General features: G+C 43.1%; 2 protein-coding genes across 6 annotated transcripts in view; both read left to right on the top strand.

Annotated features, from left to right (window-relative positions):
- LOC112216725 (septin-5-like) overlaps positions 1-32269 on the top strand; it is a 34641-nt gene extending 2372 nt beyond the window's left edge. Inside the window, exons 3-13 of one of the 3 annotated variants that reach the window (XM_042300033.1) lie at positions 4197-4204; positions 4492-4731; positions 12329-12425; positions 12602-12688; positions 12891-13014; positions 13197-13331; positions 13410-13527; positions 13805-13906; positions 31628-31724; positions 31854-31999; positions 32168-32269. In XM_042300033.1, coding sequence (XP_042155967.1) covers positions 4197-4204; positions 4492-4731; positions 12329-12425; positions 12602-12688; positions 12891-13014; positions 13197-13331; positions 13410-13527; positions 13805-13906; positions 31628-31724; positions 31854-31999; positions 32168-32194 — 1181 coding nt within the window. In that variant the 3' untranslated portion in view covers positions 32195-32269. Of the gene's footprint in view, positions 1-2730; positions 4205-4491; positions 4732-12328; positions 12426-12601; positions 12689-12890; positions 13015-13196; positions 13332-13409; positions 13528-13804; positions 13907-31627; positions 31725-31853; positions 32000-32167 lie in introns of those variants that run through there. The other 2 variants (XM_024376750.2, XM_042300034.1) reach the window with 2 other exon arrangements.
- A 19499-nt stretch (positions 32270-51768) lies between these two features.
- LOC112216724 (septin-5-like) lies at positions 51769-71874 on the top strand. Of its 3 annotated transcripts, XM_024376747.2 has the most exons (13): positions 51769-52071; positions 52376-52383; positions 58894-59295; positions 61334-61430; positions 61590-61676; positions 61863-61986; positions 62620-62754; positions 62904-63021; positions 70206-70307; positions 70422-70518; positions 70786-70948; positions 71126-71237; positions 71422-71874. In XM_024376747.2, exons 1-13 carry the CDS (start codon positions 52023-52025, stop codon positions 71491-71493), a joined length of 1566 nt encoding a protein of 521 aa, XP_024232515.1. In that variant the 5' UTR covers positions 51769-52022; the 3' UTR covers positions 71494-71874. The 3 variants fall into 3 exon arrangements, with proteins under 3 accessions (XP_024232515.1, XP_024232517.1, XP_024232516.1); XM_024376749.2 differs by lacking the exon at positions 52376-52383 and having other exon boundaries at positions 51772-52071; XM_024376748.2 differs by lacking the exons at positions 51769-52071; positions 52376-52383 and adding an exon at positions 52664-52761.
- Positions 71875-72089: the final 215 nt, after the last annotated feature.

Here is a 72089-nt window from a genome sequence, read left to right as displayed (position 1 = left end):
TACTACTTGAGTAAAAGTATTTGGGTTTTAAATATACTTAAGTATTGAAAGTAAATGGAATTACTTAAGTACATTTTAGCATCAGAAGTAAAAGTATAAATCATATCAAGTTCCTTATATTTAGCAAACCAGAAGGAACAATAAAAAAACAAAATTTTTATTGACAGATAGCCAGGGGCACACGCCAACACTGAGACATAATTTCCAAACAGCATTTGTGTTTAGTGAGTCCGTCAGGTCAGAGGCAATAGGGATGACCAGGGATGTTCTTTTGATAAGTGTGTGAATTGGACCATTTTCCTGTTACAATGTAATGAGTACTTTTGGGAATCGGAAAATGTGTGGAGTAAAAAGTACATTATTTTCTTTAGGAATGTAGTGAGGGAAAAGTAGAAGTTCCAAAAATATAAATAGTAAAGTACAGATACCCCAAAAACTACTTGAGTAGTACTTTAAAGTATTTTTACTGAAGTACTTTACACCACTGAAATTTAGACATTTATGGTCTGCTTACATATATTTTAGAGGGTATTTATGCAGAACATTTGTATAAAACATATTACATAATTTTAGGTTGACAATAATGCTATTACAACATTTCTGATACACTATATGACCAAAAGTCACTGCTCTTCAAATCTCATTCCAAAATCATGGGCATTAATATGGAGTTTGTCCCCCCTTTGCTGCTATAACAGCCACCACTCTTCTGGGAAGACTTTCCACTAGATGTTGGAACATTGCTGTGGGGATTTGCTTCCATTCAGCCACCAGAGCATTAGTGAGGTCAGGCACTGATGTTGAGAGATTAGGCCTGGCTTGTAGTTGGTGTTCCTTTTCATCCCAAAGGTATTTGATGGAATTGAGGTCAGAGCTCTCTGCAGATCAGTCAAGTTTTTCCACACTGATCTCGACAAACCATTTCTGTATGGACCTTGCTTTGTGCACGGGGGGCATTGTCATGCTGAACCAGGAAAGGGCCCTCCCCAAACTGTTGACACAAAGTTGGAAGCACAGAATCTTGTAGAATGTCATTGTATGCTGTAGAGGTAATATTCCCTTCACTGGAACTAAGGGGCCTAGCCTGAACCATCAAAAACAGCCACAGACCATTATTCCTCCTCCACCAAACTTTACAGTTGGCACTTTGCATTGGGGCAGGTAGCCTTCTCCTGGCATCCGCAAAACCCAGATTTGACTGTCGGATTGTGAAGCGTGATTCTTCACTCCAGAGAATGCTTTTCCACTGCCCCAGAGTCCAATGGCGGCTTTACACTTTCCACTCCAACCGAGACTTGGCATTGCGCATGGTGAACCCAAATTTGTCCACCGGACTGCCAGATGGTGAACTGTGATTCATTTTTACACGCTTCAGCACTCGGCAGTCCCGTTCTGTGAGCTTGTGTGGCCTACCACTTTGCGGCTGAGCCGTTGTTGCTCCTAGACATTTCCACTTCACAATAACAGCACTTTCAGTTGACCGGTGCAGCTCTAGCAGTGCAAAAGCTTGAAGAACTGACTTGTTGGATAGGTGGAATCCTATGACGGTGCCACATTGAAAGTCTCTGAGCTTTTTGTCTATGGAGATTGCATGGCTGTGTGCTCGATTTTAACACCTGTCAGTAACGGGTGTGGCTGAAATGGCAGAATCCACTAATTTGAAGGAGTCTCCAAATACTTTTGTCTATATAGTGTATATCACATGCCTTTAATTTTTCTTGCTGGCTAATATGGCTGTCATTTTCAAACCATCCTGGAACTTTGAAGGGTTTATGACACTACTGTTCAAAAGTTTGGGGTCCTTGTTTTTGAAAGAAAATATATTTTTTTGTCCATTTAAAATAACATAAAATTGATCAGAAATACAGTGTAGACACATTTTTAATGTTGTAATGACTATTGTAGCTGGAAACGGCAGTTTTTTTTATGGAATATCAACATAGGCGTACAGAGGCCCGTTATCAGAAACCATCAGTCCTGTGTTCCAATGGCACGTTGTGTTAGCTAATCCAAGTTTATCATTTTACAAGGCTAATTGATCATTAGAAAACCCTTTTGCAATTATGTTAGCACAGATGAAAACTTGTACTAATTAACGAAGCAATAAAACTGGCCGCCTTTAGACTAGTTGAGTATCTGGATCATCAGCATTTGTGAGTTCGATTACAGGCTCGAAATGTCCAGGAACAAATAACTTTATTCTGAATCTCGTCAGTCTATTCTCGTTCTGAGAAATGAAGGCTATTCCATGTGAGAAATTGCAAAGAAACTGAAGATCTCATACAGCGCTGTGTACTACAGCTAACCGATCGCTGCAGCTGTATATTGTCCATCTGTAAATAGCCCACCCAATCTATCTACCTCATCCCCATACTGTTTTTATTCTATTTACTTTTCTGCTCTTTTGCACACCAGTATCTCTTCTTGCACATCATCATCTGCTAAATTGTAAGTATTTGCTCCTATGGCCTATTATTGCCTACCGCCTCATGCCTTTTCCACACACTGTATATAGACTTTCTTTTTTCTACTGTGTCATTGATTTGTTTATTGTGTTATTGGCTTGTTTATTGTTTACTCCATGTGTAACTCTGTTTGTGTCACACTGCTTTGCTTTATCTTGGCCAGGTCACAGTTGCAAATGAGAACTTGTTCTCAACTAGCCTACCTGGTTAAATAAAGGTGAAAAAAGAAACTACTCCCTTCACAGAACAGCGCAAACTTCCCCCAACCCAGAATAGAAAGTCCTCAACTGGCAGCTTCATTAAAGATGACCTGCAAAACACTAGTCTTTATGTCAACAGTGAAGAGGAGACTCCGGGCTGCTGGCCTTCTAGGCAGAGTTGCAAAGAAAAAGCCATATTTCAGACTGGCCAATAAAAATAAAAGCTTAAGATGGGCAAAATAACACAGACACTGGACAGAGGAAGATTAGAAAAGAGTGTTAGGGACAGACCATTCTAAGTGGTCTGTCCCTTTTTCGTGAGATGCAGAAAAAATGAAAAGATGCTGGAGGAGTGCTTGACGCCACCTGTCAAGCATGGTGGAGGCAATGTGATGGTCTGGGGATGCTTTGGTGATGGTGAAGTGGGTTATTTGTACAGGGTAAAAGGGATCTTGAAGAAGGAAGGCTATCACTCCATTTTGAAACGCCCTGTGGACGGCGCTTAATTGGAGCCAATTTCCTCCTACAACAGGACAATGACCGAAAGTACAGCTCCAAACTATGAGAACTATTTAGGGAAGAAGCTGTCAGCTGGTATTCTGTCTATAATGGAGTGGCCAGCTGTGCTATATGGAATTTGCTGTGCTACCTGGAACCAGTGCCCCTAGGAAGAAAAAAATCACTCATGGAATAATTGTTGGAATGTCCCGCAGCCACAGTAGTGCAAATACGTGGTAGCACAAAGAAAGGAAAAGGGACTGCTTATAAAGTAGCTAGGATTCATAGGCCCAATCTTAAAAATAAAATGTTCTGGTGCTCCTAAACCCTGTATTTTGTTATTGCTGGCAATTCTTATAATTTAAAGGGGCTTGCTGCAGTAGTAACTACATCACTGTTTGGACTTATAAATGAATGATGTAAACCCATTGATTATTGAAGAATATCACTTTTAAATGCCCCATGAGCTTAGTTTAACTGTCGTACCACATCAGAAGCCAAAATATAAGCTTATTTTTCCAAGGTTTGTAAACAAGCTAAATGTAAACAAACACTATATAGCCTCAAAACATGGTTCAAACTGTCATTTTGATACCATGGATGCATCCGTCTATGAATTTGAGTGTGGTTACGTTTCTCCAGCGCATCCCTCAACCTTTTACAGAAACAGTGGTGCGGATAAATGCTTTGTTTCAACTGCGGATTGCCGCGTTAAAACCTCAAATATTTTTTCATTGTGCTCCTACATCTTTTTACTTAGAGCACATTGCTCACTGTAGAGCCCTGCATAGAGCCCATTCAATCGAAATGTAACTTATTGCTGTCTGTCAGATACTCACATTTATTGGCTGCAATTTAGGTATTTTGATGTTATGTTCAGCAGGTGTAGACTAGCCTATAATATAACAGTAAGATTCTGCCCTTTGGTGTTGAAATTGTGCTGACATCATCCTGGTCCCCTCTCTCTTTATGATCCTGAATATGTGTGTGTGTGTGTCTCTCTCCACTGCCACCATACCTGCACTGCCTTCAGATGGAGAGGTATGTAGGACGCACAGAAAGCAGTTAAAACAGTATCTCCAAAATTATTGTTGCTATCACTGTGCCATGCCAATGATGATGAAGTGTCATCAGATTTTCTCCATATGTAAGCTACTGTAAACCCTACACTCAGACATACAGTAGCACAAAGCACACCTTTTTAATAAGGAATCTATCCCCCTCCCTCTCCTCTCCCCCTCTCTACTTCTCCTTCCTCTACAACCCTCCCTCCCTCTCCTCTCACATTCGTTCTCATCTCCCTCCTCTCTGTCCTCTGTTCTGTCTAGTTCTCCAGCCTGGCTAAAGATGAATTGGGGAACTTAAATCTGGAGAGTTTCATCAGGGAGTTTCCCCAGAACAGATACAACTGTTCCTCTCACCAGGGCACAGGATTGATCTCAGGAAACTTCTGTTACTCCTCTCCTCTCCCGGAACACCACTACCTGGCCACACCCACCAGCTGGACCTCTGACCGCCCCCCACGACCCAAGAGCCCCTGGGGCTGCCTAGACCCCTACACCTCTGAGGTAATTTAGCTACGGCCTAAAGCCGAATTTATTCTTTAAGGAAGTAAACACAGAAAGACCCAATTGGCTTCACAAAATTGTGACCCTGTGTAGTTGCGTCGAGCTACAAATTGCGGGGTTGCACATGTCTACATATTTTTGCTACGCAAGTATGCAGAACAGCCATTTTGTGTAGTTGTGTTATTGTGTTGCGTACTTGTGTAAGTTCACAATTAGGCTTTAGGCACAGCGTAGGGTTGCACATTTTGGGGAATATTCAGAGGTGGAAACTTTCCGAGGGGAATTAACGGGAATACAGTTGAAGTCAGAAGTTTACATACACTTAGGTTGGAGTCATTAAAACTCATTTTTCAACCACTCCACAAATTTCTTGTTAACAAACTATAGTTTTGGCAATTCGGTTAGGATATCTACTTTGTGCATGACATGTAATCTTTCCAACAATTGTTTACAGACAGATTATTTCACTTATAATTCACTGTATCACAATTCCAGTGGGTCAGAAGTTTACATACTGAGTTGACTGTGCCTTTAAACAGCTTGGAAAAGTCCATAAAATTATGTCATGGCCTTAGAAGCTTCTAATAGGATAATTGACATCATTTGAGTCAACTGGAGGTGTACCTGTGGATGTATTTCAAGGCAGCTTCATTGTGGTGCTCTTATTCTTCTCACTTTGCTTGGTGAGGTAGATTGCTGCTATAACTTGAACCACATACAGTGGGGCAAAAAAGTATTTAGTCAGCCACTTATTTTCCACTATAATTTGCTAATAAATTAATAAAAAATCCTACAATGTGATTTCCTGGATTTTTTTCTTCTCATTTTGTCTGTCATAGTTGAAGTACCTATGATGAAAATTACAGGCCTCTCATCTTTTTAAGTGGGAGAACTTGCACAATTGGTGGCTGACTAAATACTTTTTTGCCCCACAGTACCTAACCATTTCCTTGGCTCTCTTGTAGAGTGTGTCCATTGTTTTCAGTGCCATTATGTCCTTGAGGAGCAGATTAAATGCATGAGCAGTACAGCCAATGGGTGTGATGTGAGGGTAGGACTACTTCACTGTAGACCAAGCAGCCTTCATGTTTGCAGCATTGTCTATCACCAGTGGAAATACCTTCTGTGGTCCAAGGTCATTGATGACTGCCTTCAGCTCATTGGCAATGTAGAGACGGGTGTGTCTGTTGTCCCTTGTGTCTGCTTTTGTAGAATACTGGTTGAGGGGTGGAGATGATGGAGTTAATTATTCCTTGCCCACGAACATTTGACCACCCATCAGAGATGATTGCAATACAGTCTTCTTTCTCTATGATTTGCTTTACCTTCACTTGAACTCTGTATCCAGCAAAATAGTAGATAAAGCATGTCTGGTTGGAGGGGTGTATGTTGGGCAAGGAAAATCTCTTCCAATACACACTGCCTGTGAACATCAGAGGTGAACCAGTTGCATACACAGCTCGAGCAAGACATTCATCAGCATTTCTCTGACGACGTTCCTCCATTGAGTCAGAATAACTTCAGATTCCCCAAGGACCATGAGCTGTTGCTATCGATAAGGTGTCTGGGTCTTCATTTTCACCACAAATAGAAGTACAGGGACTTTTGTCAGAGGTTGCTTGTTGTGAGCAGAGGGAACTTTATGCACTTGGCCAGATGATTCTGCATCTTTGTTGCATTCTTCACATATGATTTGGCACAGTATTTGCGAATGTACACAGCTTTTCCTTCTACATTAGCTGCAGTGAAATGTCTCCACACATCAGATGGTGCCTGTGGCATTTTCCTGTAAAGATTAGAAAAAAATGAATAAAACAAAATCCCAAATACAATTCCATGTACAGATAAAGTTAAACAGTTAAATTAAATTAAATAACTCCTTTGTAAGATAAATGTTTAAAATGAAACATGTTTGGAAACAGGTGAATTAACCCCCCTCAGTTAGCAGGCTCAAGCAAGCTAAAACCCACATGGTAGCAAAAACTAACTAGCAGAAATTGCTTACAAGTTAGAAATGATTTAAACACACTTTGCTGTAGGCTACTATTTACTACCTAACAAAAAAAGCATGTATGTCATATATATACTCACCTCACCCAGTATTGTAATCAAAACGTACCAGAAAGCATGTGGTCCTTGGCTCAGACAGTGTAGTAGTGTGAGCTCAATAGCATCTCATTAGTGTGCAAGATCTTGAGAATCAGCTGTACTTGTGATGGAAGAATGCACTGTGCCTGCAGATGGTGGTAATTCCGTTGAATTGGGGATAGTTTAACCAAAATATGCCACAAGGCTTAGAATTAGAATTGCCTTGTGTATCCCACAAAAAAAGGTTCACTGTTATAAGCTTTTTTTAAAAATAAATTTAAGCTTCCCACCTGGCCAACATTCGGTGAAATTGCAGAGCACGAAATTCAAAATACAGAAATAGTCATAATAAACTTTCATAAAAATACAAGTGTTATACATCGGCTTAAATATGAACTTCTTGTTAATCCAGCCGCTTTGTCAGATTTCAAAAAGGCTTTATATGCGAAAGCATACCATGCGATTATCTGAGGACGGCGCCCCGCTTACAAAAGCATACATTTTACAACCAAGTAAAGGAATTACAAAAGTCAGAAATGGCGATAAAATTAATCACTTACCTTTGAAGATCATCTTCTGGTGCAGTCACAAGAGTCCCAGCTACACAAATGTTTTTGTTCAATAAAGACCCTCTTTATATCCAAAAAACTCAGTTTTGTTGGCGCGTTTTGTTCAGTAATCCACTGGCTCAAAGGCGATCAAAACATGCAGACGGAATACATCCTAATAGTACCGCTAATGTTCGTTGAAACGTGTCAAACGATATTTATAATTAATCCTCAGATTGTCTATTTTCTAAATAATCGATAATATTTCAACCGGACAATAGCGTATTTATTAGAAAGGAAAAACAACGAAGGTCACGCACACAAACCAGCTCTGCTTGATTCTACAGTCCACATACAAAATGGTCTCATTCTTCTTAATTTTTCAGAAATCAAGTCTGAAACAATGTCTAAAAACTGTTGACATCTAGTTGAAGCCATGGTAACTGCAATCTAGGTCCTAACCATTTAGATACTCTATAGGCATTCAATTGAAAACTACCCACATCAAAAAATCCCACTGGATGGATGGATTTTCCTCAGGTTTTTGCCTGCCATACCAGTTCTGTTATACTCACAGACATTATTTTAACAGTTTTAGAAACTTTAGTGTTTCCTATCCAATACTACCATGCATATGCATATCCTAGCTTCTGGGCCTGAGTAACAGGCAGTTTACTTTGGACACGTTTGTCATCAAAACTCCAAAATACTGCCCCCTACCCAAGAAAGGTTAAGCAAAATTCCCCAAATTCCCGGGCTTAACTTCCCATGGAAAATTTACAGGAAATTTCCCAACCCTTTGCAACCCTAGGCACAGGGAGAGAACAGTGGTATTAAGAGCCCACATTGGCTCCTGTGCTGAGTTGTTAATGGAGTTATATTTTGCTGTTGAAAATCCAAAATGTAGATTTCAAGTGTCAAAGGTGAAACGTGATATATGGTCTGAAAACAGGCAGCTTTCAGGGCTTTCTCATGATGCCATCATAACTATTTACAATGCCTCTGTTGATTGAGCTACATATTATAAACAAACAAAAAACGTCCTCTCACTGTCAACTGCGTTTAGTTTCAGCAAACTTAACATGTGTAAATATTTGTATGAACATAAGATTCAACAACTGAGACATAAATTGAACAAGTTCCACAGACATGTGACTAACAGAAATTGAATAATGTGTCCCTGAACAAAGGGGGGTCAAAATCAAAAGTAACAGAGTATCTGTTGTGGCCACCAGCTACATTAAGTACTGTAGTCCATCTCCTCCTCATGGACTGCACCAGATTTGCCAGTTCTTGCTGTGAGATGTTACACCACTCTTATACCAAGGCACCTGCAAGTTCCCGGACATTTCTGTGGGAAATGGCCCTAGCCCTCACCCTCCGATCCAACAGGTCCCAGACTTGCTCAATGGGATTGACATCCGGGCTCTTTGCTGGCCATGGCAGAACACTGACATTCCTGTCTTACAGAAAATCACGCACGAACGAGCAGTATGGCTGGTGGCATTGTCATGCTGGAGGGTCATGTCAGGATGAGCCTGCAGGAAGGGTACCACATGAGGGAGGAGGATGTCTTCCCTGGAATGCACAGTTTTGAGATTGCCTGCAATGACAACAAGCTCAGTCCGATGATGCTCTGACACACTGCCTCAGACCATGACGGACCCTCCACCTCCAAATCGATCCCGCATCAGAGTCCAGACCTCGGTGTAATGCTCATTCCTTCAACGATAAATGCGAAATTGACCATCACCCATGGTGAGACAAAGCTGCGACTCGTCAGTGAAGAGCACTTTTTGCCAGTCCTGTCTGGTCCAGCGACTGTGGGTTTGTGCCCATAGGCGACATTGTTTGTTGCCTGTGATGTCTGGTGAGGACCTGCCTTACAACAGGCCTACAAGCCCTCAGTTCAGCCTCTCTCAGCCTTTTGCGGACAGTCTGATTACTGATGGAGGGATTGTGCGTTCCTGGTGTAACTCGGGTAGTTGTTATTGCTGTCCTGTTCCTGTCCCACAGGTGTGATGTTCAGATGTACCGATCCTGTGCAGGTGTTACACGTGGTCTGTCTTTGCAAGGACAAACAGCTGTCTGTCCTATCTCCCTGTAGCGCTGTCTTAGGCGTCTCACAGTTTGGACATTGCAATTTATTGCCCTGGCCACATCTGCAGTCCTCATGCCTCCTTGCAGCATGCCTATTGCACGTTCACCCAGATGAGCAGGGACCCTGGGCATCTTTCTTTTGTTTTCCAGAGTCAGTAGAAAGGCCTCTTTTTAGTGTCCTAAGTTTTCATAACTGTGACCTTAACCTCTTTGGTACCAGTGGGACGGTAGCGCCCCACCTCGACAACAGCCAGTGAAATTGCAGGGCGCCAAATTCAAAACAACAGAAATCCCATAATTAAAATTCCTCAAACATACAAGTATTATACACCATTTCAAAGATACATTTCTTGTAAATTCAACCACAGTGTCCAATTTCAAAAAGGCTTTACTGCGAAAGCACACCATGCGATTATGTTAGGTCAGCGCCTAGTCACAGAAAACCATACAGCCATTTTCCAGCCAAGGAGAGGGCTCACAATGTCAGAAATAGCTATTAAATTAATCACTTACCTTTGATCTTCATCAGATAGGACTCCATATTAGATGACAAATGTGTGTTTTGTTTGATAAAGTTCATCTTTATGTCCAAAAACATCATTTGAAATTGGTGCGTTATGTTCAGAAATGCATTGTCTCCAACAATCATCTGGTGAAAGTGCAGAGAGCCACATCAAATTACAGAAATACTCATTATAAATGTTGATGAAAATACTGTTATACATGGAAGATATACTTCTCCTTAATGCAACTGCTGTTTTAGATTTCAAAAAAACTTTATGGAAAAAGCAAACCATGCAATAATCTGAGTACAGCTTTCAGACAACAAAGCAGCCAAAAAGATATCCGCCATATTGGGCAGTCAACATTAGTCATAAATAGCATTATAAATATTCACTTACCTTTTGATCTTCATCAGCATGCACACCCAGGAAACGCAGTTCCACAATAAATGTTTGTTTTGTTCGATAATGTCCATCATTTATGTCCAAATAGCTTCTTTTGTTAGGGCGTTTGGTAAACAAATCCAAAAGCTCGTTCAGGTCCCGCCGAACTTCGGACGAAAAGTTCATAAAGTTCCGTTACAGCCCGTAGAAACTTGTCAAACTAAGTATGGAATCAATCTTTAGGATGTTTTTAACATAAATCATCAATAAGGTTCCAACCGGAGAATTCCATTGTCTGTCGAAAAGCAATGGAACGAGGGCTAACTCTCTCCTGACCGCACCTCAGAGCCTGTGGCACTCTGCCAGACACCTGGCTCAAACAGCCCTTATGAGCCCCCACTTCACAGTAGACTCCTCAAACAAAGTTCTAAAGACTGTTGACATCTAGTGGAAGCCTTAGGAAGTGCAACATAACCAATATCCCACTGTATCTACAATAGGGGCTAAGTAAAAAAATAAAAAATAAATACAAGCCTCAGATTTCCCACTTCCTGGTTGGATTTTTCTCAGGTTTTCGCCAATCAAATGAGTTCTGTTATACTCACAGGCATCATTCAAACAGTTTTAGAAACTTCAGTGTTTTCTATCCAATACTACTAATAATATGCATATATTAGCATCTGGGACAGAGTAGCAGGCAGTTTACTCTGGGCACCTTATTCATCCAAGCTACTCAATACTGCCCCCCTGTCACCAAGAAGTTAATGCAACCGCTGTTTCAGATTTCAAAAAGGCTTTACGGCAAAAGCACACCATGCGATTATGTTAGGTCAGCGCCTAGCCACAAAGAACCATACAGCCTTTTTCCAACCAAGGAGAGGTGTCACAAATATCAGAAATAGCGTTAAAATTAATCACTTACCTTTGATTATCCTCATCTGATGGCACTCCCAGGTCTCCATGTTAGACAATAAATGTTAGTTTTGTTCGATAAAGTTCATCTTTATGTCTAAATACCTCCTTTTTGTTCGCGCGTTCAGCCCAGTAATCCAAATTCATGAGGCGCGGGCACTAAGTCCAGACGAAAAGTCAAAAAAGTTCCATTACAGTTTGTAGAAAGATGTCAAACGATGTAAAGAATCAATCTTTAGGATGTTTTTATCATAAATCTTGAATAATATTCCAACCGGACAATTCCTTTGTCATTAGAAATAAAAGGGAACGTGCTCACGACTCTGCGCGTGACTCAACTAAAGGCTTTCAGCCAGACCCCTGGTTGAAACAGCTCTTATTCGCTCCCCTTTCACAATAGAAGCCTGAAACAACGTTCTAAAGACCGTTGACATCTAGTGGAAGCCTTAGGAAGTGCAATCTGACCCCATTTACACTGTATATTGGATAGTCAATCACTTAAACTACAAACCTCAGATTTCCCACTTCCTGGTTGGATTTGTCTCTGATTTGTATTTGAGTATAACATAACTCATATGGCAGGCGAAAGCCTGCCATATGAGTTCTGTTATACTCAAAGACATCATTCAAACAGTTTTAGAAACTTCTGAGTATTTTCTATACAAATATACTAATAATATGCATATCCTAGCCTATGGGCCTGAGTAGCGGGCAGTTTACTCTGGGCACGCTTTTCATCCGGACGTGAAAATACTGCCCCTACCCCAAAGAAGTTAATTGCCTACCGTCTGTAAGCTGTTAGTGTCTTAACGACCGTTCCATAGGTGCTTGTTCATTAACAGTGTTAAAACCCTTTACAATGAAGATCTGTGAAGTTATTTTGATTTTTACGAATTATCTTTGAAAGACGGGGTCCTGAAAAAGGGACGTTTTCTTTGTTTGCTGAGTTTATTTTATGTAAGCAGTGAGTACAGTATATTCTTTTTTATGCAAGTAGTGAGTTACAGTATAATCTGTTTGTCTTTGCTTTATGTTGGTTTGTCATGTGGTCCACCCCTGCAGGACCAGGACAGGGAGTATGTAGGCTTTGCTACTCTGCCCAACCAGGTACACAGGAAGTCAGTAAAGAAGGGATTTGAGTTCACTCTGATGGTGGTAGGTGAGGACAGGGGAAGGGCTGTCAGGGAGTTGTAGTTTGTTCACTTTCATGACAATGTTTCCACTGCTAAATTAGAAGTATTTAGCAGGGGTATGATCAGGGTAAGCAGGATCTCTTGTGTTCTATCTCCCTCATTCTCTTCATCATTCTCTCTCTCCCTCCCTCTCTTTCTCTAGGAGAGTCTGGTCTGGGTAAATCTACACTAGTCAACAGTCTGTTCCTTACAGACCTCTACAAGGACAGGAAGGTGCTGAATGCAGAGGGTGAGAGTGTGATTTCTCAATGGGTCTATTACTGTTGATATTGTACTTCTGCAACATCAAGTTGTATCCTGTGGAGTGGTTTGTCTCTACTGTACCTACCCAACCCTGATCTACAAGATTGATTTTATACAACCTCTGATCTTCTGTGTACGCATGTGTGTGTTTTTGTTTGTGTGCGTGTGTGCATCTGTGTGTTGTCCAGAGAGGCTGGCTCAGACTGTGGGCATCACTAAGAACACAGTGTGCATCGAGGAGAAGGGAGTGAAGCTCAAACTCAACATAGTGGACACACAAGGTTATGGAGATACCATCAATAATACAGACAGGTATATAGGTATTCACCGGTACATGTAAGTTCATAAAGACGCTAAATAGTAATAAGCTTAGCCTAGTCTCAAAATGACATGGTGTGCTCATGAAAAAGTCCTCCCCAGAGCCATTGTGAGTGTGTGTGTCATGGGAGCTGTGCTTACATACCCTTCTGTCCTGTGTGCGTGTGCTGCTGTAGCTATAAGTGTGTTTCAGACTACATTGACCATCAGTTTGAGCAGTACCGCAGGGATGAAATTGGCCTGAACAGAAAGAACATCCAGGATAACAGAGTCCACTGCTGCCTCTACTTCATCTCTCCCTTCGGACATGGGTACCAGACTACACACACACTCATACTACACACTCAACCTATGCAAACGTTACACACTGTGTGTCTGTGTGTCGTCAGTCTGCGGCCATTGGATGTAGAGTGTATGAGGGCTCTGCAGGACAAGGTCAACATCATCCCTGTTGTGGCCAAATCTGATGGTCTCACTTATGATGAGGTTAAGAAGAAGAAGAGCAGGGTAAATAGTTTTCCAGACCCTAGTTAGAGTGACATGTCTCAAGCTATCACGTTTCCCACCAGTTGTTTATTTCACTGTGCAGATATTTTACCTTTATTACACATTTTCACTCTAAAATAGAAGCCATAACTCCCCCCTCTCCCCCTCTCTCGCTTCCCCTTTCTTGCCTTCTATATCTCCCCTTCCCCCTGTCCCGCTCCCCTATCCCTTGTATTCTCCCTCCCTTTTTCTCTACTTCACTCTCCCCCTCCCTCCCCCATCTCCCTTCCCTATACAGATCCTAAGTGAGATAGATAAGTACAGGTTAAAGATCTACCAGTTCCCAGACTGTGACTCTGATGAGGACGAGGAGTTCAGGAGGCAGGACATGGAGCTCAAGGTGAAAACGGACAGACGGATGATGATGACAATAATAACAGCTTTGTCAGCAAAATGTTGGTCAAAACCATTTGAATTCAATCACTTTTTGACAGCACACCCTTTGATTTGAACAAAACCTTCCATACATATTTGCCCATTGTAGAAGTGCTCAGAAAGGGACTTTTTGGACCTGTATGCCAAAACATTCAAGAGATAAAAGTGCTCAAAGTTTACCTATTTAGTATCCCCCACCGTACAATGAGACATCCATGTCTTCATCACTGGAAAGTATAAATGGTTGAGATTTATATCATTTAAAAGCCTATAAAACAGTTTGACAACCCTGTTTATAATTTCTTAAAAATATATATATTTCTTTACTTTTAACGTCAATTATCAAAAAAAATCTAATCTCTGATTTCTTTCAAATTCAAATATCAAATTTTATTGGTTGCATACACATATTTAGCAATGGTATTGAGGGTGTCGTGAAATGCTTGTGTCCCTAGCTCCAACACTGCAGTAATATCTAACAATACACACATCTAAAAAGTAAAATAATGTAATTAAGAAATATTAGGACAAGCAATGTCAGAGTTTTGTGTGTGTATATATATTGTTAGGTTCTGAACAAACCGAGTAAAATCTCAGATGTCTAGAAAAAGCTAAAACTGTGTTTGGGCCCACTGGGTGCTTCTGCTGTGAACACAACATACAAGTCACAAAATAACATATTTATACCGTCTGACTAGGCAGTCACCTCCTTTTATGTGTAAGATAAACAATTCTCAGTCTGTTCCTCTAACTGGTATTGTCATGGCCTGCCTAAATCTAGGCGTGGAAGTGTGTGAATATGGGATAGGACTGTAGTCAGATGGTCTTCAGGGTGGACCCCCATGGCCCCCCTCCCAGCAGTGTCTTCTCTCTTTAACTGTTGACTTATCTTGAGTTGCGTTCCACATCCCTCATTGTCCTAGTTCCACAGAAGCTGGCCTGCCTTATCAGGAACTGAAACCAGACTGCTACCCTTTGCCTCCTTCCTTTAGAAATATTAATATTCAGCAATAACATGTTTGAACAGAATATGAACTTTCTGCACTTCCCCCTGTCTCACTCAGTAACTTTCTATACACAAAGTTCTTATTCACCCTTCATTGACCTCCAACATATACAGTACCAGGCAAAAGTTTTGACACACCTACTCATTCAAGGGTTTTTATTTTTTATTATTTTCTACATTTGTAGAATAATAGTGAAGACCATCAACTATGAAATAACACATATGGAATCATGTAGTAACCAAAAAAGTGTTTAACAAAACCAAAATATATTTGAGATTCTTCAAAGTTGCCACCTTTTGCCTTGAGGATAGCTTCGCACACTCTTGGCATTCTCTCAAACCGCTTCATGAGGTTGTCACCTGGAATGCATTTCAATTAGCACGTGTGCCATGTTAATTTGTGGAATCTCTTTCCTCAATGTGTTTGAGCCAATCAGTTGTGTTGTGACAAGGTAGGGGTGGTATACAGAAGATAGCCCTATTTGGTAAAAGACCAAGTCAATATTATTGCCCGAACAGCTCAAATTAGCAAAGATTACTTTAAGACATGAAGGTCAGTCAGAACTTTGAACGTTTCTTCAAGTGCAGTCGCAAAAACCATAATGCGCTATGATGAAACTGCCGCTCATGAGGACCGCCACAGGAAATGAAGACCCTGCTGCAGAGGATAAGTTCATTAGAAATACCAGCCTTGGAAATTGCAGCCCAAATAAATGCTTGGAAACATCAACATCAACTGTTCAGAGGAGACTACGTGAATCAGGCCTTCATGGTCGAATTGCTGCAAAGAAACCACTACTAAAGGACACCAATAAGAAGAAGAGACTTGCTTGGGCCAAGAAACACGAGCAATGGACATTAGACCGGTGGAAATCTGTCCTTTGGTTTGATGGTTCCAACCGCTGTGTCTTTGTGAGACGCAGAGTAGGTGAACGGATGATCTCTGCATGTGTGGTTCCCACCGTAAAGCATGGAGGAGGAAGTGTGATGGTGTGGGGGTGCTTTCCTGGTGACACTGTCAGTGACTTATTTAGAATTGAAGGCACACTTAACCAGCATGGTTACCACAGCATTCTGCAGTGATACACCATCCCATCTGGTTTGGGCTTAATGTGACTATTTTTTTGCCTTTGCCTATGCTGCTCTGTACCATCACTCATTCATATATCCTTATGTACATATTCTTTATCCCCTTACACTGTGTATAAGACAGTAGTTTTTTTGGAATTGTTAGTTAGATTACTTGTTCGTTATTACTGCATTGTCGGAACTAGAAGCACAAGCATTTCGCTACACTCGCATTAACATCTGCTAACCATGTGTATGTGACAAATAAAATTTGATTTGATTTGTTTTTCAACATGACAATGACCTAACACACCTCCAGGCTTTGTAAGGACTATTTGACCAAGAAGGAGAGTGATGGAGTGCTGCATCAGATGACCTGGCCTCCACAATCCCCTGACCTCAACCTGATTGAGATGGTTAGGGATGAGTTGGACCGCAGAGTGAAGGAAAAGCAGCCAACAAGTGCTCTGCATATGTGGGAACTCCTTCAAGACTTTTGGAAAAGCATTCCAGATGAAGCTGGTTAAGAGAAGGCCAAGACTGTGCAAAACTGTCAAGGCAAAGAAGAATATATTTTGATTTAACACGTTTTTTGGTTACTACTAGGGATGCACGATAAATCGGTGAACATATCGATATTAGCTAAAAATGCCAACATCGGTATCGGCCCGACGTCTAGTTTAACGTCGATATGCAAAACCAATGTCAAAGCTGACATGCATACCTATATAATTACATGACGTAATTAAGTCACGTAAAGTTTTGCGCTACACAAGCAACACTGCATTCCTTACCTAGCCCACAATATCTGCTGTGTGGAACGAGCAGTCAACAAGTCGAACAGTCATTTGAAAGAGTAAGAACATTTCAGCGAGACAACTCAAAGGCGAAATACATTAACGCCAAGATAATGGAATTCTTTGCCCTTGACAATCAACCGTTCTCTGTCGTGGGTGATGTTGGCTTTAGCGACTGGTCGAGCACCAGTACACACTACCAAGTGAGCCATTTTTCAGATGTTGCCCTACCGGAGTTGCACAGTAATAGTGTCACTGCTATTAGCTTCACGACATACTATGGAATGCCGTTTGGGTCTTTTCATGTCAAAAAAGATACACGTCAAATAAGCTTTTAATTTGACATGTCAAATAACACAGTTCTATTATAGAATGTGTGTTCAGAATTTGCACGTGCAAGCCAAGCGCCACCACTACTATCAGTAGCACTGTCAAAGCTGTACAAAAAGGTCTGCAAACACCGGCCACAAATAATGTGTTTACAATAAAGCCTTATTTGTTCGATCGCAGCTTCTAGCGAGCTAGCTAGCTTTAGCTTGGTACCTAGCAAGCACCAACTCAACCAGCCTGAAAACAATGACCAGTAGGAACTGCAGTCATTTCATTATTCTTGGTAATGATTTAGGAATCCTTGTGAGGTAAGTATTAGCTAGGTAGCCAGTTGTCGTTCGCCTATTGAAATTGAACTTCAGTTAATGAAAATAAATAGCTAGCCAGCTACTAAACCTTTTTGCCCAAAAGCTAATGTTATAAGCAGCCAGCTAGCTTCATCTGGCTAGTGAGGCTCGACCGAACTGGGTTATGTGTTGTGAAGGATTAGGGCACAATAGTGTAATTTGCGGTTTGCCTTCAAAATAAAAGTATCTCTTAGACAGTGATGCAGAAGGTTACGATTGGTGGAATCATGCCGTATTTAGACTAGATAATGTTAAACAAGGTTGAAATGTGAAGCAACGAAATGGGGTATCAGTCTACTCGCTGACACCCGCAGAACACAACTGTGAAGAGTTTACGCAAATATTGGCGTTGTAGCTCTTATCTCGTGACTGTGAAATCACCTCCCTTGTCAGGCTATTGTGTGTGTTGACATTCATATTGCACTGTACAGCTTTACCTAAGGATTGGGGATCAGTGAAATGGGGTATCAGTTTATCAATACCCAAGCAATTATTATTTATTTTTTTCTCCCAACATCCTCATCAGAGTTATCAGACTCAAACATCCACACAGTATTGTTTTCCCTTGGGAATAGTGTTCAATACACATAGTGCCTTGCAAAAGTATTCATCCCCCTTGGTGTTTTTCCTATTTTGTTGCATTACAACCTGTAATTTAAATGGATATTTATTTGGATTTCATGTAATAGACATACACAAAATATTCCAAATTGGTGAAGTGAAATGAAAAAAATTAACTGAAAAGTGGTGCGTGCATATGTATTCACCCCCTTTGCTATGAAGCCCTATTTAACCAATTACCTTCAGAAGTCACATAAGTTAAAGGCCACCTGTGTGCCATCTAAGTGTCACATGATCTCAGTATATATACACCTGTTCTGAAGGCCTCAGAGTCTGCGACACCACCAAGCAAGGGGCACCACCAAGCAAGCGGCACCATGAAGTCCAAGGAGCTCTCCAAACAGGTCAGGGACAGAGTTGTGGAGAAGTACAGATCAGGGTTGGGTTATAAAAAAATATCAAACTTTGAACATCCCACATAGCACCATTAAATCCACTATTAAAAAATGGAAAGAATATGGCACCACAACAAACCGACCAAGAGAGGGCCGCCCACCAAAACTCACGGACCAGGCAAGGAGGGCATTAATCAGAGAGGCAACAAAGATAACCCTGAACTAGCTGCAAAGCTCCACAGCGGAGATTGGAGTATCTGTCCATAGGACCACTTTAAGCTGTACTCTCCACAGAACTGGGCTTTACGGAAGAGTGGCCATAAAAAAGCCATTGCTTAAAGACAAAAATAAGCAAACACATTGGGTGTTTGCCAACAGGCATGTGGGAGACTCCCCAAACATATGGAAGAAGGTACTCCGGTCAGATGAGACTAAAATTGAGCTTTTTGGCCATCAAGGAAAACGCTATGTCTGGCACAAACCCAACACCTCTCAACACCCCTAGAACAACATCCCCACAGTGAAGCATGGTGGTGGCAGCATCATGCTGCGGGGATGTTTTTCACCGGCAGGGACTGGAAACTGGTCAATTGAAGGAATGATGGATGATGATGGATGAAATTCTTGAGGGACATCTGTTTGTCTTCCAGAGGTTTGAGACTGGGACGGAGGTTCACCTTCCAGCAGGACAATGACCCTTAGCATACTGCTAAAGCAACACTTGAGTGGTTTAAGGGGAAACATTTAAATGTGTTGGAATGGCCTAGTCAAAGCCCAGACCTCAATCCAATTGAGAATCTGTGGTATGACTTAAAGATTTCTGTACACCAGCGGAACCCATCTAACTTAAAGGAGCTGGGGCAGTTTTGCCTTGAAGAATGGGCAAAAATCCCAGTGGCTAGATGTGCCAAGCTTATAGAGACATACCCCAAGAAAGAGACTTGCAGCTGTAATTACTACAAAAGGTGGCTCTCCACAAAGTAATGACTTTGGGGGGGTGAATAGTTATGCACGCTCAAGTTTTCAGTTTTTTTTTGGTCTTATTTCTTGTTTGTTTCACAATAACTTTATTTTTCATCTTCAAAGTGGTAGCCATGTTGTAATTCAAATGATACAACCCCCCCAAAATCTATTTTAATTCCAGGTTGTAAGGCATCAAAATAGGAAAAATTCCAAAGAGGTGAATCATTTCATAAGCCACTGTAGGTTGACAAATGTGGCTCAATTCAGTTGTTTCAGAGTCCCACAATAAGAGCTACGATGCTAATGTTCTCTGGGTGTCACGGAGTAGACTGATACCCCATGTCATTCACAATCCATAGTTAAGGCTGTGCAGTGAAATAAGTATGCTCCCAATACAATTCTAAAGTATAATACATCCAGTGTGATTTCAACAGATGTTTTGTCAAATTAACTAATTATTGTCTTTTGTAGATTTTTATATAACATTCAAATCAAATCAAATCCAACCTTGTTTAGCATTCCAACCTTGTTTAGCATGATCTATTCAATTATGGCATAATTCTACTATTTGTATTCATTTGCATCACTGTCAGTGACATACGTTTATTTTGAAGGCTAACCGCAAAGTCCACTATTGTGGCTAATCCTTATTGTGGCTAGCTTCACATAGATGGGTCTGACCATTAGTCAAATCAGAACTGTCTTATAAATTAGGGTTACTTTAGATTATGATGTGCTGGGTCATCAGTTAGTCGGGCAAATTGAGGTAATATGTACATGTAGGCATAGTTAAAGGGACTATGTATAGATGAAAAACAGAGTAGCAGCAGCATAAAAGAGGAGTTGGCGGGGGGAACAATGCAAATCGTCCGGGTAGCCATTTGATTACCTGTTCAGGAGTATTATGGCTTGGGGGTAAAAGCTGTTGAGAAGCCTTTTTGTCCTAGACTTGGCACTCTGGTACCGCTTGCCATGCGGTAGTAGAGAGAACAGTCTGGCTGTGGTCTTTGACAATTTTTAGGGCCTTCCTCTGACACCGCCTGGTGTAGGGGTCCTGGATGGCAGGCAGCTTAGCCCCAGTGATGTACTGGGCCGTACGCATTACCCTCTGTAGTGCCTTGCAGAGCAGTTGCCATACCAGGCGGTGATGCTCCCGATGTTGCAGCTGTAGAACCTTTTGAGAAACCATGCCAAATCTTTTCAGTCTCCTGAGGGGGAATAGGTTTTGTCGTGCCCTCGTCACGACTGTCTTGGTGTGTTTGGACCATTCTAGTTTGTTGGGAATGTGGACACCAAGGAACTTGAAGCTCTCAACTGCTCTACTACAGCCCCGTCGATGAGAATGGGGGCGTGCTCACTTCGAGTCAGATGCGAATGTATTTCAATTACATCCAAGCTTTCGGTCAATCGACCTTCATCAGAGCATAACTCCACAAACAAAAGTGGGACAGGTAAGGCCACACAGTGAGCCAGAGGTAATTGCAGACACCTGTAGTAATCTAAAGTATCCACAAGGTGTCATTACAGGATAGAACAGAACATGACATGGATTTATAGTAGAACAAAAACACATCTACACTGGGAATGTGGTGTTAGTATAAGGAACACATACTCTCAAAGAGAGCAAAAAAGGCAAAAGAAAAGAAGGAAAACATTCAACACTATATACAAAAGTATGTGGACACCTTCAAATATAGAACCAGGAGAAATCTAGAAAATAACTAGATAAAGGTAACCTTCAAGGAAAAATTGGGCCACTAGGGCCGTCATGAATACAGGACACCCTCATAACAGGGAAGGTGTGTGTAGGATGATGACAATAGGAATTATAACTTGACCCTCGTATAAAAATCTTCAAAAGACTTCTCTCTGGTAGAGTTTACTGTCGTCGTCTCCTATTGGTGACACTTCCACCTTCTCAATGCCCTTTAAGTGTAGAGAAGACACTGTACAAAGTGACAAGCAACGGTCATTTTCATCCTGGTATCTTTATTTTTTATTTTATTTCACCTTTATTTAACAAGGTAGGCTAGTTGAGAACAAGTTCTCATTTACAACTGCGACCTGGCCAAGATAAAGCATAGCAGTGTGAATAGACAACACAGAGTTACACATGGAGTAAACAATAACAAGTCAATAACACAGTAGAATTTTTTTTTGTCTATACACATTGTGTGCAAAAGGCATGAGGAGGTAGGTGAATAATTACAATTTAGCAGATTAACACTGGAGTGATAAATGTTCAGATGGTCATGTGCAGGTAGAGATACTGGTGTGCAAAAGAGCAGAAAAGTAAATAAATAAAAACAGTATGGGGATGAGGTAGGTAAATTGGGTGGGCTATTTACCGATGGACTATGTACAGCTGCAGCGATCGGTGAGCTGCTCAGATAGCAGATGTTTAAAGTTGGTGAGGGAGGTAAGAGTCTCCAACTTCAATTATTTTTGCAATTCGTTCCAGTCACAGGCAGCAGAGAACTGGAAGGAAAGGCTGCTAAATGAGGTGTTGGCTTTAGGGATGATCAGTGAGACACCTGCTGGAGCGCGTGCTACGGGTGGGTGTTTCCATCGTGACCAGTGAACTGAGATAAGGCGGAGCTTTACCTAGCATGGACTTGTAGATGGGTGGGTCTGGCGACTAATATGTAGCGAGGGCCAGCCGATTAGAGCATACAGGTCGCAGTGGTGGGTGGTATAAGGTGCTTTAGTAACAAAGCGGATGGCACTGTGATAAACTGCATCCAGGTCCAGCGGGTGGAGCTGTTGGCCGAGGTTGGAGTAGCCAGGAGGAAGGCATGGCCAGCCGTTGAGAAATGCTTGTTGAAGTTTTCGATTATCATGGATTTATCGGTGGTGACCGTGTTACCTAGCCTCAGTGCAGTGGGCAGCTGGGAGGAGAATTTCTGCTTGAAAATGCTGGCCTTTGCTTTCCTGACTGACTGTGTGTATTGGTTCCTGACATCCCTGAACAGTTGCATATCGCGGGGACTATTCGATGCTATTGCAGTCCGCCACAGAATGTTTTTATGCTGGTCGAGGGCAGTCAGGTCTGGAGTGAACCAGGGGCTATATCTGTTCTTAGTTCTGCATTTTTTGAACGGAGCATGCTTATCTAAAATGGTGAGGAAGTTACTTTTAAAGAATGACCAGGCATCCTCAACTGACGGGATGAGGTCAATATCCTTCCAGGATACCCGGTCCAGGTTGATTAGAAAGGCCTGCTCGCAGAAGTGTTTTGGGGAGCGTTTGACAGTGATTAGGGGTGGTCGTTTGACTGTGGACCCGTAGCGGATACATGTAATGAGGCAGTGATCGCTGAGATCCTGATTGAAGACAACGGAGGTGTATTTGGAGGGCCAGTTGGTCAGGATAACGTCTATGAGGGTGCCCTTGCTTACAGATTTAGGGTTGTACCTGATGGGTTCCTTGATGATTTGTATGAGATTGAGAGCATCTAGCTTAGATTGTAGGACTGCCGGGGTGTTAAGCATATCCCAGTTTAGGTCACCTAACAGAACAAACTCTGAAGCTAGATGGGGGGCGATCAATTCACAAATGGTGTCCAGGGCACAGCTGGGAGCTGAGGGGGTCGGTAGCAGGCGGCAACAGTGAGAGACTTATTTCTGGAGAGATTCATTTTTGTAAATTAGAAGTTCGAACTGTTTGTGTATGGACCTGGAAAGTATGACATTACTTTGCAGGCTATCTCTGCAGTAGACTGCAACTCCTCCCCCTTTGGCAGTTCTATCTTGACGGAAAATGTTATAGTTGGGTATTGAAATCTCAGAATTTTCGGTGGCTTTCCTAAGCCAGGATTCAGACACAGCAAGGACATCAGGGTTGGCAGAGTGTGCTAAAGCAGTGAGTAAAACAAACTTAGGGAGGAGGCTTCTGATGTTGACATGCATGAAACCAAGGCTTTTTCGATCACAGAAGTCAACAAATGAGGGTGCCTGGGGACATGCAGGGCCTTGTTTTACCTCCACATCACCCGCGGAACAGAGAAGGAGTAGTATGAGGGTGCGGCTAAAGGCTATCAAAACTGGTCGCCTAGAGCGTTTGGGACATAGAATTAAAGGAGCAGATTTCTGGGCGTGGTAGAATATATTCAGGGCATAATGCACAGACAGGGGTATGGTGGGGAGCGGGTACAGCGGAGGTAAGCCCAGGCACTGGGTGATGATAAGAGAGGTTGTATCTCTGGACATGCTGGTTGTAATGGGTGAGGTCACCGCATGTGTGGGAGGTGGGACAAAGGAGGTATCAGAGGTATGAAGAGTGGAACTAGGGGGTCCATTGTAAACTAAAACAATGATAACTAACCTGAACAAAAGTATACAAGGCATATTGACATTTGAGAGAGACATACAGAGAGGCATAAAGGAATCACAGGTGTTGATTGGGAGAGCTAGCTAAAACAACAGGTGAGACAACAACAGCTAATCAGCTAACACAACAACAGCAGGTAAAATGGCGATGACTAGGCAGAGAGGGTTGGATGAACTAGGTCCAAGATGGCGTAGCAGTAAGTCGCCCTGTCTCGTCGTGTCCCTTGTATATATCGTCTATTTTTCGTTTTTTACATATTTTTCTCCAAAAACATTTTGCTAAACCTAAGCTTCCAAATACTCTCCTGCAACCCGCCTCACCCAATGTAGCTATTTTTCCTAAAGTATTTATATTTACTTCGGAGCCGGAACCCCTCAACTGAAGCTAGCCGGCTAACCACCAGCTATGCTAGCGGTCTTCAGCTAACCGGTCATCAGCTAAGCTAACCTTTAGCTCGGAAAGCTCTCGCCAGCTCGAACAACGCGACTCTAACCAGAGCATAACGGACCTATTTATTTTTCATCCCCGGATTCATCCCTGGACTCCCACCGCAAACGGAACATTTCAGCTGGATCTTCACAGCTAGCTATCTAGCTAAACCGCAACCCCGGATGTTTACTCCTGGCTAGCGCTTCCACCCACTTAGCGTGAAGCTAGCCCGGCCAGCGCACCTGTACTACCACCGTAGCATACTCCTGGGCTACAATACCCGGGCCCACGACCGGTCTATCGATGTCACCGCATGAAGAGGAATAAACAGACTCACCCCATCGCGACGTCCCCTAAAGGCCAACTCTCTAGCCCTCGCTATCTCCCTGCTTGCTAAACTCGGCCTGCTAACTGCTACCTTGTTTAGCCCGGGCCTACGAACTGTTAGCTTGTTAGCACAGGCCTGCTAACTGCTAGCTTGTCTAGCCCGGGCCTACGAACTGTTAGCTTGTTAGCACAGGCCTGCTAACTGCTAGCTTGTCTAGCCCGGGCCTACGAACTGTTAGCTTGTTAGCACAGGCCTGCTAACCGTCTGAATCGCCGCGTCCCAAACACTCACCGGACCCATATTTACTTTCTATCTCTTCTTGATTTTTAATCTGTTTATACCTTTCCGGAAACCTGGCTCACCCAATGTGATACGGAATCGCTATTATTTTTAATTTTTAGAACACACTCAAGAACCTCCAGAAGCTAACCAGCTAACTAGCTACAAGCTATTTAGTCATTGTTAACTTTTTTTTCAACCTGGATAACACTCGCCAGTCCAGCTTCCCTGCCCCATCCACCGCTGCCCCCTGGACACTGATCTCTTGGCTACATAGCTGATGCACTCTGGACTGTCCATTAATCACGGTACTCCATTCTGCTTGTTTATGTTTTATCTGTCGGCCCCGTTGCCTAGTCAACGCCATTTTACCTGCTGTTGTTGTGCTAGCTGATTAGCTGTTGTCTCACCTACTGTTTAAGCTAGCTTTCCCAATTCAACACCTGTGATTACTGTATGCCTCACTGTATGTCTCTCTCAAATGTCAATATGCCTTGTATACTGTTGCTCAGGTTAGTTATCATTGTTCTAGTTCACAATGGAGCCCCTAGTTCTACTCTTCATACCCCTGATAACTCCTTTGTCCCACCTCCCACACATGCGGTGACCTCACCCATTACAACCAGCATGTCCAGAGACACAACCTCTCTCATCATCACCCAGTGCCTGGGCTTACCCCGCTGTACCCGCACCCCACCATACCCCTGTCTGCGCATTATGCCCTGAATATATTCTACCATGCCCAGAAACCTGCTCCTCTTATTCTCTGTCCCCAACGCTCTAGGCGACCAGTTTTGATAGCCTTTAGCCGCACCCTCATACTACTCCTTCTCTGTTCCGCGGGTGATGTGGAGGTAAACCCAGGCCCTGCATGTCCCCAGGCACCCTCATTTGTTGACTTCTGTGATCGAAAAAGCCTTGGTTTCATGCATGTCAACATCAGAAGCCTCCTCCCTAAGTTTGTTTTACTCACTGCTCTAGCACACTCTGCTAACCCTGATGTCCTTGCTGTGTCTGAATCCTGGCTCAGGAAGGCCACCAAAAATTCAGAGATTTCCATACCCAACTATAACATCTTCCGTCAAGATAGAACTGCTAAAGGGGGAGGAGTTGCAGTCTACTGCAGAGAGAGCCTGCAAAGTAATGTCATACTTTCCAGGTCCATACCCAAACAGTTCGAACTACTAATTTTGAAAATTACTCTCTCCAGAAATAAGTCTCTCACTGTTGCCGCCTGCTACCGACCCCCCTCAGCCCCCAGCTGTGCCCTGGACACCATTTGTGAATTGATCGCCCCCCATCTAGCCTCAGAGTTTGTTCTGTTAGGTGACCTAAACTGGGATATGCTTAACACCCCGCCAGTCCTACAATCTAAGCTAGATGCCCTCAATCTCACACAAATCATCAAGGAACCCACCAGGTACAACCCTAACTCTGTAAACAAGGGCACCCTCATAGACGTCATCCTGACCAACTGGCCCTCCAAATACACCTCCGCTGTCTTCAACCAGGATCTCAGCGATCACTGCCTCATTGCCTGTATCCGCTACGGAGCCGCAGTCAAACGACCACCCTCATCACTGTCAAACGCTCCCTAAAACACTTCTGTGAGCAGGCCTTTCTAATCGACCTGGCCCGGGTATCCTGGAAGGACATTGACCTCATCCCGTCAGTTGAGGATGCCTGGTCATTCTTTAAAAGTAACTTCCTCACCATTTTAGATAAGCATGCTCCGTTCAAAAAATGCAGAACTAAGAACAGATACAGTCCTTGGTTCACCCCAGACCTGACTGCCCTCGACCAGCACAAAAACATCCTGTGGCGGACTGCAATAGCATCGAATAGTCCCCGGGATATGCAACTGTTCAGGGAAGTCCGTAACCAATACACGCAGTCAGTCAGGAAAGCTAAGGCCAGCTTCTTCAGGCAGAAGTTTGCATCATGTAGCTCCAACTCCAAAAAGTTCTGGGACACTGTGAAGTCCATGGAGAACAAGAGCACCTCCTCCCAGCTGCCCACTGCACTGAGGCTAGGTAACACGGTCACCACCGATAAATCCATGATTATCGAAAACTTCAATAAGCATTTCTCAACGGCTGGCCATGCCTTCCGCCTGGCTACTCCAACCTCGGCCAACAGCTCTGCCCCCCGGCAGCTCCTCGCCCAAGCCTCTCCAGGTTCTCCTTTACCCAAATCCAGATAGCAGATGTTCTGAAAGAGCTGCAAAACCTGGACCCGTACAAATCAGCTGGGCTTGACAATCTGGACCCCTATTTCTGAAACTTTCCGCCGCCATTGTCGCAACCCCTATTACCAGCCTGTTCAACCTCTCTTTCATATCGTCTGAGATCCCCAAGGATTGGAAAGCTGCCGCAGTCATCCCCCTCTTCAAAGGGGGAGACACCCTGGACCCAAACTGTTACAGACCTATATCCATCCTGCCCTGCCTATCTAAGGTCTTCGAAAGCCAAGTCAACAAACAGGTCACTGACCATCTCGAATCCCACCGTACCTTCTCCGCTGTGCAATCTGGTTTCCGAGCCGGTCACGGGTGCACCTCAGCAACACTCAAGGTACTAAACGATATCATAACCGCCATCGATAAAAGACAGTACTGTGCAGCCGTCTTCATTGACCTTGCCAAGGCTTTCGACTCTGTCAATCACCATATTCTTATCGGCAGACTCAGTAGCCTCGGTTTTTCGGATGACTGCCTTGCCTGGTTCACCAATTACTTTGCAGACAGAGTTCAGTGTGTCAAATCGGAGGGCATGCTGTCCGGTCCTCTGGCAGTCTCTATGGGGTGCCACAGGGTTCAATTCTCGGGCCGACTCTTTTCTCTGTATATATCAATGACGTTGCTCTTGCTGCGGGCGATTCCCTGATCCACCTCTACGCAGACGACACCATTCTATATACTTTCGGCCCGTCATTGGACACTGTGCTATCCAACCTCCAAACAACCTTCAATGCCATACAACACTCCTTCCGTGGCCTCCAACTGCTCTTAAACGCTAGTAAAACCAAATGCATGCTTTTCAACCGATCGCTGCCTGCACCCGCATGCCCGACTAGCATCACCACCCTGGATGGTTCCGACCTTGAATATGTGGACATCTATAAGTACCTAGGTGTCTGGCTAGACTGCAAACTCTGCTTCCAGACTCATATCAAACATCTCCAATCGAAAATCAAATCAAGAGTCGGCTTTCTATTCCGCAACAAAGCCTCCTTCACTCACGCCGCCAAGCGTACCCTAGTAAAACTGACTATCCTTCCGATCCTCGACTTCGGCGATGTCATCTACAAAATGGCTTCCAACACTCTACTCAGCAAACTGGATGCAGTGTATCACAGTGCCATCCGTTTTGTCACTAAAGCACCTTATACCACCCACCACTGCGACCTGTATGCTCTGGTCGGCTGGCCCTCGTTACATATTCGTCGCCAGACCCACTGGCTCCAGGTCATCTACAAGTCCATGCTAGGTAAAGCTCCGCCTTATCTCAGTTCACTGGTCACTATGGCAACACCCATCCGTAGCACACGCTCCAGCAGGTGTATCTCACTGATCATCCCTAAAGCCAACACCTCATTTGGCCGCCTTTCGTTCCAGTACTCTGCTGCCTGTGACTGGAACGAATTGCAAAAATCGCTGAAGTTGGAGACTTTTATCTCCCTCACCAACTTCAAACATCAGCTATCTGAGCAGCTAACCGATCGCTGCTGCTGTACATAGTCTATTGGTAAATAGCCCACCCATTTTCACCTACCTCATCCCCATACTGTTTTTATTTATTTACTTGCTCTTTTGCACACCAATATCTCTACCTGTACATGACCATCTGATCATTTATCACTCCAGTGTTAATCTGCAAAATTGTAATTATTCGCCTACCTCCTCATGCCTTTTGCACACATTGTATATAGACTCCCCCCTTTGTTTTCTACTGTGTTATTGAATTGTTAATTGTTTATTCCATGTGTAACTCTGTGTTGTCTGCTCACACTGCTATGCTTTATCTTGGCCAGGTCGCAGTTGCAAATGAGAACTTGTTCTCAACTGGCCTACCTGGTTAAATAAAGGTGAAATAAAATAAAATAAAAAACTACACAGAGCCTGAGTTCGCGGCTGGGGCCGACAGATAAAAACATATATAAACAGAATGGAGTACTGTGATTAATGGACAGTCCAGTAGGCATCAGCTATGTAGCCAAGTGATCATAGTGTCCAGGGGGCAGCAGTAGATGGAACAGGGAAGCACCACTACGCTAGCGACACAGCGTTTAAAGCTAGTAGCGTCTGCTCCAACGGAGGCCGGATGAAGGCACAGCGGATGGAGTATTCATCGGCAGACCAGTCGTGGTGAATGTGTTCTAAAATTAAAAATAATAGTGATTCCGTATCACATTGGGTGAGGCAGGTTACCGGAAGGTATAATCGAATAAAAAAAATTGAAAATAAATTGATATACATATATATACATATATATACATACATACAAAAAATGCAAAAAAATACAAAAGTACACGAGAGGACAAAACAAACAAGTCTTCACTGCTACGCCATCTTGGATTTCTATAAAGCACATGTTTTACAGAATTCTTATGTTCACTTATTCTCTATTTCAAGCTTCTGGATGTCTTGCCCATGTACATTCTATCACAAACAGCGTAGGATGTAAATCACAAAATTTGTTATGGCCTTTAACGCTATCTTTTTCCAGACCTAGGGTGTCGGAACGCTGAGGTGTTGTATTGGTGTTGCACTGAGCTCAATTGCCACAGGGGTAGTTTCCGCCTCAGGGGAGTGAGGAGGGTTTGTTTAGAACCCGTGTTGAGGCTGGCACGGACTAGTCAACTGTTAAAATTGGGTTCCCGTTTGTAGATGAATAAGGGGGATCCTTGAATTCCTGAATTCCAGTGCTGGGTCTGAGGTGAGCATATGCCAGTGAATGTAGAAATGCAAGTAACAAACAACTCAGAAGTTTTAACTTTTTTTTGTGTATCTTGGCGAGGTTTGGAGAGCACAATTTGGTATGCCTCTTCCAAACACGGAGTGGAGTAACCCCTGTCCAGAAAACATTGTTTTATGTTGACAGCTTTATCAATATAGTCCTCTGTTGAATGACACACGTTTGAGCCTATAGAACTGGCTCTTGGGCACTACGATGAGTGCTACTTGCTAGGAGAAATGTGTTTGTCAGTCTCTTTCTGATATAGAGTGGTGATAAGTTCCCCATTAGCAACCTCGATCCACATGTCCAAGAAATTGACCAGCTTATGGTCATATTCAATAGAGACTTCAGGTCAGTGTTCCTATTGTTCAAAACGGAAGTGAACTCATTGTCTCGTTCAGTGCCAATCCAAACAGAGAATTTCAGCAATATACCTAAACCATTGGAGGATCTTGGAGAAGTAAGGGTTTCTGGTCTCATCACAGAAACATTTGCTCAAAAGGGCTCACGTATAAATTAGCATAATTGGGGGCAAAGGTGGAGCCCATAGCAACTCCACTTACAAAGGTTAAAGTAGTTGAGCTTGTGAACTAGAGAAGCCAGTTCACAGAAGAATTCACTAGGTGGTGACATTTCTCCGTGACGGTCCTGTTGGTAATATCCCAGTGCATCTAGGGCTTTTTCATAACAGATTCATGGAGAGGATCTCTAGATCAAATGTAGCCAATAAGTTGCCAGGGAGATTAGACAGTTCTGATATTTTGTTAATCACATCTGTAGAATCTTTGACGAATGCTGGGAGTTTTTGCACTATAGGCTTAATGAAAGAATCAACAAAGTTGGAGAGTGTCTCCAGAAGAGAGTCAATACTGGCAATTTTGGGTCTGCCCTTAGGTTTGTATAAGCTCTTATGGATCTTAGGTAGCATAGAGAAAACAGGTATGACAAGGATTTTGCAATGAAGGTAGTCAAATTCATGTTTAGAGATCCAGTTCTGATCGACAGCAAATGTCAGATAGTTGGTTATCTTTGGAAGTCCGATGCCGGGTCCGTGTGAATTGAAGTATTTGATACTTGCGGCATAAATATACTCTTGGGTTTGTACACAGAGATATTGGCCCTTTGTGCATCATTGGAGTCATTAGACTTGCCAAACATATGCCTAAGTTAATTTTTTTTTTTAAAGCTAAAAAAGTTATCTTTATTTCAAAAGAGTTGGTTTCATGTGGGGCCAAAAGGGAGGCCTTTGCTTAAAGCAGACGCCTGATGTGTAGTAAGTACCTTATCAGATCAGTTGATTACAGTGTCCTCACCAGTTGGTAGGTGAGGGGTGTACCAGCTAAATTGCAGTGGTCTGAAGGGACAGGTCCATTCCGTTACTTATTTCTATCCTTGAAATGACATCCACGCTTTATTCAAGAGCATGTTGTCCCAACCGATGGCGGGCACAACACAACAGCTTCAGATGTGAAATAGGGTCTAAGCTACTACATATGCGAATGACAATCTGAGTTGACACGTTTTTAGATAATTGATATTAAAGGTTTAAAAATGTTTTATTTTTTATAATGATATAATAATAGTTTGACAACACTAAGCTTTTAAATGATGTCAAACTCAACCGTTTATCTTTTTCAGTAATAAGACATTGTCTCGTAAAGTATGCAAAATGGGTGAACTTTGAGGACCTTTATCTCCTAAATGTTTTTGCATTCAGGTCAGAAAAGTCCCTTTCTGACCACCTCTTCCATGGGCAAACATGTAAGGAAAGTGTTGCTTAAATCAAAAGGGATGCTGTCAATAACAACAAAAAAATCAAATCCGTTCAAATGGATTTACCCTGCTGCTAAATGAGGAAGTGTGTTCTATAAGTTTCTGTGTCTCATTCTCTGTCAGAGGAGTGTTCCGTTTGCAGTGATCGGCAGTAACATGGTGGTGGATGTTAATGGTCGGCGGATCCGCGCCCGTCTCTACCCCTGGGGAGTGGTGGAAGGTGCAGATTAAAAACAGACACACACACGAACATGCACACTCACACACCTTGTAAGTGAACTTGAGATAAATGTACTGTACACTCCATTTAAGTTTATTGCAGTTCACTGTTTTCTTGTTGTGCTGTCAGTGGAGAACCCATATCACAGTGACTTTGTCCACCTGAGGAACATGTTGGTGAGGACTCATATGCAGGACCTGAAGGACATGACCCATGACACACACTACGAGAGTTACAGAGCACAGTGGCTGTGCAAGAGCCAACGCACTGATGTGGTAGGGAGACACGCGAAAGAGATTTATCCTTGTGCTTATGATTTTGGTCTATTTTTTTGTTGATTGATGAAATAATATTGATCGTATTAAATAAGTTATTAATTGAATCGAATAATACTTTATTGCCAATTAATATGTCAAATCTCCATTAACTTCATTCTCTTTTAGGATTATGACTTCTGCCACACAATCTAATCCAGGAGGCCTTTAGTGTTAAACAAAAGATGATACACTGCTTTCACTATTGCTGGAATAAAGTCGCAAGCTAAATGTACTATCGGTTTCCCTTTTTGATACTGTGTGTACAGTATACTGTGTCAGTTTAGTTCATTTTCAATCTTTCTCATTCTATTGTGCTAGATGACAAGACAAAATGCTTTTGACTTCAGTGAGGAATGCTTTACTTAAGAGAACAAGGAGCATATCAAACACACAGTGGGTGCTGACAAGTATTTTTCTCTGCTCATACAGGAGTAATAAAGGCCTAGTTCAATTTTTTTTTTACTAACTTTACATACATTACCGGTCAAAAGTTTCAGAACACCTACTCATTCAAGGTTTTTTATTTTATTTTTTACATTCTACATTGTAGAATAATAGTGAAGACATTAAAACTATGAAATAACACATGTAATCATGTCGTAACCAATAGTGTTAAACAAATAAAAAATATTTTATATTTAAGATTCTTCAAAGTAGCCACCCTTTGCCTTGACATCTTTGCACACTCTTGGCATTCTCTCAACCAGCTTCATGAGGTAGTCATCTGGAATGCATTTCAATTAACAGGTGTGCCTTAAGTTAATTTGGGGTATTTCTTTCCTTAATGCGTTTGAGCCAATCAGTTGTGTTGTAACAAGGTAAGGGTGGTATACAGATAGCCCTATTTGGTAAAAGACCAAGTCCATATTATGGCAAAAAAGTCTCTGGGAAGGAGATCAGCTAGCTACCTTACCTTCACCACTAAGAGGACATGGAGGAACGGTTTAGGTAAGTGTCCTTTTTGTCTTGTAATTTCATATTTGGACAGTGAAACCATTAGCTAGCATGATTATATATTCTCTAGCACAACCAACTAGTTAGCAAGCTTTATGTGAATGATGCACTGAAATGAACTACTCTCGAGGGGATCACTATTGTAGCTAGCTATGGCTATTCTCAAGAACAAGCAATACCCTATCTGAGAAGCGTGTCCGACTGACTGATGGAGCATATTCAATTAACCTTTAGTCATAATTTTGATGTTCCCAGATTTACTTTAATGTTAAGATTGGGGGGAGACCAACGTGGATTTTAGCTAGCGACCGTTAGCATTGCTAGCTATGTTTTTGACTAACTTTGCTAGCTGATGGCAAAGTTGTTTCCTTCTAAAGATAGCAATGTCTTATTTCCAGACCATTTAGACAAAAGTCGTTTGCCTCTATCACGACTTTTGGGCACCACCATGGCGCTGCTGGCAGAGGGCAGTTTAAGAACATTCATAACAATGCTGGAGTTTGTTTTGCATGGCCCGGTGCCCTAGGTGAGCAGAGTTAGCTTGACAGCGGTGCAACCTATGAATAAATCAAATTGATTTTTATTGGTCACATGCCTAATACACACAAATCTAAGTAAAGGGATGGAATACGAATATGTACATATAAATATATGGATGAGCGGCTTAGGCAAGATGCAATAGATGGTATAGAATACAGTATACACATATGAGATGAGTAATGCAAGATATGTAAACATTATTAAAGTGACTAGTGCTGAATTTATTGAAGTGGCCAGTGATTTTGAGTATGTAGGCAGCAACCTTTGTGTCAGTGATGGCTATTTACCAGTCCGATGGCCTTGAGATAGAAGCTGTTTTTCAGTCTCTCAGGCCCAGCTTTGATATGCACCTGTACTGACCTCGCCTTCTGGATGGTAGCAGGATGAACAGGCAGTGGCTAGGGTGGTTGTTGTCCTTGATTATCTTTTTGGCCCATTACCGTGACATCGGGTGGTGTAGGTGTCCTGGAGGGCAGGTAGTTTGCCCCCGGTGATGCATTGGGCAGACCGCACCACCCTCTGGAGAGCCTTGCAGTTGTGGGTGGTGCAGTTGCCATACCAGGCGGTGATACAGCCCGATAGGATGTTGTTAATTGTGCATCTGTAAAAGTCTGAGGGTTTTGGGTGACAAGCCAAATTTCTTCACCACACTCTATGGGTGGACCATTTCAGTTTGTCCGTGATGTGTACGCCAAGGAACTTGAAGCTTTCCACCTCCACTGCGGTCTCGTCGATGTGGATAGGGGGGTGCTCCCTCTGCTGTTTCCTGAAGTCCACGATCATCTTTTGTTGACATTGAGTGAGAGGTTGTTTTCCTGACACCACACTCTGAGTGCCCTCACCTCCTCCCTGTAGGTTTTCTCGTTGTTGTTGGTAATCAAGCCCACTACTGCTGTGTCGTCTGCAAACTTGATGATTGAGTTGGAGGCGTGTATGGCCATGCAGTGGCTGAGCATGCAAACGTGTGGGGCCCCAGTGTTGAGGATCAGCGAAGTGGAGATGTTTCCTACCTTCACCACCTAGGGGTGGCCCGTCAAAGTCCAGGACCCAATTGCACAGGGCGTGGTTGAGACCCAGGGCCTCAAGCTTAATGATGAGCTTGGAGGGTACTATGGTGCTGAATGCTGAGCTACAGTCAATGAACAGCATTCTTACATTGGTATCCCTTTTGTCCAGATGGGATAGGTCAGTGTGATGGCGATTGCATTGTCTGTGGACCTATTGGGGCGGTATGCAAATTGAAGTGGGTCTAGGGTGGCAGGTAAAGTGGAGGTGATATGATCCTTGACTAGTCTCTCAAAGCACTTCATGATGACAAGTGAGTAGTCATTTACTTCAGTTATCTTTGCCTTTTTGGGTACAGGAACAATGGTGGCCATCTTGAAGCATGTATGGACAGCAGACTGAGATAGGGAGTGATTGAATATGTCCGTAAACACACCAGCCAGCTGGTCTGCGCATGCTCTCAGAATGCGGCTAGGGATGCCATCTGGGCCGGTAGCCTTGCGAGGATAACACGTTTAAATGACTTACTCACATCTGCCACAGAGAAGGAGAGGGGTGGCCCGCAGTCCTTGGTAGTATGCCGCGTTGGTGGCACTGTATTATCCTCAAAGCGAGCAAAGAAGGTGTTTAGTTTGACTGGAAGCAAGACGTCGGTGTTCGTGACGTGGTTGGTTTTCTTTTTATAGTCCGTAATTGCCTGTAGACCCTGCCACATACGTCTCGTCTCTGAGCTGTTGAATTGCGACTCCTTTGTCCCTATACCGACATTTTGCTTGTTTGATTGCCTTGCGGAGGGAATAAACTACATGGTTTATATTCAGCTATATTCCCAGTCATCTTTCCGTGGTTAAATGCAGTGTTTTGCGCGAATGCCGCCATCTATCTGGTTAGAGTAGGTTTTAATAGTTTTAATAATACAACATCTCCAATGCACTTCCTTATAAACTCACTCACCAAATCAGCGTATAAATCAATGTTATTCTCTGAGGCTGCCAGGAACATTTCCCAGTCTGCGTGTTCAAAACAATCATGAAGCATGGATTCCAATTGGTCAGACCAGCGTTGGATAGATCTAGTCACGGGTACTTCCTGTTTCAGTTTCTGCCTATATAGAACGGTAGGAGTAAAATGGAGTCATGGTCGGATTTGCCGAAGGGAGTGCGGGGGAGGGCCTTGTATGCATCACGTAAGTTAGAGTAGCAGTGATCCAGTGTATTGCCCGCACGAGTTCTACAATCAATATGCTGATACAATTTAGGTTTCCTTGTTCTCAAATTTGCTTTGTTAAAATCCCCAGCTACAATAAATGCAGCCTCGGGATATATGGTTTCCAGTTTGCGTAGGCTCCAGTGAAGTTCCTTGAGGGCCGCTGTGGTATCGGCTTGAGGAGGGATATGCACGGCTGTGATAATGACTGACGAGAATTATCTTAGGGGATTATGTGCTCAGCATTTGATATGTAAGAAATTCTAGGTCAGGTGAACGAAAGATTTGAGTTCCTGTATGTTACGATTACACCATGAGTCGTTAATCATGAAGCATACACCCCCGCCCTCCTTCCCAGAGAGATGTTTATTTCTGTCGGCGCGACACAAAGAATGACTGTACCGACTAATTTCGAGTAATATACTCCGAAGCGGTGGGTGGTGTTGCATGCCTTCGAAGTCTGACCAGGAGGCCGCTCCGTCTACCTCTTCTGCGGCGACGTTGAATTTGGCTCAGCCTCTGGAATCAGATCCAATATTCTTGGGTCTTGATGTTGATAAGATGACGTCGCTCTGATATCCAATAGTTCTTCCCGACTGTATGTTATAACACTTACGATTTTCTGGGCTAGCAATGTAAGAAATACATTTAAAAAATACTGCATAGTTTCCTAAGGAATAGAAGCGTGGCGACCATCTCTGTCGGTGCCATCAATCCAGACTAATAATTTGCAAAAGATCATAATGAATACTAGTATTATATGGACAGAGTGGACCTGATCCTAGATCAGCACTCCTATTCTAATGGCGAATTCTGTCTCCTTCATCCTTTCTGTAACTTCAGATTGACCCCCCTGGTCTATGATTAGTAGATGTGAGTGAGTGGACATACAGATCTGGGACTAGCCTAGCAACAGTAGCTCTTAACTATTGGCAAGGATTTATTAGATATCCAATCACTATGAGAGATGCTTTATCCTTTTCAACACTTCTTTTGCAGGAGGCCAGAAAGAACTCCGAAGTAGGAGCCATGTTCATCTCCATGCAACGCTCTACTGACCGAGGTAGACTATGCTTTGAGTAGCAACTGAAACACACTCACATTTGACAGCACTCTACTCACAGGTAGCCCCATCTTCCTTCCCATCCCATTCACCTCCCTTTCTCCACTTTAGGTGCCAAAGTGGTCTCCCATCTACTTCATAGTGGCCTCGGCTGGCTTTGGCTTCCAGGTGGATTAGTTACAATGCCGTTTGCTTCCACCAGCCTCATTTATCAACTAGGGGCTTCACATTCCTCTAGAGGAGCTGATTTTACTTTATAAATTAAATGTTATCATGGTCTGATGACTTACAATAGTGAATAATTATATTCCCTCAGGGGACAGTACCGGGGACTGTAAGTGGGCTGTTGCCTGATTAGGAGTTTACAGAAGTTTTTGGGGAAATAAATTGAAAACAAAAATATAAAACGCAACATGCAACAATTACAAGGATTTTACTGATTCACAGTTCATATAAGGAAATCAATCAATTGAAATAATTTAATTAGGCCCTAATTTATGGATTTCACATGACTGAGCAGGTGCGCAGCCATGGGTAGGCCTGGGAGCGAAGCCCACCCACTGGGGAGCCAGAGGGCTTTATTACAGACAGACATACTCCTCAGTTTCATCAGCTGTCCGGGTGGCAGGTCTCAGACGATCCCACAGGTGAAGAAGCCGGATGTGGAGGTGCTGGTGTAGTTATACGTGGTCTGCGGTTGTGAGGCCGGTTGGACATACTGACAAATTCTCTAAAATAACATTAGAGGCGGCTTATGGTAGAGAAATGAACATTCTATTCTCTGACAACAGCTCTGGTGGACATTCATGCAGTCAGCATGACAATTGCACGCTCCCTCAAAATTTGACACATCTGTGGCGTTGTGTGACAAAACTGCACATTTTAGTGGCCTTTTAATGTCCAACACAAGGTGCATCTGGGTAATGATCATGCTGTTTAATCAGCTTCTTGATATGCCACACCTGTCAGGTGGATGAATTATCTTGGCAAAGGAGAAATGCTCACTAACAGGGATGAAACAAATGTGTGCCTAAAATTTGAGATTAATAAACTTTTTGTGCATATGGAACATTTCTGGGATATTTTATTTCAGCTCATGAAACATGGGACCAACACTTAACTTGTTGCCTTTTATATTTTTGTTCAGTATAATAATTTAGACTTCATCTCATCCCGACCTGACAGTGTGCCTTTCAACTAATCTATTTTGTTTTCCAACCCTCAGGAGATTATGAGAAGGGAGTGGGACACCTGACCAATGCCATTGATGTGTGTAGTTAACTTCAGCAGCTCCTCTAGGTGCTCCAGCAGACCACCTGTCTTTTAGATCTGTCCACTATCAGCCAGGTGAGGATGTTCTCCCATGGAAAGTAAGGGATGTTGTGGCAAAAAATTGGCCTAAAGTTGCCTGGTTACCGCTTCCTTTCTCCGAAAAGTCAAATGTACCCCTGAAAATCTTAGTGCATTTAACTGGCAACTATGGACAAGACTGTTTTAATTAAGGCAAGCCATGTTTTCCTGTCATTCAGAATCTGCAATATATTCAGGTAACAAGTTAGGATCTTGCTTATCTCCACATTGGTACGCTATTAAAGTTTTGTTCAGCTCTGGCACTCTCCCTACATATTTGCCACTACTTCATCATGCATGCACTTTTTTATATTATGTCTATCCTAATTGATGTGCTGGTATCTCCATTCCAGAAACCACAAACATTCCTTCCTACCACAACCATCCTACAGTACTCAACTACTGAGCCTCCACTCCAACCGACTGTGTTTCATTGTCTGAACATTTTGAAATACCCTCCTGTTGTGATTCGAGCATACTACTCAACTCCTCTCCTTGCATTTCATGCCCTCTGCCTCTTTATAACCTGTAGTCCACGATGCACCTTTGTCGGGGCATCGACTCCACAAGGTGTCGAAAGCAGTCCACAAGGATGCTGGCCCATGTTGACTCCTATGCTTCCCACAGTTGTCAATTTGGCTGGATGTCCTTTGGATGGTGGACCATTCTTGATACACACGTGAAACTTCTGAGCAGCAGCGTTGCAGTTCTTCACACAACCGGTGTGCCTGGCACCTACTACCATACTCCTTAAATAGTTTGTCTTGCCCATTCACCCTCTGAATGGCACACATACACAATCCATGTCTCAAGGCTTAAAGCTGCAATATGTACCTTTTTGGGTCATCCCGACCAAATTCACATAGAAATGTGTGTTATAAATCTGTCATTCTCATTGGAAGCAAGTCTAAGAAGAAGTAGATATGTTCTATGTCCACTTTCTATGCTTCCTGTTAGGTATCAGTTTTGTACACCTGCTTCAAACAGCGGTTTAGATGGTACAATGATTCTCTACACCCCTCAAACTCAACTCTGGACCTCGAAGCCAGTTCCACTGCTTTTTTGTCATTATTCCTCTCTAATCAGGGACTGATTTAGACCTGGGACACCAGGTGGGTGCAATTAGTTATTAGGTAGAACAGAAAACCAGCAGGCTCCGGACCTCGTAGGGCAAGAGTTGAATACCCGCGCTCTACGCTATTCTTGCTTGGTTTATCACATAAATTGACATAAGGCAAACTATTCAAATTTTTGCAACCAGGAAATGGCGGAGCGATTTCTCCATAGTGCACCTTTAAAAATCCTTCTTTAACCTGTCTCCTCCCCTTCAGCTACACTGATTTGAAGTGGATTTAACAAGGGATAATAGTATGTTTTGTACACCGTGTAGTTGGCCCTGCTTTCCCGGGTTGTCGGCTATCGTTATTTTATTTTTTATATCTTGCGCCACTCCACATGCTTCCCCATGCTCGGTGTGATGGTGGGTTCGCTAAGGTATTTGTTATGATTGAGATGTAACTCATTTATTGCTTTGTACTCCAAGCTATTTAAAGTATTGATTGAATAGAGCGCAAACCACCATCTGGGGAGTTTCGGAAATCCAGACCAAGGCAACAGCAGTGACTGGGTTTTGGATTAATGACGGACTCTATTGGTAACTTCATAAAACGAAAGAAGAAATAACTCTCCCAACAAATCACACGTTTGGGTGGACAGGGTTTAAAATGCTAGAATTGATGGGATAAGATTATCCTGCCCAGATTAACCCAGTGAGAGGAGTTTGCACCTGGTGAAAAGTGATTGCATTCATTTTGGAACAGCCTCTTGGGTGTGAGCCAGATGCCCCATTTAAAAGCCCAATGCAAAGTCAGCTCAAAACAAAGGTGACGAAGGCAAGATTAAGCACATGGTGTAATGAGTAGGGTTGTTGTTCTTACATGCAAAAGTGATTCCTTTTGTAGAAAAAAATGCTTTAAATGGGCCTTCCCAATGAGAACTAGTTTCAAAATGTTAACATATTTTATGGAGAAGGGATACTGAACGATGCACCATGCTGCCTTATTGACAAAATGACAGAGCGAGGCAAATTACTGTTAGATTTGAGAAGGGCGCTCCTCCCTCACCACTTTTGCTCATTCACCTCACAGGCCATACCGTTGCACCGCAGCTCAGATTAATAGAACTCCCTCATTGTGCAAGGGCAGTGTTTCCCAACTCCGTTCCTCAGCAGTACACATTTTGTTGTAGCCCTGGAAAAACACCTCATTCAACTCAAGGGCTTGATGATTAGTTGACAAGTTGACTCAGGTGTGCTTGTCTGGGGCTACATTAAAAATGTGTACTGTTGGGGGTCTGGAGTTGTGAAACACTGCGCTAGGGCAATAATGCAGATATGGCAGTGACGTAGAAATGCCGGATGTCCCAACTCCGTCCGTTCCTCAATGCCAAACTGACGTTTTTTTACATACAGACGTATAAGCCGGTACATTGTGGGAGGCAACCCATCTGAGACTACCAGCCGGCTATGTATTATTGATTGATGACTGTTGGAACTTGTTAACAAACAGGAAGTGCCAGTTTTAATCTTGTAACTTAAAAATACACTTTTTATAAAGTGTTGTCTGGTCCATTGTAATGCTCAGAACTCATGAGCCAATTCAATGGGTGGCCTGACACGAACCAGTCTTCATGATTCCCCCTCAGTAAAAAGGAACTGCCGTAGTCTGGTAGTTGTGCCATGTTAGGTAACTCTATAGGCGGTAGGTGTTACATAGTCATATGGCCAATGTATTCTGTAAATATAATTACATTACAGACATGTACTTGCTCTTTAGTGAAGTTCTGTCCACTTTGTTGGAAATCATATTCACTGAAACCTATACTGAACAAAAATATAAAAGCAACATGTAAAGTGTTGGTCCCATGTTTCATTAGCTGAAATAAGATCCCAGAACGATACGCACAAAAATATTATTTCTCTCAAATGTGTTTACATCCCTGTTACTGAGCATTTCTCCTTTACCAAGATAATCCAGCCACCTGACAGCTGTGGCATATCAAGAAGCTGATTAAACAGCATGATCATTACACAGATGCACCTTGTGCTGGGGACAATAAAAGGCCACTCTAAAATGTGCAGTTTTGTCACCCAACACAATGCCACAGATGTCTCAAGCTTTGAGGGAGCGTGCAATTGTCATGCTGACTGCAGAAATGTCCACCAGAGCTGTTGCCAGAGAATTACGATAAGCTGCCTCCAACGTAGTTTTCGAGAATTTGGCACTACGTCCAACCGGCCTCACAACTGCAGACCATGTGTAACCACACCAGCCCAGGACCTCCACATCCGTCTTCTTCACCTGCAGGATCGTCTGAAACCAGCCACCTGGACAGCTGAGGAAACTGAGGAGTATTTCTGTCTATAATAAAACCCATTCTGATTGGATGGGCCTATGGCTGCGCCCCTGCCCAGTCATGTGAAATCCATAGATTAGGGCCTAGCCCTTATATGATCTGTAACTCAGTAAAATAGTTGGAATTGTTGCATATTGCGTATATATTTTTGTTTAGTATAGTTGCATACTACTTATAAAAATTGTAACCCGTTTGTTGAACACCAGTGCTTTTTAGGACAAGAATGACTGCGTAAACTTTAGGACATTGTTTCCATCATAGGTCCCCAAGGCTACAGTAATGGTATATTATTAAATATTCAGATTGGCTATGACAAATCAATGAACTAATGATATCAACATTATACCTCACACAACCTTTTCATGTTGACAGTGACAAGGAACAACTTTATGCATTTATTGTAGGATTTTCTATCTTGTGAAATAAGATGTTTCTTAAAGTATTGACTCAAGCAACACTTTATTGTTCAAGCAAATATGGTGTAAACCGTACTGGAGGGACAGAGCAAGCAGGTTTGCTTCCTCCATCTTTGGGGATACACTTAGGGGGGAGTTTCAGAGGAAGCCAAAGATGGTGGATAAATTAAGATCGTTCACTCAGGAGGTGTACCATTGTCTACTTAAGGGGGTGGCTCTCCCATAGACACCCAATCCGATAGCAGCTGGATCTGGTCTACTTAGTTCATTGACTTGAATTGAAACCGAAAACATTTGGGAGTGGGATGTCTTACTTCTACTTCCGTCTCTGGTGAAGCTCTTGATTCACCTTTCTAGACCAAGAGGTTATGCAGCGGGGTCCAGCTGTGGCTACTATGAAGGAGATGGGAGACCACTTGGCACCTAAGGTGGTGAAAGGGACCTATACCGACGAGTAATGTCAAATGTGTGTGTGTGCCTGCCTGTCAGTTAGTTGCTACTCAAAGAATAGTCTACCTCGGTCAGTAGAGCGTTGCATGGCGATTAACATGGCTCCTACTTTTGCTGGTGGAGTTATTCCTGGCCTCAGCAATGGTCAGCAGACTGCACCAAGAGGCTGAAGGACAGCAGGGGGATCTGATAGGAACTCTCCTCTCCTGCAATAGAAGTGTTGAATGCAAAATAAAGCATCTCTCCTGGTGATTGGATGTCAAATGAATACTTGCCAATAATTGAGAAGAGCTGCTGTTGCCAGGCTAGTTCCAGATCTGTATGTCCACTCACCCACATCTACTAATCATAGACCAGGGGGGTCAATCTGAAGTTATAGAAAGGATGGGGGAGAGAATTCTTCCTCAGAGTAGGAGTGCTGATCTAGGATCAAGTCCAATCTGTCCATATTCATTATGATCTTACCTTTTGCAAATTCTTAGTCTGGATTGTTCTCTTGGGTCAAAGTGAACCCTGTACATCAATGAAATTGGATTAGTTCTGTAAATCCATATGTACATGTACTAGCTAGCACTGTAGTAGTACCTAATATAGAATACTCCCAAGACAGACGGACAGGCTGGCAAACAGACACACATACACACAATCTGAGACCTGGGCAAAATAGGCAAATGCTAAACAAATGTTGCTATTCATAGGTTGCACCTCAGTCATTGGGCCATGTCATGCCATTGGTGGAGTTTGTTTTGCATGTCCCGGTGCCCCGGGTGAGGGGATATTTCACTTAAGAAACAATGCAATGGAATACAATTGACAACCTCTGCCCACCCGGGGCATCGGGCCATGCAAAATTAACTCCACCATTGTTAAGAACGTTCTCAAGCTGCCCTCTACCGGCGGCGCCATACTGGGATCGGAGGGTCTAATTGGCATCTACACCCTCAGTTTTGGGAAGCTTGCACATAATGACAGAGGCGTGCCTAAACACCCAAATGTGAAGTGAAATGGAGAGGTTTTGGAGGCGGACTTCACATTCCAGGAAATCGAGGAATACGGGAGAAAGAGACCGTGTTTGAAATGGAAAAGCGTTGAGGTAGATATTGGTAAAGAAGAACATCAAGACGAAGTCGCTGCTTTACAAGTGGGATGCACTGTTGAGTGCCACATCCTGAGGGGTTTGTGCTGGTTGTACGGAGATTGTGACAGCCGGTTAAATGGTCATAAGGCAAGAACAAGATGTATGTCAAGAGAAGTGCAGCATTATCATAAGGAGAAAAATGAGGCGGTCTAAGAGAGAGAGGGAGGAAGAGGGTGAGCTTGAGTTGGTTAATAAGAATATGGTTTGTTAAAGAAGAAGTGGTAGAAAGTGTAAGCAGAGGGAGCTGAAGGCATGAGGAGAAATGGAATTGAATGAGGGCGAAGTATTGGAGGTGGTAGGTGTGAAGTTCTCTGAGCCCGTGGCTTGCACCGAGGGTCAGGATAAAGATGAGTCTGACAATAGGAGTGAAGATTTTGGTAAAGTGGACCCTTGCCTTTTGGCTGATCCATTTTAGGTTTCAGGGTGGGTGAAATCAGAGTTGGGTGCTTTGGAATCAGGTGCTCCGTGTTAAACGAATGGGGGCAAGAGATGTGAATTGTTTTGCTCTCAAGAAAAGGGTGCCATTGAAAGTGATTACTGGGGCTAGCAGTAAATGTGAAGGCAGACCAACTGAAGGGGAAGATTCCCGGTGTTTGTGATGCTCGCAGTTTGGTGTGACGCAGACAGGATGGCGTGAGTGGAGAAACAGAGGAGTCATTGTCTGTTCTTTTGAGTTTTGATGTTGAGTCTTTGCCTGACAAAGTGATGTTAGGAAATTTAAATTATCCTGTACGAGCTTTGTGCCGACTACATTATGTTGTTACAGGTGTCAAGCTTATGGGCATGTGGCAGCAATGTGTAGGAAGGAGGTTCCAACGTGTGAGAAGTGTGCAAAAGGGCATGAGACAAAGAATTGTGTAGCATTGTGGAAATATGTGGTAATTGTAGGGGTGCCTATGGAGCTGGGGATCAGATGTCCAGTGCGAGAGAGGCAGGTTGAGGTTAAGTGTTAGAGTAGTGCAGAAGTTGTCATATGCTGAGGCAGTGAAGAAAGAAGAAGATTGGTCAAGGGGGAGGGTTTCTGAGAGGGGTGTGAGTATTAGATCTGTACCAGTACAAGTGATATGTTTCAGTAAGATTGGATTTTTGGCATTTATAGTAATGGTTATCAACTGTACTGCAGAGATGGAAAGTACAGTGGGGCAAAAAAGTATTTAGTCAGCCACCAATTGTGCAAGTTCTCCCACTTAAAAAGATGAGAGGCCTGTAATTTTCATCATAGGTACACTTCAACTATGACAGACAATATGAGAAAAAAAATCCAGAAAATCACATTGTAGGATTTTTAATGAATTTATTTAAACATTATGGTGGAAAATAAGTATTTGGTCACCTACAAACAAGCAAGATTTCTGGCTCTCACAGACCTGTAACTTCTCCTTTAAGAGTCTGTTTCTGACCGTTTGAGAAGACACATGCACATTCGTGGCCTGCTGGAGGTCATTTTGCAGGGCTCTGGCTGTGCTCCTCCTGCTCCTCCTTGCACAAAGGCGGAGGTAGCGGTCCTGCTGCTGGGTTGTTGCCCTCCTACGGCCTCCTCCACGTCTCCTGATGTACTGGCCTGTCTCCTGGTAGCGCCTCCATGCTCTGGACACTACGCTGACAGACACAGCAAACCTTCTTGCCACAGCTCGCATTGATGTTCCATCCTGGATGAGCTGCACTACCTGAGCCACTTGTGTGGGTTGTAGACTCCGTCTCATGCTACCACTAGAGTGAAAGCACCGCCAGCATTCAAAAGTGATCAAAACATCAGCCAGGAAGCATAGGAACTGAGAAGTGGTCTGTGGTCACCACCTGCAGAACCACTCCTTTATTGGGGGTGTCTTGCTAATTGCCTATAATTTCCACCTGTTGTCTATTCCATTTGCACAACAGCATGTGAAATGTATTGTCAATCAGTGTTGCTTCCTAAGTGGACAGTTTGATTTCACAGAAGTGTGATTGACTTGGAGTTCCATTGTGTTGTTTAAGTGTTCCCTTTATTTTTTTGAGCAGTGTAAATTACTGATAGTGTCACCAGCAAAGCACCATCACACATTCTCCTCCATAGTTCACAATGGGAAACCACACATGCAGAGATCATCCGTTCACCTACTCTGGGTCTCACAAAGACACTGGTTGGTACCAAAAATCAAAAATGTGGACTTTTAACAGGCCAAAGGACAGTTTTCCACCGGTCTATTGTCCATTGCTCATGTTTCTTGGCCCAAGCAAGTCTCTTCTTATTGCTGTCCTTTAGTAGTGGTTTCTTTGCAGAAATTTGACTATGAAGACCTGATTCACGCAGTCTCCTCTGGACAGTTGATGTTGAGATGTCTGTTACTTGAACTCTGTGAAGCATTTATTTGGGCTGCGATTTCTGAGGATGGTAATGAACTTATCCTCTGCAGCAAAGGTAACTCTGGGTTTTCCTTTCCTGTGGTGGTCCTCATGAGAGGCAGTTTCATCATAGCTCTTTAGGGTTTTTGCGACTGCACTTGAAGAAGTTCTTGAAATGGTCCATATTGACTGTCCTTCATGTCCTAAAGTTATGATGTACTGTCATTTCCATTTGCTTATTTGAGCTGTTCTTGCCATAGTATGGACTTGGTCTTTTAGTAGATAAGGCTATCTTCTGTATACCACCCCTACCTTGTCAAAACACAACTGATTGGCTTAAGAAGGAAAGAAATTCCACAAACTAACTTTTAACAAGGCACACCTGTTAATTGAAATGCATTCCAGGTGACTACCTCATGAAGCTGGTTGAGAGAATGCCAAGAGTGTGCAAAGATGTCAAGGCAAAGGGTGGCTACTTTGAAGAATCTCAAATATAAAATATACTTTGATTTGTTTAACACACTTTCAGTTGCTACATGATTCCATAAGTGTTATTTCCTAGTTGAGGTCTTCACTATTATTCTACAATGTCGAAATAGTAAAAAAAAAAAAGTTAAAAAAACTTGAATTAGTAGGTGTGTTTGGGGAAGGCCCTTTCCTGTTTCAGCATGACAATGCCCCAGTGCACAAAGTGAGGTCCGTACAGAAATGGCTTGTCGAGATCTGTGTTGAAGAACTTGACTGGCCTGCACAGTCCTGACAGAGCCCCCATCGAACACACTTGGAATGAATTGGAGGGGGGAGGACCAACTCCATATTAATGCCAATGATTTTAGAATTAGATGTTCGACAAGCAGGTGTCCACACACCTTTGGTAATGTAGTGTAGATGAAGTTTACAATTCTTTAACAGATTGACCAATGGTGTTTATATAAGTAGTGAAGTGAACATGTCCCAAAATTGACCCCTGTGGGTACACCTTTATGTACTTCAAGAAATTCAGACTTAACCCCGTCAGTCACGATAGCTTGAGTACTGTCACTAAGAAACCATGAACAGGTGGCTGAGCTCAGGCCTATTCAGGACAACATATTCATTAAAATAGCATGATCAACACTATCAAAATCTTTTGACAGGTTCATCAACAAAGCAGCATATTTCATTTGTGTCTAAAGCATGGACAAGATCATTAACAACTAAAGTGTTTGCTTTAATGATTTGATTTTGTTTTGATAATAGTGCTATGCCCATGCATAAACCGTGATTGATTTACATTCAAAAATACCTTTCTCATACTTTTGGAATATGTCCTGATAACAATGTTAAGTAAAAAAAAAAGAAGTGTTATTCAGCCAACAATAATAGGCGCTGCACACTTAAGCAGACCAGGATCCAATTGGTCGGCCTCTAGATTTATTGTTGTCTATTGCTAGCAAAGCAGGACTTATTTTTCTATAAATAGCCTAAAATAAAAGCTTTGACTATCATTTCGCTGATCATTCAGCAAGTTTACAAAGTAAATTCGTATTTACAATGATGGCCTACACCAGCCAAATCCGGACGACGCTGGGCCAATTGTGTGCCGCCCTATGGGACTCCCTATCACGACCGGTTGTGATACAGCCTGGATTCGAACCAGAGTGTCTGTAGTGACACCTCAAGCACTGAGATGCAGTGCCTTAGACCGCTGTGCCATCGGGAGCCCGCTGGAGTAAAATGATTATTAAATGCATCAATGATGGAATTTTCTTCCTTAATGAGGTCAGTGTCTTAATTAATGTCTTGTGGCAGAGAGGAAGTAGAACCCTTCAGGGATTTGACAGTTTTCCAGAATTTAGCCGGGTTACCATTACATTCTGATAGAGTGGTTACATAAATCAGATTTATCTATTCTGATTTGTTTTACAAAATGATTCGTGAGTTGCTTAAAAAGCTTTTCAGTCTGGGCCTAAGCCTGTGTTCCTGGCCTTTACCAAAACATCTCTTTTATGAATGACTTCTGATAATTCTGTACCAGGCATTCAATCTACCTTTCATCCTTAATTCTTTGAAGGGTGCATGACTTTCCACAATAGTATTGAAGACATCTGCAAAGAGGCAGTAGTCTAAATCTGATTCAGGGATACCTGAAATATAATAAAGGTCACTAAAATAAAGATCACTGAAGTTTTTAATGTTCTTCTTTGTGATGACACGAGGCTAAGATTTTTGGTCACTAATGTCTTGGTTGAAGACACCAGTAGAAACATACAGTGGGGCAAAAAAGTATTTAGTCAGCCACCAATTGTGCAAGTTCTCCCACTTAAAAAGATGAGGGAGGCCTGTAATTTTCATCATAGGTACACTTCAACTATGACAGACAAAATGAGAAACAAAAAATCCAGAAAATCACATTGTAGGATTTTTAATGAATTTATTTGCAAATTATGGAAAGCCCCACTGCTTTGTAAGCCCCACTGTATTTCTCTGGTGTATTCATTAAATTAAGATCAATCAGATTTCTAGGGTTGGGCCAAGGATCTCTAGGGTTGGGCCATGTAGACTTAGTCAGCAGCTGGATTAGGTTAAGATCATTACACATGATCATTACACACAATTTCCCATATCCGTTATGATACTTGTTTTGTCCAACTACTCGGCACACCCCTAATTGTCAGCTATACTCTGGTCATTATTTGAATTGGCCAACCAGCTAGCTAGCAACGAACCAAAACATTGTTTAGAAAATTGCTTGTAGTTGCCTGGTTTGCTAGGTTGACATTTACTGAATATGTTTTAAACGGATGGGTTTATTGGTGTTAAAATTCTGGAGAGAAACGCACATAAATATATTTTTTAAAATCCATAGCTGATATGGCTGACATGCTTAAACAAATTTGGTTTCTACTGACAATTGAGATCTCCAAACTATGTCATAAGGGGGCGACGAGCGGATAAGATGCAATCTGTAATTTCGATCAAGACATTAATGAGCGAGCTAGGATGGACGTAGTCAATATAACTATTTGTTCAGCACTTTTGAAATGTACAGCGACAGAATTCAGAACATGGGCCTTTCTTACAGTATTCTCCCTGTACACCAAGTCAGAACTGTAGGATAAATAAAGGGGGCATATAAGCAGACAATGAAAGCTCTTACAATATTTGATTATTACATTTCTCTAAAACAGGCTATAGTCTACATGTGCACCACCACGTCAGAACAGTAGGCTAAATTATGAGAGGGAAAGGGACCTAATTATTAGGTTGAGGCACATGGGCTACAAACACCTTACTACACAACATACACTTAGTATTATTATTTTCTTAGCTACAGTATACATATCTCCCTGGCATATTACATCATTTAAGCAGCAGCATACAATACATTTTTGGACTCACCTTGTTGTGCTGTGCTCACTTAAACATGAAGGTGGTGCGGCGGTCCTTCGTGGGCCAATTTTGTCATCAACAATCTCTGGATTTATGGTGCTTTCAAGACAACTGGGACCTCTTTAAAAAAAGGTTGAATCATGACGTCAGTGATCTTCAGGTCAGAGCTCTAGAAAAAGGCCTGAGTTCCCGACTTGGAATTCCGAGTTGGATGACCGTTCCCAGTCGGAGCTAATTTTTTAAAATGATTTCCCAGTTGTCTTGAACTCACTGAAGTCTGAGATTTCCCAGTTCTGAGTTTCCAGTTGTTTTGAGTGCAGCAAAAGTCATGCTGGATTGACAGCATGTTCAATGTTGAATGTTTATCCTTTTAAGCTTGGAAGAGAGACCCTTAAACCCAGACTTGGGCCACGCACCCACTCCAATGAGTGATTACTTTGCAAGGCTTGCAGTGAGCCACTGATTCCTTCCAAACCACTCATTGTTGAATATGCGATTTCCAACTTGTTGTGTAATGGTTATGTCCAATGGCCGATGAGCACCGATACATTTTATCTTCATACTTTCTCTTCATATGACAAGGATTGAAAATTATTTGCCAGTAGATTGTTGACTTGATTCATGATGATGACTGCTAGCTAAGATTTTGAAAGTATGATGTTGACATGAATAGTCCAATGAAAGCTACAGTAGATATAACCTGATTTGACATAATATCTGGTGCCAATGACCTTGAGCATTCTTGGAGGGGCACTTCTAATGTAACTATGGCAGCACCCAAGGGGCTTGAATTTTTTTTGTTATAACTGTAGATTTTGCTGTGACGCAGTCCCCATGAGTGACAGAACACTGAGCCAATCACGGCGCAACTAGATAACATTACCAACCGCTACACTCCGTATTTTCCGCTGGTTGCCCCACAACAGAAAGCACTGATCTAGGCTTAAACACCTGCGTTTTAGAGCTCCCTTATTCAAGAAAGCAAAAAAGAGACCATGTTTGTATGCAGAGCCCCACCTGTTTTGAGCCCCACCTGCCCTGAATGACGGGTCGCCACTGCATAGGCCTATGCACTTGTGATTTGAAACAATCCACAGCATTTTTTTTTTTAAAGAAGGTAATGATCCTGTGTAGCTAAGTATTTTAAATGATTTCATTTAGACAGGAGTAATTATATAGTTTTGGAAAAACATACATTTGGTTTAGGGGAACAATGCAGTGCACCCGCCAACTTTTCTTTCTAATTTGCAAATGGCTGAAACCAGAGATCCATATATAATGGATACAAGGCGGTAATGCAGTCGACAAATTTAGGTCTGCATATTGTTTTTATCGAAACACATTGAGCTTATTCGGGACAGATTTTTGAGAGAGTGACCCGTCTCTCTTCGCCTCTTCCTCTCTGCTGAAACAACACCCCTGTCTTATGTAGTCAATGTATCTGATACTGTCTGGACAGAAAATGTGACATGTCATACTCCTTTTGTCCAGACAGCATCAGATACATGGTCTACACATACGTAGACAGAGGGGCGCTGTTTCGCTCGCTCGGATGCTTTATGTGAGATTGATGCATCTTTCTGTTGGCGCGCCTCGTCAAATAAATGATCAATATTTTACATGGCCAGCCCATAATGCCAGCCCTGAATGTCCTGTGTTTCGGTTAACCATGGCAGCCAGCATTGCAAGTAAAGAGATGTGCAGAAAGATAATCAGCCTCTGTGTCTGTGGATCCTTTCCCTTAATGTATTGTATTAATGTATTTTTAAAGAAACACATTTATTTCAATCTCTAGTTCTGGTCACAAGATGTTCCAGAAAATTGCGGTAAACAGTGCCACACAGACAGAAAACTGAATGTTCTATTCTAAGCCAGGCCCATCTTTTTAAAGTAAACATGATTTAATTGTCTTTCTATTTGAACATAATAAGTAGTACTGTCGTGAATATTGTGATCACAAGAACATCCGAACAATTGAGGTAAAGAGCGTCACAGTCATGCAGAAAATTCTGTATGTGAGAACAATTAGTTTCCCTGGCTGACATTTAGCTGCTACTTAAAATACTATAAGAGTAAATTAATAGATGATATTCAATATAAAAATTGCATAGCTAACACAGAACCACCGGAGTGACCGGACCTTTGACAAAGTATCTGTGTGAAAATGGTTTTTGTCAACGAGCTCAATGTATTCCAAACATTGGTGGTAACCAGATGATCCCAATAATTTAGTTAGTAAAGATGCCTCAGTTTCTGACTTGGAATTCCAAGTTGGATGACGATTTCTCCCCAGTCGGATCTAGATTTCTTTCAGAGTTCAGAGTTGTCTTGAACCCACTGAAATCAGATATGCCGGCAACTCTGGTCTTGGAGTGGTGCAGGCACTTCATATTAGTTATTTAACCGACCCGGAAGACCAGGCGTGTTGAAGTGAACTGATGAATGAAAAACGGGAAAGGGCTGGGTTGTGGGTTCAAAATTCACCGCTGCCCTTTTAAATAGGTCACTCTTTGCTGCAAGCCACACCCCCGCACACATCTCAAAGTCTGTTCAAGAACGTTTTGGGAAAACGTACAAAGTACAAACTGTTCTGCAGCGTAGCAAACGTTCAAGCAAACTGAACGTACCAGTGGTTTAGGGCCAAGTTGGAACAAAATCCGGCCATTGACGGAGCGAGATTGTTTTGACAGACACCGAAGGTACGCGATCTTAGCCGTCCGATGACCAGCTGACAGCGCACTGCACCGCAACATGGACCACATGTCGTCGCCTGTCAGGTTACGTAGTAGCTTCAAACCTGGTAAATACTGGGTGCAGTCATGGGATAGCCCTTTGAAATAGCAACTGCAATATTTTTTTTAAATAGCCTGATTTAACATGTTCTACTTTTACTTGCAGTTATGGTGTAATGTTGGATGTTTTGTGCAATAGATGGTCTATAATTTAGTTTATTCTGCTGTCTTTTTTTCTGATATCCGTTGGCCAGGTCAGACAGTTTTACATTGATCAATTAATCTCTTTATTGATTGAACAGCATGTTATCTTCCCATAACTTCTTGTGTCCTCCATACTCTCTCCTATGGTCTCTTCTGCACTCTGTTCAGACATCCAGGTAGGACCTTTAGTACCCCATTCATAGACGTTAGTGCCTATAAACGATAGTATCTTTATTAAGAGCCCAACACATCCTCTAATAACTCGCACTGCTTGCGGTACTGTTTTGGAAACGTAAGGAATATATCTTTTATATCAGCAAGAAATGATAAAACAACTAAAGGTAAATTACTACACACCTTTTTTATAGGTTTAAGATTAGTGTTCCCACATTGCCAGATCCCCATGTTTACAGGGCTTGTTTTCGGGAAAGACTGGCCCCCACCTATGCTAATTAGCTAACTGCTTTGAACACCTGTGTGTAGCTAACTGGGGGGAAGTGTAGTTTCTCAACTGGAGGCACACACGGTGTATGGATCTGTGCAAAACTGCTACAGTAAGTGTCTCTTTTTAATTTGAAATATTAAAAATATCGCTTAAATGAAAGATAAGAGGCATATCAGTATATGTTTAGGAAAACCTTATTGAAAGCGCTGATTTGACGTTGCTAAACGTTAAAATAGTGTCAATTGTAGTTTACACAGAGCCAAATGTGGGCAAATGTAATTGCTGAAAACCCTACACACGGAGAAGAGTTTAAGATATATTCCTTTAGTTCCATCTATATTTGTAGAATTGTTGTAGGTTACAATGTACTGTAGTAGGTAAACAAGTGTGTGTGCTAGACTAAGTCTCCATCCCCCCCATCCTCTTACCGGAGATCAGCGTATTAGAGAGAGCCTAGCGTTAAACCCGTTGTAGTGGGTTGTGGGTAATATGATGTGACGGGTAGGATTGGGCTCATAGAATTAGAATGATTAGAACAGTGGTAACCAACCGGTCACAATCGACCGGTCGATCTTCAAGGCATTCTTAGTCGATCACAAAACATTTTTGTAAAAAAAAAAAACGAAAACCTTGCATTACAATTTATTTGTTTTTTTTTGCGCTGTCAATTAGCAGCCCTCGCGCTGGAAAGGCAAATGGTGTCCAGAGAGCAAATCATCTCCGATCACTGTGTCTGTACAGCAGAGATCATCAACTAGATTCAGCCACGGCCAATTTTTTTCTTGAGCAGATGGTCGGGGAACCGGAACATAATTGCAAATCATTTGTTGACTGCAAATTGACAGCAAGAAGCCCAAACATATGTTTGACTAAAACATACATTTCCAACCTTGCTTACATTTGTACACAATCACGTGTCTCTTTATTATGTGTGGGAATACTTGGGAACAGATTTCTGAAATAAAATCATATGGAGCTCATTTCCTGGTGTTTTTACAGTCTTATGTCCAACAATAAATAAATGTGTGTGTGTATGTGTATATATATATATATAATTACACACAATATACCAGTCAAAAGTTTGGATGCACCTAGTTATTCCAGCATTTTTCTTTGTTTTTACTATTTTCTACATTGTAGAGTAATAGTGAAGACATCAAAACTATGAAATAACACATGGTATCAGTTAGTAACCAAAAAACTGTTAAACAAATCAAACTATTATTTGAGATACTTCAAAGTAGCCACCCTTTGCCTTGACAGCTTTGCACACTCTTGGTATTCTCTCAACCAGCTTCATGAGGTAGTCACCTGGATTGCATTTCAATTAACAGGTGTGCCTTGTTAAAAGTTAGTGTGTGGAATTTCTTTCCTTCTTAATGTGTTTGAGCCAAACAGTTGTGTTGTGACAAGGTTGGGGTGGTATACAGAAGATGGCCCTATTTGGTAAAAGACCGATCCATATTATGGCAAGAACAGCTCAAATAAACAAGGAGAAAGGACAGTGAAGGATAGTCAATCCGGAAAATGTAAAGAACTTTGAAAGTTACTTCAAGTGCAGTCGCAAAAACCATCAAGCACTATGATGAAACTGGCTCTCATGAGGACCACCACAGGAAAGGAAGACCTAGAGAAACCACTACTTAAAGACACTAATAAGACTTGCTTGGGCCAAGAAACACGAGCAATAGCATTATACTGGTGAAAGTCTATCCTTTGGTCTGATGAGTCCAAATTTTTGGTTCCAACCGCCATGTCTTTGTGAGATGCAGAGTAGGTGAATGGATGATCTCCACTTGTGGTTCTCACCGTGCAGCATGGAGGAGGTGGTGTGATGGTGCTTTGCCGGTGATACTGTCTGTAATTTATTTAGAATTCATGGCACACTTAACCAGCATGGCTACCACAACATTCTGCAGTGATACACCATCCCATCTGGTTTGGGTTTAGTGGGACAATTATTTGATTTTCAACAGGACAATGACCCAAAACACACCTCCAGGCTGTAAGAGCTATTTGACCAATGAAGAGAGTGATGAAGTGCTGCATCAGATCACCCGACCTCAACCCAATTGAGATGGTTTCGGATGAGTGAAGGAAAAGTAGCCAACAAGTGCTCAGCATATGTGGTAACTCCTTCAAGGCTGTTGGAAAAGCATTCCAGGTGACTATCTCATGAAGCTGATTGAGAGAATAGCAAGAGTGTACAAAGCTGTCATCAGCAAAGGGTGGATACTTTGAAGAATCTAAAATATGTTTTGATTTGTTTAACACTTTTTTGGGTAATACATGATTCCATATGTTATTTCATAGTTTTAATGTGTTCTCTATTATTGTACAATGTAGAAAATAAAGAAACACCCTTGAATGAGTAGGTGAGTCAACTTTTGACTGGTAATAAATATATATATCAGCAAAAAAAGAAACGTCCTCTCATTGTCAACTGTGTTTATTTTCAGCAAAATTAACATGTGTAAATATTTGTATGAACAAAACAAGATTCAACAACTGAGACATAAACTGAACAAGTTCCACAGACATGTGACAAACAAAAATGTAATAATGTGTCCCTGAACAAAGGGGGGTCAAAATCAAAAGTAACAGTCAGTATCTGGTGTGGCCACCAGCTGCATTAAGTACTGCAGTGCATCTCCTCATGGACTGCACCAGATTTGCAAGTTCTTGCTGTGAGATGTTACCCCACTCATCCACCAAGGCACCTGCAAATTCCCAGACATTTCTGGGGGGGAATGGCCCTAGCCCTCACCCTCCGATCCAACAGGTCCCAGATGTGCTCAATGGGATTGAGATCCGGGCTCTTTGCTGGCCATGGCAGAACACTGACTTTCCTGTTTTGCAGGAAATCATGAATAGAATGAGCACTATGGCTGGTGGCATTGTCATGCTGGAGGGTCATGTCAGGATGAGCCTGCAGGAAGAGTACCACTTGAGGGAGGAGGATGTCTTCCCTGTAAAGCACAGTGTTGAGATTGCCTGCAATAGCAACGAGCTCAGTCTGATGATGCTGTGACACACCGCCCCAGATCATGACGGACCCTCCACCTCCAATTCGACCCTGCTCCAGAGTACAGGCATCGGTGTAATGCTCATTCCTTCGACGATAAACGCAAATCCAACCATCACCCCTGGTGAGACAAAACCGCAACTCGTCAGTGAAGAGCACTTTATGCCAGTGCTGTCTGGTCCAGCGACGGTGGGTTTGTGCCCATAGGCGATATTATTATTGTTGCCGGTGATGTCTGGTGAGGACCTGCTTTACAACAGGCCTACAAGCCCTCAGTCCAGCCTCTCTCAGCCTATTGCGGACAGTCCGAGCACTGTTGGTTGAATTTTGTGTTCCTGGTGTAACTCGGGCAGTTGTTGTTGCCATCCTGTACCTGTCCCGCAGGTTTGATGTTCGGAAGTACCGATCCTGTGCAGGTGTTGTTACACGTGCTATGCTACTGCGAGGACGATCAGCTGTCTGTCCTGTCTCCTTGTAGCGCTGTCTTAGGCATCTCACAGTACGAACATTGCAATTTATTTCCCTGGCCACATCTGCAGTCTTCATGCCTCCTTGCAGCATGCCTAAGGCACGTTCACACAGACGAGTAGTAGAAAGGCCTCTTTAGTGTCCTAAGTTTTCAGAACTGTGACCTTTAATTGCCTACCGTCTGTAAGCTGTTAGTGTCTTAATGACCATTGCACAGGTGCATGTTCATTAATTGTTTATGGTTCATTGAACAAGCATGGGAATTAGTGTTGAAACCCTTTACAATGAAGAACTGAAGTTATTTGGATTTTTACAAATGATCTTTGAAAGACCGTGTCCTGAAAAAGGGACGTTTCTTTTGTTGCTGAGTGTTTTTATATATATATACACACACACACAAATACAGTTGAAGTCGGAAGTTTACATACACCTTAACCAAATACATTTAAACTCAGTTTCTCAATTCCTGACATTTAATCCAAGTAAAAAATTCCCTGTTTTAGGTCAGTTAGGATCACCACTTTATTTTAAGAATGTGAAATGTTGGGGCCTCCCGGGTGGCGCAGTGGTTAAGGGCGCTGTACTGCAGCGCCAGCTGTGCCATCAGAGTCCCTGGGTTCGCGCCCAGGCTCTGTCGTAACCGGCCGCAACCGGGAGGTCCGTGGGGCGACGCACAATTGGCCTAGCGTCGCCCAGGTTAGGGGCTTCCGGGTTGGATGCGCGCTGTGTTAAGAAGCAGTGCGGCTTGGTTGGGTTGTGTATCGGAGGACGCATGACTTTTAACCTTCGTCTCTCCCGAGCACGTACGGGAGTTGTAGCGATGAGACAAGATAGTAGCTACTACAACAATTGGATACCACAAAATTGGGGGGAAATAGGGTAAAATTAAAAATAAAATAAAAAAGAATGTGAAATGTCAGTAATAGTAGAGTGATGTATTTCATCACATTCCAGGTGGGTCAGAAGTTTACATACACTCAATTAGTATTTGGTAGCATTGCCTTTAAATTGTTTAACTTGGGTCAAACACTTTGGGTAACCTTCCACAAGCTTCCCACAATAAGTTGGGTGAATTTGGCTTCATCCTTGCTGAGTGGCTTCATCCTTGCTGAGCGGCCTTTCAGTTTTTGATCAAGGGAAAGATAAACAGAGCAAAGTACAGAGAGCTCCTTGATGACAACCTGCTCCAGAGCGCTCAGGACCTCAGACTGGGCCCGGCTGGTAATTTAACCATGATAACAAGTTTGCCAAATTAGCTGGCCGCTAAACTATCTAATCTAAAAGACTATCAGTGACTGACCTGACAAGAGAACCGCTAATGCACTATCCTAACTCGCAAAAGTAGTTGAGACCTAGACAGAGTTCCTAAAAAATAAAAAATAAAGTGGATGGGGATTGATCCGAGGGCCTTCAAAGTGGGGACCATGCATCCCTGCCCTAGACAGTTTTCTTTATGTCACAATTAGATAACAGCCTCTCTTTGCTCACAAACTACTCGAAAGGTAAGTCACCATATTGGAATGTGTGGACTAGAATAGCCTAGTTTATTTATAAGCCTGTTATTTTAGGTGTACCTAGCTAGTTACCTTATCATTCTCTTGCAGTTCTTGGCCATTACTCAACACTTGATGAAAATTAAAAAATGTGGTTTTGAACAGTGTCTCTACTCTTAATTTTTTTGTTTGTAGGATAGCCCAATACCAGATTGTGGCTTTAGCTAGCTATGAAGCTGTGCCTTGTAAGACCGCTACATAGATAAAGCCAGGCACAATCCACATGCAGGTATGGGCTGAATAAAGCGGAAACATCCTCTTCATTATGCTTGTTTTAATATTATTGTTGGCTGCCAGAAGAGCACCGTAAGCAACCTGGTTAGCTACAGAAGATCTGTTAACTAGCAAGCTAATTAACAACAGCATGCGTCAAGCTAACTTAGCTAGCAAGCAGATTATGGTCCTCTTCGTCTGGGCGCAGCTGGTTTCTTCCGAAGACCTCTTACAGTCAATGGGGCAAGTTGGGGTTCATTCAGGGGAATTTGTGATTTCGGGTAGGTCAGGTTGTGTGTTTTATGTCAGGCCGTTCCTTGAATCAGGGAAATATTATTGACATATTCTGGTCGTGTGTCCTGGCACCCCCTCAAAATGCAGTTTACATACAGATGTCCACTTACTACTTTTACGTCTGTCGTTCTGAATTAAAGTGTTCCTAATTGCTTGTTGTTTTGGGTCAGTCGGTAGTTGGTGAAATTGCACATTGTCATGTGGAATCCAACCGGCAGTAGGGTACACAGCAGTTTACATTGTTTATGTTGTGTCAGCACAGGACCCCGTGTTTCACCTAATTGGGTCAGTGTTTACCTCAGACTTTGCAAATTTACCACCTATCGATCCCAGAGTGAAACGCGCTGTTTAAGGTGTGAAGTAGGGCAATTCTATGGTTAACTAGTGTGAGAAGGTAGACGGGCCTGTTGATCAGACTGTGAGCTGATTCTTCCTTACGAAGCCCTGCATTCAGCACAAGAGGCTTCCTTTACTCATGTCCTTCAACATGAAATGACGAGACAGATGTTAGTAATGTGGTGGACAATCTGTTCTGCGGGTATATATCCTAGTTTCCCTCCTCCACTATGTTTCTGCTTTGCTTGTGCTTCAGTGTCTAGGCCGGTATTTGTTAAGCACTTTCAGACAACTGCTGATGTAAGAAGGCTATATGATTGATATTTGGCTTTATAACCCCCTCCTCCTCCAGTTGTCCAGTCTGTCTATTGAGGAGCCAGAGGATGCAGAGCTGGCCTACACCATGAGAGACCTTCCCCCCACCCCCCCACCCCGGGGTGCATCTGTGGACCAAAACACAACTCCGGGATGCCACACACCTGTCGTTGACCGAGAACCAAAAGGAACTGGGCTTGAGATGGGGCGATCCCCTCACACCCCAGAAGGGACACCCCTGCTTTCTCGGCCCTCCCCTAGTGGCCCCCCTCCCTTCACCCCCCCCAGGACCAAACGTGCCCCTCTGGAGGGAGAGTTTGAGCCGCTGAAGTTGAGGAAGTACCAGCTGACCTCTATGGGGTCGCGGTCCATGGACTCCTCCCCTCAGTCCCGACCACGCAGCCCCTGGGGACACTTTGACCCTTACGACTCTGCAGAGGTGGGTGAGGTGTGGATACGTGTGTGAGTGAGACCTATGTGTGCACAGATGTAGTGCTAGAATCATTATGAAAACTTCAAGAAGAGTGTGCAGAAGTGTGATAGCATTTGTATCTAATGATGTAGTGACCAATAAGCATCTTTTATAATGTGAAACTACAGTGCATACGGAAAGTATTCAGACCCTTGACTTTTTCCACATTTTGTTATATAACAGCCTTATTCTAAAATATATTACATTGAGGAGGAAAACAATCTACACATAAGTGAAAACAGGTTTGCAAATGTATTACAAATAAACATACCTTTATTTACATAAGTATTCAGACCCTTTTGCTATGAAGACTCTAAATTGAGCTCTGGTGCATCCTGTTTCCATTGATCATCCTTGAGCTGTTTCTACAACTTGATTGGAGTCCACCTGTGGTAAATTCAATTGATTGGACATGATTTGGAAAGGCACACACCTGTCTTTATAAAAGGTTCCACAGTTGACGGTGCATGTCAGAGCAAAAACCAGGCCATGAGGTCGAAGGAAATGACCGTAGAGCTCCTGGACAGGAATGTGTCAGCACAGATCTGGGGAAGGGTACCAAAAAATATCTGCAGCATTGAAGGTCCCCAAGAACACAGTGGCCTCCATCATTCTTAAATGGAAGAAGTTTGGAACCACTAAGACTCTTCCTAGAGCTGGCCGCCCGACCAAACTGAGCAATCGGGGTAGAAGGGAGGTGACCAAGAACCAGATGGTCACTCTGACAGAGCTCCAGAGTTCCTCTGTGGAGATGGGAGAACCTTCCAGAAGGACAACCATCTCTGCTGCACTCCACCAATCAGGCCATTATGGAAGAGTAGCCAGAAGGAAGCCACTCCTCAGTAAAAGGCACATGACAGCCCACTTAGAGTTTGCCAAAATCCACCTAAAGGACTCTCAGACCATGAGAAACAAGATTCTCTGGTCTGATGAAACCAAGATTGAACTCTTTGGCCTGAATGCCAAATGTCACGTCTGGGTGAAGCATGGTAGTGGCAGCATCATGCTGTGGGGATGATTTTCAGCGGCAGGGACTGGGAGACTAGTCAGGATCGAGGGGAAAGACGAACGGAGCAAAGTACTGAGAGAGCGACTTCGGGATGCTGGCCTTCTAGGCAGAGTTGCAAACAAAAAAGCAATTTCTCAGACTGGCCAATAAAAGAAAATATTAAGATGGGCAAAAGAACACAGACACTGGACAGAGGAACTCTACCTAGAAGGCCAGCGTCCCAGGGTTGCCTCTTCACTGTTGTCGTTGAGACGAGTGTTTTGCGGGTACTATTTAATGAAGCTGCCAGTTCAGGACTTGTGAGGCTTCTGATTCTCAAAATAGACACTAATGTACTTGTCCTCTTGCTCAGTTGTGCACCGGGGCCTCCCACTCCTCTTTCTATTCTGGTCAGAGCCAGTTTGCGCTGTTCTGTGAAGGGAGTAGTACACAGCGTTGTACGAGCTCTTCAGTTTCTTGGCAATTTCTCACATGGAATAGCCTTCATTTCTCAGGACAAGAATAGAATGATGAGTTTCAGAAGAAAGTTATTTGTTTCTGGACTTTTGGGTCTGTAATCCAACCCACAAATGCTCATGCTCCAGATACTCAACTTGCAGTTTTCAGCTGTGCTAACATAATTGCAAAAGGGTTTTCTATTGATCAGTTAGCCTTTTAAAATTATAAACCTGGATTAGCTAACACAACGTGCGTTGGATACAGGAGTGATGGTTGCTGATAATGGGCCTCTGTACACCTATGTAGATATTCCATAAAAAATCTACCGTTTCCAGCTACAATAGTCATTTACAACATTAACAATGTCTACACTGTATTTCTGATCAATTTAATGTAATTTTAATGGACAAAAAATGTGCTTTTCTTTCAAAAACAAGGACATTTCTAAGTGACTCTAAACTTTTGAACAGTAGTATATGTAAGTGAGATATTTCTGTATTTCATTTAATACATTTGCAAACAGCGTGTTTTATGTCCCGTCTTCTGTCTTCCCTACAGGACATGGACAGGGAGTATGTGGGCTTTGCCACTCTACCCAACCAGGTACACAGGAAGTCAGTCAAAAAGGGTTTTGCCTTCACCCTCATGGTAGCAGGTGAGACATCTAAATTACTCAGATTACTACTGAAATTAATTATAGACAGAAAATAACCTATTCCAAATAACTTTGTTTTAGTTAGGTGAACATTGCCCAACATTTATTTGTGCAGTAAAAAGTAGATAGAAGAATGACTGACTTGCCTTCTTTCTCAAGGAGAGTCTGGTCTGGGTAAATCCACTCTGGTCAACAGTCTGTACCTTACAGACCTCTACAACAACAGGAAGGTTCTGAATGCAGAGGGTGAGACAGAAATATTGTCAGTAAAACTCATTTCTCAATGTGTCCATTGCTATTAACTACTATTATTGTTTTGCTATAACAGCAAGTTGTGTCCTTTTTGGAATGATTTGCCTCTTCTATTACAACCCTGATCTTCAAGATTGCTTTTATACGTGTGTGTGTGTGTGTGTGTGTGTGTGTGTGTAGAGCGGATCGTGCAAACAGTGTTCATCACCAAACACACCGTGGGTATCGAGGAGAAGGGGGTCAGACTCAGACTCTCCATCGTAGATACACCAGGGTTTGGTGACGCTGTCAACAACACAGAGAGGTACATGGGTTATCTAGGCTGGAATCATGATTCTCATGATGATTTGCTGCTATCATAGTCCCTCATGGAATGACGATTCAGTGGCCACGCCCCTCTACTGGGGGCACAGATGTAAAAAAATAAATAAATACAAAAATCCCTCATCTGCCCGTTGGCACCAAGTCACATTAGGTTGTCTTGTTAAATCTTGTTCTTACTCTTATTCATTAGAAATCCTACAATGTGATTTTCTTTTCTCATTTTGTCTGTCATAGTTGAAGTGTACCTATGAGGGAAAATTACAGGCCTCTCTCATCTTTTTAAGTGGGAGAACTTGCACAATTGGTGGCTGACTAAATCCTTTTTCCCCCCACTGTATACTTGTGTATGTGTGTTTACTGTATATCATTCACGACATTTGGACGGGAGCTATAATTGAAGAAATGCTTTTAACTATGCGTGTTGTTATTTCTTGAATTCGGGCTTGGCTTGACTACTTTCAATGGGGAAAGATTGCTTCTATGCCCCACTTCCGTGATTTTTGTAGGAAACGTCACTTTGCCGAGTGCAGCTATAGTGGAGAGTGTTCATCTATCATCATGTTGATCCACCATGTTTGTAGTTTCCTCTGAGTGGTGTTTGTGCTCTTTATAGCTGGAAAGAGATAGAGGACTACATTGACCAGCAGTTTGAGCAGTACTTCAGAGACGAGAGCGGCCTGAACAGAAAGAACATCCAGGATAACAGAGTCCACTGCTGCCTCTACTTCATCTCTCCCTTCGGACATGGGTACCAGACTACACACACAATACATATTTTCTTTCTCTCTCTCTTGACACAAGTATGAGGTAGATACACACAGTTCTTTCACAGTAAACCTGCTTTTCCACGATTATTTTAATAATTTTGTCTGTGTGTGTGTGTGTGTGACTCTCCAGTCTGCGGCCGTTGGATGTGGAATGTATGAGGGCTCTGCATGACAAGGTGAACATAGTCCCTGTTCTGGCCAAAGCTGACAGCCTCACACCCACTGAGGTCCGCAGGAAGAAGATGAAGGTAAGAGACTAACTGTGCTATGGTAATCTTTAATTATCTTTACCAGTGCTAATTTTACCTGTGATATTCCTATCTGTGCTACAGAATTTCTGTAATCTATATCTGTTCTATAATATTGGGGTATATACTTGCCCTGTGCTATAATGTTGGGGTATATACTTGCCCTGTGCTATAATCTTGGGGTATATACACTGCTCAAAAAAATAAAGGGCACACTAAAATAACACATCCTAGATCTGAATTAATGAAATATTCTTCTTAAATAGTTTTTTCTTTACATAGATGAATGTGCTGACAACAAAATCACACAAAAGTTATCATTGGAAATCAAATGTATCAACCCATGGAGGTCTGGATTTGGAGTCGCACTCAAAATTAAAGTGGAAAACCACACTACAGGCTGATCCAACTTTGATGTAATGTCCTTAAAACAAGTCAAAATGAGGCTCAGTAGTGTGTGTGGCCTCCACGTGCCTGTATGACCTCCCTAAAACGCCTGGGCATGCTCCTGATGGGGTGGCGGATGGTCTCCTGAGGGATCTCCTCCCAGACCTGGACTAAAGCATTTGCCAACTCCTGGACAGTCTGTTGTGCAATGTGGCATTGGTGGATAGAGCGAGACATGATGTCCCAGATGTGCTCAATTGGATTTAGGTCTGGGGAACGGGCGGGCCAGTCCATAGCATTAATGCCTTCCTCTTGCAGGAACTGCTGACACACTCCAGCCACATGAGGTCTGGCATTGTCTTGCATTAGGAGGAACCCAGGGCCAACCGCACCAGCATATGGTCTCACAAGGGGTCTGAGGATCTCATCTCGGTACCTAATGGCAGTCAGGCTACCTCTGGCGAGCACATGGAGGGCTGTGCGGCCCCCCAAAGAAATGCCACCCCACACCATGACTGATCCACCGCCAAACCGGTCATGCTGGAGGATGTTGCAGGCAGCAGAACGTTCTCCACTGCGTCTCCAGACTCTGTCACATCTGTCACATGTGCTCAGTGTGAACCTGCTTTCATCTGTGAAGAGCACAGGGCGCCAGTGGCGAATTTGCCTATCTTGGTGTTCTCTGGCAAATGCCAAACGTCCTGCACGGTGTTGGGCTGTAAGCACAACCCCCACCTGTGGACGTCGGGCCCTCATACCACCCTCATGGAGTTGTAGACTTGTGTGGGTTTTAGACTCCATCTCATGCTACCACTAGAGTGAAAGCACTGCCAGCATTCAAAAGTGACCAAAACATCAGCCAGGAAGCATAGGAACTGAGAAGTGGTCTGTGGTCATCACCCGCAGAACCACTCCTTTATTGGGGGTGTCTTGCTAATTGCCTATAATTTCCACCTGTTGTCTATTCCATTTGCACAACAGCATGTGAAATTTGTCGTCAATCAGTGTTGCTTCCTAAGTGGACAGTTTGATGTCACAGAAGTGTGATTGACTTGGAGATACATTGTGTTGTTTAAGCACAATGTTTAAGCACAAAGCACAATGTGTTGTTTAAGCATTCCAAGATGGCGTAGCAGTAAGTCGTCCTGTCTCGTCGTGTCCCCTGTATATATCGTTTCTTTTTCGTTTTTTACATATTTTTCTTCGCATATCTCTTCAAAAACATTTTGCTAAACCTAAGCTTCCAAATACTCTCCTGCAACCCGCCTCACCCAATGTAGCTATTTTTCCTAAAGTATTTCTATTTACTTCGGAGCCGGAACCCCTCAACTGAAGCTAGCCAGCTAACCACCAGCTATGCTAGCGGTCTTCAGCTAACCGGTCATCAGCTAAGCTAACCTTTAGCTCGGAAAGCTCTCGCCAGTTCGAACAACGCGACTCTAACCAGAGCATAACGGACCTATTTATTTTTCATCCGCGGATTCATCCCTGGATTCCCACCGCAAACGGAACATTTTTCAGCTGGATCGTCACAACTAGCTATCTAGCTAAACCGCAACCCCGGATGATTACTCCTGGCTAGCGCTTCCACCCACTTAGCGTGAAGCTAGCCCGGCCAGCGCACCTGTACTACCACCGTAGCATACTCCTGGGCTACAATACCCGGGCCCACGACCGGTCTATCGATGTCACCGCATGAAGAGGAATAAACAGACTCACCCCATCGCGACGTCCCCTAAAGGCCAACTCTCTAGCCCTCGCTATCTCCCTGCTTGCTAAACTCGGCCTGCTAACTGCTAGCTTGTCTAGCCACGGTCCGCTAACTGCTACCTTGTTTAGCCCGGGCCTACGAACTGTTAGCTTGTTAGCACAGGCCTGCTAACCGTCTGAATCGCCGCGTCCCAAACACTCACCGGACCCATATTTACTTTCTATCTCTTGATTTTTAATCTGTTTATACCTTTCCGGAAACCTGCCTCACCCAATGTGATACGGAATCGCTATTATTTTTAATTTTTAGAACACACTCAAGAACCTCCAGAAGCTAACCAGCTAACTAGCTACAAGCTATTTAGTCATTGTTAACTTTTTTCAACCTGGATAACACTCGCCAGTCCAGCTTCCCTGCCCCATCCACCGCTGCCCCCTGGACACTGATCTCTTGGCTACATAGCTGATGCACTCTGGACTGTCCAGTAATCACGGTACTCCATTCTGCTTGTTTATGTTTTATCTGTCGGCCCCGTTGCCTAGTCAACGCCATTTTACCTGCTGTTGTTGTGCTAGCTGATTAGCTGTTGTCTCACCTACTGTTTTAGCTAGCTTTCCCAATTCAACACCTGTGATTACTGTATGCCTCGCTGTATGTCTCTCTCAAATGTCAATATGCCTTGTATACTGTTGCTCAGGTTAGTTATCATTGTTCTAGTTCACAATGGAGCCCCTAGTTCTACTCTTCATACCCCTGATAACTCCTTTGTCCCACCTCCCACACATGCGGTGACCTCACCCATTACAACCAGCATGTCCAGAGATACAACCTCTCTCATCATCACCCAGTGCCTGGGCTTACCTCCGCTGTACCCGCACCCCACCATACCCCTGTCTGCGCATTATGCCCTGAATATATTCTACCATGCCCAGAAACCTGCTCCTCTTATTCTCTGTCCCCAACGCTCTAGGCGACCAGTTTTGATAGCCTTTAGCCGCACCCTCATACTACTCCTTCTCTGTTCCGCGGGTGATGTGGAGGTAAACCCAGGCCTTGCATGTCCCCAGGCACCCTCATTTGTTGACTTCTGTGATTGAAAAAGCCTTGGTTTCATGCATGTCAACATCAGAAGCCTCCTCCCTAAGTTTGTTTTACTCACTGCTCTAGCACACTCTGCTAACCCTGATGTCCTTGCTGTGTCTGAATCCTGGCTCAGGAAGGCCACCAAAAATTCAGAGATTTCCATACCCAACTATAACATCTTCCGTCAAGATAGAACTGCCAAAGGGGGAGGAGTTGCAGTCTACTGCAGAGATAGCCTGCAAAGTAATGTCATACTTTCCAGGTCCATACACAACCAGTTCGAACTACTAATTTTGAAAATTACTCTCTCCAGAAATAAGTCTCTCACTGTTGCCGCCTGCTACCGACCCCCCTCAGCTCCCAGCTGTGCCCTGGACATTGATTGCCCCCCATCTAGCTTCAGAGTTTGTTCTGTTAGGTGACCTAAACTGGGATATGCTTAACACCCCGCCAGTCCTACAATCTAAGCTAGATGCCCTCAATCTCACACAAATCATCAAGGAACCCACCAGGTACAACCCTAACTCTGTAAACAAGGGCACCCTCATAGATGTCATCCTGACCAACTGGCCCTCCAAATACACCTCCGCTGTCTTCAACCAGGATCTCAGCGATCACTGCCTCATTGCCTGTATCCGCTACGGAACCGCAGTCAAACTACCACCCCTCATCACTGTCAAACGCTCCCTAAAACACTTCTGTGTGCAGGCCTTTCTAATCGACCTGGCCCGGGTATCCTGGAAGGACATTGACCTCATCCCGTCAGTTGAGGATGCCTGGTCATTCTTTAAAAGTAAGTCAGTCAGGAAAGCTAAGGCCAGCTTCTTCAGGCAGAAGTTTGCATCCTGTAGCTCCAACTCCAAAAAGTTCTGGGACACTGTGAAGTCCATGGAGAACAAGAGCACCTCCTCCCAGCTGCCCACTGCACTGAGGCTAGGTAACACGGTCACCACCGATAAATCCATGATTATCGAAAACTTCAATAAGCATTTCTCAACGGCTGGCCATGCCTTCCGCCTGGCTACTCCAACCTCGGCCAACAGCTCCGCCCCCCCGGCAGCACCTCGCCCAAGCCTCTCCAGGTTCTCCTTTACCCAAATCCAGATAGCAGATGGTCTGAAAGAGCTGCAAAACCTGGACCCGTACAAATCAGCTGGGCTTGACAATCTGGACCTCCTATTTCTGAAACTATCTGCCGCCATTGTCGCAACCCCTATTACCAGCCTGTTCAACCTCTCTTTCATATCGTCTGAGATCCCCATGGATTGGAAAGCTGCCGCAGTCATCCCCCTCTTCAAAGGGGGAGACACCCTGGACCCAAACTGTTACAGACCTATATCCATCCTGCCCTGCCTATCTAAGGTCTTCGAAAGCCAAGTCAACAAACAGGTCACTGACCATCTCGAATCCCACCGTACCTTCTCCGCTGTGCAATCTGGTTTCCGAGCCGGTCACGGGTGCACCTCAGCCACACTCAAGGTACTAAACGATATCATAACCGCCATCGATAAAAGACAGTACTGTGCTGCCGTCTTCATTGACCTTGCCAAGGCTTTCGACTCTGTCAATCACCATATTCTTATCGGCAGACTCGGTAGCCTCGGTTTTTCGGATGACTGCGTTGCCTGGTTCACCAATTACTTTGCAGACAGAGTTCAGTGTGTCAAATCGGAGGGCATGCTGTCCGGTCCTCTGGCAGTCTCTATGGGGGTGCCACAGGGTTCAATTCTCGGGCCGACTCTTTTCTCTGTATATATCAATGATGTTGCTCTTGCTGCGGGCGATTTCCTGATCCACCTCTACGCAGACGACACCATTCTATATACTTTCGGCCCGTCATTGGACACTGTGCTATCTAACCTCCAAACAAGCTTCAATGCCATACAACACTCCTTCCGTGGCCTCCAACTGCTCTTAAACGCTAGTAAAACCAAATGCATGCTTTTCAACCGATCGCTGCCTGCACCCGCATGCCCGACTAGCATCACCACCCTGGATGGTTCCGACCTTGAATATGTGGACATCTATAAGTACCTAGGTGTCTGGCTAGACTGCAAACTCTCCTTCCAGACTCATATCAAACATCTCCAATCGAAAATCAAATCAAGAGTCGGCTTTCTATTCCGCAACAAAGCCTCCTTCATTCACGCCGCCAAGCTTACCCTAGTAAAACTGACTATCCTACCGATCCTCGACTTCGGCGATGTCATCTACAAAATGGCTTCCAACACTCTACTCAGCAAACTGGATGCAGTCTATCACAGTGCCATCCGTTTTGTCACTAAAGCACCTTATACCACCCACCACTGCGACCTGTATGCTCTAGTCGGCTGGCCCTCGTTACATATTCGTCGCCAGACCCACTGGCTCCAGGTCATCTACAAGTCCATGCTAGGTAAAGCTCCGCCTTATCTCAGTTCACTGGTCACGATGGCAACACCCATCCGTAGCACACGCTCCAGCAGGTGTATCTCACTGATCATCCCTAAAGCCAACACCTCATTTGGCCGCCTTTCGTTCCAGTACTCTGCTGCCTGTGACTGGAACGAATTGCAAAAATCGCTGAAGTTGGAGACTTTTATCTCCCTCACCAACTTCAAACATCAGCTATCTGAGCAGCTAACCGATCGCTGCAGCTGTACATAGTCTATTGGTAAATAGCCCACCCATTTTCACCTACCTCATCCCCATACTGTTTTTATTTATTTACTTTTCTGCTCTTTTGCACACCAATATCTCTACCTGTACATGACCATCTGATCATTTATCACTCCAGTGTTAATCTGCAAAATTGTAATTATTCGCCTACCTCCTCATGCCTTTTGCACACATTGTATATAGACTCCCCCCTTTGTTTTCTACTGTGTTATTGACTTGTTAATTGTTTATTCCATGTGTAACTCTGTGTTGTCTGCTCACACTGCTATGCTTTATCTTGGCCAGGTCGCAGTTGCAAATGAGAACTTGTTCTCAACTAGCCTACCTGGTTAAATAAAGGTGAAATAAAATTAAAAAATAAGTGTTCCCTTTATTTTTTTGAGCAGTGTACTTGCCCTGTGCTATACTGTTGGGGTATATACTTGCCCTGTGCTATAATGTTGGGGTGCAAAATGGGATTCAAATGGATTTGTCTTTTTAATTTTTCAATCTACACAAATTACTCTCAACATGGAAGAACATTTTTAACATTTGTAAAAAAAGAATATGAAAAATAAAACATCTTGATTAGATAAGTATTCAACCCCCTTGAGTAAGTACAGAATTACCTTTAGCAGTGATTACATCTGAGAGTCTTTCTGGGTAAGTCTCTAAGAGCTTAACACACCTGGAATGTACAATATTTACCCATTATTCTTTTCAAAATTCTTCAGCCCTGTCAAATTGGTTGTATATCATTGCTAGACAACCATTTTCAGATCTTTCCATAGATTTTCAAGCAGATTTAAGTCAAAACTGTCTTCTTGGTAAGCAACTCGTGTAGATTTGGCCTTGTGTAGTAGGTTATTGTCCTGCTGAATGGCGAATTAATCTCTTCACTGTCTGTTTCTCTAGGAATTTGCCTGTGCTAAACTTCATTTATTTTTTTATCCTGAAAAATGACCCCGTCCTTAACGATTACAAGCATACCCATAACATGATGCAGCCACCATTATGCTTGAATATATGGAGATTGATACTCGGTAATGTGTTTAAGATAAATCCAATACAACAGAACATTTTTTGCAGTATTTCTTTAGTGCATTGTTGCAAACATGATACAAATTATTGTGACTTGTTAAGCACATTTTTATTCCTGAACTTATTTAGGTTTTCTTAAAATAGGTTGAATACTTATTGACTCAAAACATTTCCACTTTTTATTATGTTATTCATTTGTAAAAAGCAAGACAAAAAATCTATTTGACATTATGGATGCAATTGAATCCATTTTAAATTCTGTCTGTAACACAACATTGTGGAAAAGGTCAAGGGGTGTGAATACTGTATGCGTGTGCCTGTGTAGATCCGAGAGGAGATGGAGAAGTTTGGCATCAACATCTACCAGTTCCCAGACTGTGAATTTGATGAAGATGAGGAGTTTAAACAGCAGGAGCAGCTGCTCAAGGTGACTTCAGACCTGGGGAGGATAGAGGGCTATTAGGGCATCTGTATGTTTTGTCCATTGCATATAGCACTGACCACATGGCTTAACCATGAAAACCTTGATCTCTCTCTCTAGGACAGTATTCCTTTTGCTGTAATAGGCAGTAACATCCAGGTTGAGAGTAAAGGACGCAAGTTCAGAGGTCGGCTCTACCCCTGGGGTGTAGTGGAAGGTACGCTGCACAGGCACACCTTCACGTTTACACTACAGAACTCACACACACACACACAACTGAACTTTCCTCGCTACGGTGAACAGCAGAGTTGGGCCTCACTGAGCTTGCCTGTAAAAAATACACATTCGCACAGATTACCGTGAATGCAATCTCCGCGAACTACAAGGAAATGACTTGTCGACAGTGTACTACCTTCGATTGAATTCCAGCCTAAATGTCTTTCTGTGAAAACACACTGACCTAATAGCAGTGTTGTGTTGTCAGTGGAGGACCCGGCCCACAGTGATTTCCTGCTGCTGAGGAACATGTTGGTGAAGACTCACATGCAGGACCTGAAGGATGTCACCAGAGAGACACACTACGAGAACTACAGAGCACAGTGTATACAGAACATGACACGCATGGTGGTGCAGGAGAGGAAACGCAGGTTGGTACTACACACACACACACACACACAGAATAGACGTACACAGAACTACCGAGACCCATACACACTAAAGTTGTACTGATGTACAACACATTTGGCACAACGGTTGTGCTACAAGGTTTTTCTGCACAAAAAGAATGACAATTTATTTGACCTTTGTTTTGTTCTGTGTGTTAGCTTGCGTGATAAGATTCAGAGTGAGAGCAGCGCTGACTTCCCCATGACCCCACTCCCACTGGCCCCTGTAGACCGCGAGACAGAGAGGCTCATCTGGGAGAAGGACGAGGAGGTGAGAACACCCACGTGCACTCCTAGACCGACAACACACACACCCGTACCTGGATGTATTGCACTGCATAGAAGTTGGTCTTCTTCCAGTCTTACGTTTGGAACGTTCTTCTTCAGCGTCTCAAAAAACCTAGACCGACCGACACACAAACACTAACTTTCCTGACCTTCTCTCTCCCCTCTAGTTGAGGAGGATGCAGGAGGTGTTGGAGAGGATCCACGAGCAGATGCAACAAGGACAGAAACCAGACTACTGAATTACCAACAATCCTCCTGGGCCTCTGAGGTCCACTCCCGTAGACACCTAGAAAAGGGAAGGAGGGAATTTGCATCAGAGGAAGAAACGTGACAACCTCACTCAAACCAGCACCATTCTCCTCATTGGTGTATCAGCCTTCGAGGTCTCCATGGAGATGAGATGGGGCAGGAATCCTCTGCATCTGAATGTTCTGAACCCATGTCATTTTTGTTCCCTGAGAAATAAGGAGGTCCTGTAAACGTTGTTAGTAATGCTGTGGCCTAGTCTTGATTACCGACATACCTGAGGTGTCAACTTAGACCGTTGAAGTGTCAGAAAGAAAGAAGCAGCACAAACAGTGTGTAGTAAATGTAATATGATTTATTAAGAATCTTCATTATTATTTGTTTTCATCATACTTTTGTCCTAATGAATAGTTTATAGTACTGTTGTTATCTTTAAACATGGTGGACAGTTGGATCCAAAAGGCAGCCCAAAGTGTACAGGCGATATATAACTTCAACTTTCTCCATAGGGAAAACATCTGTGTTTTATATTTATATATAATAACATTGTAGCATGAGGTCCAAGATCCTGCCCACATCATACAATATT

The sequence above is a fragment of the Oncorhynchus tshawytscha genome, linkage group LG17 (genome assembly GCF_018296145.1).
Source record: "Oncorhynchus tshawytscha isolate Ot180627B linkage group LG17, Otsh_v2.0, whole genome shotgun sequence".
In the NCBI taxonomy this organism is placed as follows: domain Eukaryota; kingdom Metazoa; phylum Chordata; class Actinopteri; order Salmoniformes; family Salmonidae; genus Oncorhynchus; species Oncorhynchus tshawytscha.
The sequence above is the reverse complement of the archived record's forward strand: the minus strand, read 5'-3'. Positions and strand labels throughout refer to the sequence as shown.

What these genes read in the sequence shown, in the direction of transcription:
- LOC112216724 (XM_024376747.2), top strand. Translation starts at nt 52,023, where the DNA reads ATGGACCACATGTCGTCGCCTGTCAGGTTACGTAGTAGCTTCAAACCT. An exon ending in CCCCTGGGGTGTAGTGGAAG is followed by an intron (nt 70,519 to 70,785) that starts GTACGCTGCACA and finishes TTGTGTTGTCAG; the next exon opens with TGGAGGACCCGGCCCACAGT. An exon ending in TCTGGGAGAAGGACGAGGAG is followed by an intron (nt 71,238 to 71,421) that starts GTGAGAACACCC and finishes TCTCCCCTCTAG; the next exon opens with TTGAGGAGGATGCAGGAGGT.